This window comes from Rattus norvegicus, chromosome 1 (genome assembly GCF_036323735.1).
Source record: "Rattus norvegicus strain BN/NHsdMcwi chromosome 1, GRCr8, whole genome shotgun sequence".
Lineage (NCBI taxonomy): Eukaryota > Metazoa > Chordata > Mammalia > Rodentia > Muridae > Rattus > Rattus norvegicus.
Window position 1 is genome coordinate 90640932 of NC_086019.1, and position 71058 is coordinate 90711989.

The 71058-nt window shown below is 43.7% G+C and overlaps 2 protein-coding genes across 6 annotated transcripts; one reads left to right on the forward strand and one right to left on the reverse strand.

The window, feature by feature from the left end:
• Nucleotides 1-5166: 5166 nt before the first annotated feature.
• Cyp2b1 (cytochrome P450, family 2, subfamily b, polypeptide 1) lies at nt 5167-28831 on the forward strand. Of its 2 annotated transcripts, XM_039095056.2 has the most exons (10): nt 5167-5375; nt 6555-6632; nt 18135-18297; nt 18450-18599; nt 21175-21335; nt 22020-22196; nt 22638-22779; nt 24208-24395; nt 24564-24705; nt 28264-28831. In XM_039095056.2, the coding sequence occupies exons 1-10, from the start codon at nt 5205-5207 to the stop codon at nt 28443-28445; spliced, it is 1554 nt and encodes a 517-aa protein (XP_038950984.1). In that variant the 5' UTR covers nt 5167-5204; the 3' UTR covers nt 28446-28831. The 2 variants fall into 2 exon arrangements, with proteins under 2 accessions (XP_038950984.1, NP_001128316.1); NM_001134844.1 differs by lacking the exon at nt 6555-6632 and having other exon boundaries at nt 5188-5375.
• A 6102-nt stretch (nt 28832-34933) lies between these two features.
• On the reverse strand, nt 34934-39958 carry LOC134485105 (protein NYNRIN-like). 4 transcript variants are annotated; one of them, XM_063280920.1, is made up of 3 exons: nt 37075-39949; nt 36285-36375; nt 34934-35939 (listed from the first exon to the last, which is right to left on the reverse strand). In XM_063280920.1, exons 1-3 carry the CDS (start codon nt 37562-37564, stop codon nt 35699-35701), a joined length of 822 nt encoding a protein of 273 aa, XP_063136990.1. In that variant the 5' UTR covers nt 37565-39949; the 3' UTR covers nt 34934-35698. The 4 variants fall into 4 exon arrangements, with proteins under 4 accessions (XP_063136990.1, XP_063136989.1, XP_063136986.1 ...); XM_063280919.1 differs by having other exon boundaries at nt 36285-36384; XM_063280916.1 differs by having other exon boundaries at nt 34934-36384; nt 37075-39958.
• Nucleotides 39959-71058: the final 31100 nt, after the last annotated feature.

A 71058-nucleotide genomic window follows, 5' to 3' on the forward strand; every position in this document is an offset into this window, starting at 1 on the left:
GAGTCTCACTATGTAGCCTTGACTGGATGGAACTCACTATGTAGACCAGGCTAGCATGCAATTTGCAGAGACCCACCTGCCCTTGCCTCCTGAAGGCTGGTATTGAAGGCACCCATTCCACCACAGAGTCAGCCACGTTTATGTGTGTAGCTGGTGCTGTGATTTATTTCTCTAAAGCTGCCACTGTGAACTCTGGCAACAAATCTGTTGAAGTTCTGCTCTGGGCCCTTTGTTTCTGTGCTTACAAGTGGGAGATCCCAAATGAAAGGCAAATTACATAACATGACTTACACAACCATTTCCTCTGTGGCCACTCTGTGTACACTACTAAATGCTTACAAAATGCTTTAAATATTTTCCTTTTAAAAAGTTCTCTCTCCCCTCTCTCCTCTCCTCTCCTCCCCCCTCTCTCTCCCTTCTCTCTCCCCCTCTCTCTCCTCTCTCTCTCTCTCTCTCTCTCTCTCTCTCTCTCTCTCTCTCTCTCTCTCTCTCTCTCTCTCCCTCCTTTCCCATCCCGTGCATGTGTGTGGTGTATGTGTTTATGCTTCTGTGTAGCGGCCAGATGGTGATGTTACCATCTCCCTCAGTTATTTTCTACTTAATTAATTTAAATAATTTGAGGCAGCCTTTCACTGCACCTGAAGCTCATCTTTTCAGCTAGGCTGGCTGATTGGCCAATGAGATCCATGGATCTGTCTCCCTCTGTCTGTTCCATATGCTTCCAGTGTGGGGCTTGCAGGTATATATGTTCCACATCCATGCCTAGCTTTTATGTGGATGCTGGAGACCCAAACTTAGGTCCTTGTGCTTTGGAGGCCAGTACATTTCTGACTGAACTATTTCCCCAACTCCTCTTGACCTTTTCACTGACCTTTTAAGACTATAAAACAATGGATGTCATCATGAAGTTTTCCCACAGATCACACTTAGCTCCTCTACTACCCTGTCTCTGTGAGGATTGAGCACATGGTTTCATTTATGGGTATGGTGTTACACCACTGAGCCCCAAACCCCTCACTGTTGTCAGAGTCTAGGTGTGGTGGTTTGAATGAGAATGGCTCATAGGCCCATATGTTTGGATGCTTCGCCCCCAGTTTCTGGAACTGTTGGTGAAGGACTAGGAAATGTGGCCTTTGTAGAGGTGTGTAATCAGGAGTGGGCTTTGAGGTTTCAAAACCTCACACCATTCTCACTTACTGGTTCTCTCTCTCTCTCTCTCTCTCTCTCTCTCTCTCTCTCTCTCTCTCTCTGCCTTATGCTTGTAGATACACATTAAACTCTCAATGACTGCTCATCAGCATGCCCGCCTGCCGGCCGCCATGCTCCTTGCCATAATGGCCATGGACTCTTAAACCTCTGGAATTACAAGGAAAACCCCAATAAACTCTTTCTTCTATAAGTTGCCTTTGTCATGATGTCTCTTTGCTGAAATAGAAAATAAACTAAGATACCAGAAAAAAATGGTCTACAATTATGATATATAATCAACTCTTAAAGTTTTGATTTTGAGATAGGGTCTTTCTAAGTTACCCAGACAAGGATTGATGTTTAATCTCAGCCTTTCTAATGCTGAGATGAGAAGCATGGGCTGCCTGCCTGTCCTTGGCCCTCTCTTTCTTAATGACACTTCATTTCTCTTTAATGGAGAGAGAGAGAGAGAGAGAGAGAGAGAGAGAGAGAGAGAGAGAGAGAGAAGAGGCAGCACCCTTCTTTTTTTTTTAAATGTACTTTTTTTTTATTAACTTGAGTATTTCTTATATACATTTCAAGTGTTATTCCCTTTCCCGGTTTCCGGACAAACATCCCCCTCCCACCTCCCCTTCCTTATGGGTGTTCCCCTCCCAACCCTCCCCCCATTGCCGCCCTCCCCACATAGTCTAGTTCACTGGGGGTTCAGTCTTAGCAGGACCCAGGGCTTCCCCTTCCACTGGTGCTCTTACTAGGATATTCATTGCTACCTATGGGGTCAGAGTCCAGGGTCAGTCCATGTATAGTCTTTAGGTAGTGGCTTAGTCCCTGGAAGCTCTGGTTGCTTGACATTGTTGTACTTTTGGGGTCTCGAGCACCTTCAAGCTCTTCCAGTTCTTTCTCTGATTCCTTCAACGGGGGACCTATTCTCAGTTCAGTGGTTTGCTGCTGGCATTCGCCTCTGTATTTGCTGTATTCTGGCTGTGTCTCTCAGGAGCGATCTACATCCGGCTCCTGTCGGTCTGCACTTCTTTGCTTCATCCATCTTGTCTAATTGGGTGGCTGTATATGTATGGGCCACATGTGGGGCAGGCTCTGAATGGGTGTTCCTTAAGTCTCTGATTTAATCTTTGCCTCTCCCTTCCCTGCCAAGGGTATTCTTTTTCCTCATTTAAAGAAGGAGTGAAGCATTCACATTTTGATCATCCGTCTTGAGTTTCGTTTGTTCTAGGGATCTAGGGTAATTCAAGCATTTGGGCTAATAGCCACTTATCAATGAGTGCATACCATGTATGTCTTTCTGTGATTGGGTTAGCTCACTCAGGATGATATTTTCCAGTTCCAACCATTTGCCTACGAATTTCATAAACTCATTGTTTTTGATAGCTGAGTAATATTCCATTGTGTAGATGTACCACATTTTCTGTATCCATTCCTCTGTTGAAGGGGATCTGGGTTCTTTCCATTTTCTGGCTATTATAAATAAGGCTGCGATGAACATAGTGGAGCACGTGTCTCTTTTATATGTTGAGGCATCTTTTGGGTATATGCCCAAGAGAGGTATAGCTGGATCCTCAGGCAGTTCAATGTCCAATTTTCTGAGGAACCTCCAGACTGATTTCCAGAATGGTTTTACCAGTGGCCGCACCCTTCTTATGATGTTCAGCCAATGCCTTTCTGGATCGTGGACACAACCTTGAAGAAGTGCACTTCAGTGACCTAGGGGGAAGGTCAGAAAACCATGGTGATTTCAGGCACAGACTCTGTACTTTCCTGACCTTGGCACAGTGCCACCATCAACTTGACTGACACCAGGACCTTGCTCCTGCCAGGCTGGGTGATCTGGCACTGAAGTCCAGCTCAGGGTTCCCATTGGGAGCCATGAAGTGCATTCCATGCAGGAAGTGGTGCAGTCTTCACATTTTGGAGAGGTATATTGCCTTCACCTATTAATAGACAGAAGTACAGAGAGGTTAAGAGCATTTTCTAAGGTCATACGGTGGATTAGAACTACAATGCACACATGATAGCTACTTTCTAAACATGACCATCAAGTCCTTGAAATGTTCCAGATGTGGTAGCACATATCTGTAGTCCCAGCAGTGGACAGGCCAGAGGAGAACATTATAAATTCAAGGCCAGCCTGGGATATATAGGGAGACCTTGTCTAAGACAAACAGATGAAGAGTCCAACCAATGCATTTAAAATGTTTGATGGTTTGAACCTATTTACTTCAGAAGTTGAGGCAAGTTGACCTCAAGTTAAAGGCCAGTCTGAGCTGTAAAGGGAGACCCAGAACAGATAGTTGAATATGGTATCACGAACCTGTAATTCTTACACTTGGGAGGTAGAGGCAGAAGGACCAGGAGTTCAAAGCTAACCTGTGATACAAAGCAACTGAGAAGAAGGATTTATTTTTTCTTAGTTTCATTGCAGGGGAGGTATGACATTTGGGGCTTTGGTCTAGATGTGGGAGCTTGTGGTTGTTTCTCTATATGGCGGATGGAAGAAGGAGGACGAAGAGGATATATGTTTATATGTAGTGGAGTTGTGACTCATTAGGTTGATCAACAATCTGCTTCTTTCTTGCAAGCTTTTCCTCTAAGTGTCCTGCCACCCCCCCACCCCAATAATATCAGTTAGGGTACAAAGTGTTGAAACATGAACTTCTGAGACAGATTTCACATTCAAATAGAACACATTATGAATAGATTAATGTTATCACTGTAGTGGTGGGCTGGTGAAGAATGTTCAATTCCTTTTAGCAAGATGGGAGGTCAGAGAACTTCCTGTGCTATGAACAAATCAGAAGGATGAAGGGAACCATTTGTCATTAGACACAGTGTTCAGAGACTATCTTTGTTAGGTTCACTATTTCTGTGATAAAACCTCACAGCAGAAAGCAACTTGGGGAAAAGGGTTTATTTTGCTTGCACTTTACAGTTTGTCAAACAAGGAAGTCAGGGCAGGATGACAAGGCAGGACCTTGGAGGCAGGAGCTGATGCAGAGGCCATGGAGGGATGCTTCTCACTGACTTGCTCATTAGGGCTTGCTCAGCCTGATTTCTTACAGAACCCAAGACTTTCTTACAGAAGTCCAGGGGTGGAATTTCCCACAGTGGGTGGTGCCCTCCCTCATGCAAACACTAATTAAGAAAATGCTCTTCAGGCTTGCGTGTAGTGTGATCTTATGGATCCATTTTCTCAATTCAAGTTCTCTCCTCTCAAATGACTCTAGCTTGTATCATGTTGACACAAAAGTTAGCTAACCCAGAGACCCAGGGGCCCCAACTGCTTCTCTGCCAGGTTTCAGCCTCTCTCTCCATTTGACTCCTGAGCCTCCCTGCTCCTGAATCTCTTGCCTTTCCTTTCTTTTCCTCTGCATTCTCCCATCTCTGGCTACCATGGGCCAGAGAGTGAAATGGGGACTCTGCAGAAATTGCATTTGTAGACTTTTCAAAGACAGGGACAGGGAACCAACAGACGGAGACAAGCACAGGATCATGGGATACTATTCTTGTCAACTCAAACATAATCACATGTACCCAGGACACAAAGAACATACAGAGAAGCCTCCATAATTTAAGATTATACATGTAAATACACCCTAGACATGCAAGAATAGACCACCCAGTGCATCTAGACTCAGACAAAGAAATATACATCTGTACGTTTATATCAGAAATGATCTTTCACATAGAAAAAGCATATAGCGTGCACGCACACACACAATCCCATGCCCTAGTAAGTAAACAGAGCTGACAAAACTGAGCTGACAAGTGCACACCCATCCCCATAAAACAAGAGGCCTAAGTCCCAGTGCCCTTTTGTCCTGTGTATCTGTTTCGTGGTGTCCTTGCCAACATCTATGGTGTGGGTAAGGGAATGAGGAGTGAATAGCTAAAGCAGGAGGCGTGAACATCTGAAGTTGCATAACTGAGTGGAGGGGCGGATTCAGCATAAAAGATCCTGCTGGAGAGCATGCACTGAAGTCTACCGTGGTTACACCAGGACCATGGAGCCCAGTATCTTGCTCCTCCTTGCTCTCCTCGTGGGCTTCTTGTTACTCTTAGTCAGGGGACACCCAAAGTCCCGTGGCAACTTCCCACCAGGACCTCGTCCCCTTCCCCTCTTGGGGAACCTCCTGCAGTTGGACAGAGGGGGCCTCCTCAATTCCTTCATGCAGGTGAGACATTCACAGGGCCTGGCCCTCCTCTTGGAGGTTCCCTTGTTTCCTCTTGGAGGTCACTGAGCAGGAAGAGCAAGGGACTCCTTCCAGGGTGTAGGTTCAGGTGAGAAGGTTGCTAAGGGGAGGGTAAGATGCTTATTGTGGTGGATGGCAAATCTTGCAATGTTGGAATTGTGTGGGGGCACTGTACTTAGAGGGCGAGCGGTGTAGAGGTGTTGAGGTATAAGCGGTAGAATTTCACTCCTTGGGGTTTGTCCATTCCAGAAGAGAAAGAAAAATAGCAGAGGCATCAACATTCAGGTTTGCTTCTGCCAACAAGAGGTGTTCCAGGACAAAGGGAAAGAGAGGCAGGACAGGAGGAGGGATGGGTGGGAATGTTTATTCCAGCAGCTGGCTTGGCATTTACCTACCAGCTTCTATGTTGGTGCTTCGTACATGGAGTTTCATGTTTAATTGCTACTTACTAATAATCAGTATCCGTGATCCTACCTGAGATCTGAGCGATCTACCCTTTTGTCTGCCGCTGTGGCTGTGGAGATTATACTCTTGAACCTTGTATTTGTTACCCCCAGCTTTTAAAAGATTCCTGCTCCCCAACATCAATGGCAAATTCAGTTATGTTAATTTATTTTTGACACGGGGTCTCTGTGTGTGTTTTTTTTTAAAGGTTGGCTCCCAACTCATGATTCTCCTGCCTTAGCCTCCAAATGACAAGTGTGTCACTTCACCCTGCCACATGTGTTTTAAACACATGCATCCCATGTGTGAGAAAGGTTGAGCCAACATCCTATTTGATTTATTTTAAGAAATCCACTGGCAATTTAATGTACACATATACTGGATCTTGACATCTGTGATCCTTCCTCCTTTCCCTCTCTCTGCCTCAGAAACCCTTCATTTGGCCAACATTCTCTTCCTACCTTGATGTCCCTTTTGGTTTTTACCCACCGAGTTTAGTTAGGGTTGTTCAGGGGTGGGTTGATGTGGAGTTTATTTCTTGGAGATCGCTTAGTATGAAGACAAAGGATGGATGTTTTCTGAGCTCTAGGTTCAGGTGGGAGGGTTGGTGAATGAAAGGTGAGATGCTGGCAACTTCCTGATCACCGGTGGGGACTATTTGTCATAACTTGAACTCAGGAGTGACTATCCCAAAAAGTAATTGACTCCCTCTCCCAGCCAGGGCCACCACAGCCCACAGACCTCCAGGGAGTGGTGGTAGCATCCACAATGCAGCATCTTTCCCCTGCAGTGAAGGTGATATTTTCTAATTAATTAATTAATTAATTAATTAATTATTAACTTACTCGGGGGACACTCAAAGTCCCATGTTAACTTCCCATTAATTAATTAATTACTAAATTTGTTGATTAATTAATTTGGGTGTGCCTTATCCCTTCCCCTTCTCCTCTGAAGGGGTGGAGGCTTCCTGGTTATCCTCCCCACCCTAACACATCAAGTCTGGGTGGGGCTAGACACACCCTCTTCCTCTGTGACCAGACAAGGTAGCCCAGCTAGAAGAACATATCCCATTGACAGGCAGCAGTTTTTGAGATAGCCCCCGATCTGGTTGTTTGGGACCCATATGGAGACTGAGCAGCACCTCTGCTATGCATGTGCTAGGCCTAGGTCCAGCTTGTGTATGCTTTTTGGTTTCTAGTTCAGTCTCTGAGACCACCCCCTTCCAAAGGGTCCAGGTTAGTTCACTGTGTTGGTCTGCTTCCTGTGGAGTTTCTATTCCATTTGGGGCCCTCAATCCTTCCCCCAACTTTTCTATAAGACTTCAGGGCTCCACCCAGTTTTTGACTGCAGGTCTCTGCACCTGTTGTAGTCAACTGCTGGGTGGAGTCTCTCAGATGACAATTAGATAGGCTCCTCTCTGCAAGCACAACAGAGTATCATTAACAGTGTCAGGGATTGGTGCTTGCCCATGGGATGGGTGTCACGTTGGGCTCGTTATTGGTTGGCCGTTCCCTCAGTCTCTGCTCCGTCTTAATGGCAGTGATCTTAATGTCATAAACACACAGGGCTCTTAGGGTCTGGGAAATGTGCAGTTGGCAGGAAATCAGATCCCATACCAACTGTGATGCTTTGGTCTGGTTGCCTTTCTCACTATGTATTTTGAACGATAATAAATTCCATGCTTGACTGCATAGCAGTAATTGTGGCAGGATCAAAGAGTGAGGCTGCATCCATGACACCCAAGAGGTGACAGTCTGGTTAGAGATATAGAATAAACACGTAGAGTTTTAGACATGTCACCCACTCACCTGGATGATACCGAACACAGGCAAAAGAAGAGGATGTTTCCCCCTAAGGTCTATTCTTATTTTTTGTGCATGAGTGTTGCCTGCATGTGCACCATGTGCATTACTGGTGCTCAAAAAGAGTGTAGGATCCCCTGGAAATGAGTTACAGGTTGTGAGCCCCATGTGGGTGCTGAAAATTGAACCCAGGGCCTCTGAAAGAATAGCAAACGCTTTTAAACATCAAGCTGTTTTTCCAGCTCCTATACCAATTGAGCTTTAAGATCATCCGAAGGTCCATAAAGGTTTATATAAGATATAAAATCAAATTCCCAAAGACTCTCTGGACTGAGAATAAAGGGGGGAAAAGAAGCTGTTTCTGGGGAGCAACGAGGAACAGATGAGGAAGGAGCAAGTCAGGGTGAACAAGAGCATGATGTAGTGGAGGAGTGGTAGATGTTGAATTTTGGGGTCATAAGGAGGAACAGGTGTGACTGAAATGAAAAATAGTTAGACGAGAAACGGTCCACCTAAACCAGCAACATAGAGTTTCCTGGTGCCTTTGTCTGTTTTCTATTGTTATAACAATAAGCAAGAGGTCTTTTTTAAAATAAGGAAGTATTTGGACCTAGAGTGATGGCTCAGGGGTTAAGAATGTTTGCTGCTTTTCCAGAGGGTCCAGATTGGTTTCCTGTGTCCAGATAGGACAGCTAACAACTGAATGTACCTTCATCTCTAGAGGATCTGACATTTCCCCCTGACTTTTGGGAGTACCCACAAACATGTAGCGTGCGCGCGCGCACACACAAACACACACACACACACACACACACACACACAAATGACAATCAAAAGCTAGGAGGTTTATTTAGCTAATAATCATGCACATCAATAGTTTAAGATCAAGTACTCCTTTGGTCCAGCCTCTGGTGAGGACCCTCTGCATGTGTCACAACATAGTGAAGAGGAGAGAAGAGAATCTGTCACATGTAGAAGGGGCTAACCATGTGTTGTGGCCTTGTTCTTTAATAATCAATTTTCCAAGCATCCAACCCTCTCTGCTTGTCCAGTATTGAGGTATTCTCTGGATCTGCCCTGAAGATCCAATGCCTTTCGCTAGGCTCCAGCACTTGAAGCCTCAACCACCTCTCATCACAATCACTTTGGGGACTGAGCCTCCAGCATGTGAACTCATGGAGGACACTTAAAGCATGTTCAAGGCATAGTACATGGAACAGGCAACAGCAAAGGGCAGCTGGTCCAGACAGATAGCTTTGGATACCAAGTAGTGGTGGTGTTCCAGGAACCCCAGGAGAAACCAGCTTGGCTGTCCACAGCATGCTGTGGTTGAGCCAGGAGCCTGACTCAAATACAGCAGCTTATAAGGGCCATGTCAGCTCCATGAGTTCTAGCTCAATTCCAAATACTTGTTTTTGCTCATGTACTGATGGGCCTGGGTTTTCTGGTATGCCGTCTGGAATGTTCTCTGGAATCCTTAGCTGTGGCTCAAGAAACCGAGGGCTACTCTTCCAGGTGACTGTGTTGTTGTAAGTTATCATGTGGGCTTTAATCAAGTATGTGTTATTGAGAATGATTTTTTCCTTTTCTTTTTTTCGGAGATGGGGACTGAACCCAGGGCCTTGCCCTTGCTAGGCAAGTGCTCTACCACTGAGCTAACTCCCCAACCCCGAGAATGATTTTTAAAGTGTGATGAAATTCTGTTGGCCGGGAGTAGAGAAACAAGCCTAAGGGTTAGCTTCCAACCACTGCCAACTTTTGCACTAAAAACATTCAACTAAAAAGGTTTGCTTTTCTAAGTCTTTACGTCATTTTGAAGTTCAAGGATGATTTTATTAGGATTTGAGAGGAAAACACAAGGCAGGCAATTTGTTTATCTTGGCAGCTGCCAGAGGAGGAAGTAGGAGATGAGAAGGAGGGGACTCCATGTTGTTTTCGGGCTGCCACATGGTGAAAGAGTGTGTGTAAGAGGTCTAGTTTCAGAGAAATGGAGAAAAAGCACAGAGTATAAAGGAAAGCAGATCCAGCATTTGATAGAGATCCAGAAGAAGCAGAGAAACAAGAAAGAGAAGGACAAGTGATGATTTTTCTGAGGGAGGGCTAGAAAAGTTGCCGACAGAAGTTCTCCATGCGGCTACACCAAGGGCAGGCCTCCTGGGAAAGATAAACACGCCCTCTCAGCAGGGAAAGATTATTCCTCCCATCTCCTTATGGTGTAGGTGAGTCAGTCTTCCCAGGGCTTGTCTCATGGCTAGGTGATTGATAGGGCCATCTTAATTAACTCTTAAGGGAGGAGACAAATCTTTGGAGCAGGTAAGAATATCATGTCTGCACTCATGACTAGAGAGAGGAGGGAGGAGAGAGGGAGGAGAGAGGAGAGAGGGAGGCAGAAGGGAAGAGGGAGGAGTGAAAGTATTGTAAACTGCTTTTAAGACTCCTTAACATTATCTTCTCAAGAATGGGAACTTTGAAATAATTTTGGAAATGGGATGCAGTTTGGTGGTTTGTAGACCCATTTCCAAAGCTGTCCAGTGGTGACCTGTGTCTGGACAGAAGTTTCAGTCACACGTAACTGTAGAAAGAAGTGCTCCTTTAAAAGACATAAGAAGAAACTGAGTGGTGATGGTGGAGAGCTGGCTCAGCATTTAAGAGCACTGGCTGATCTTTGAGGACCTGGTTTTGATTCCCAGCACCCAAATAAAGGGCCCATAACCACTCTGCAAACAGCTGCAGGGGATTTGATGCCCTCTTCTGGCCTCTGTGAGTACTGCATGCATGTGGTGCACAGACACACATGAAGGTAAAACACTCACACATGTAAAATAAGCAAAATCAAAGGAGGAGGAGCAGGAAATGGGGGGAGGAGGATGTGGATAAGGAGGAGGAAGAGAAACTAAGAACCAGAACATTGTCTGGCACTCCTGACATCCAGTGAGGATAATCTTGAAACTCTAGCCTTCAGGGTTCTTGCTCCAGGGTAACTAGTTTCTTTATCCTATCTCATCATCTCTTTTTAAGAGATCACTCTGTCATTAAGGAATGTGAGTGGGTGCTTACCTGGTATTTTCCTACTGGGTGGGGTTATTAAGTGTGACAGGGACCCTTCGAATGAATCAGTGGTTTTAACATCCAAGTGGAGGGAGGAAAACAAGTTCCTGACTGGAGTCTCGGTAGAGACATGATGGACAAGAGGCAAGAGAGGAGTGGGGAGAAGCAAACCGGAATCCTTAAGAGAAGAGGCAGTGATCCCATGCTGCTGGGAGCAGGCATGAGTATACATAGTCATTGCAAACATTACAAACCCTAGGCAGAGGACCAGGGGAAGTCAGGACACATGGCATTTTAAAATGTACAAATTAGGTGCTGGAGAGATGTCTGTTAGGGTCATTGGCTGCTCTTCTAGAGGACCCAAGTTCAATTTCCAACAGACACACACACACACACACACACACACACACACACACACACACACACACACACCATGGCTCAAAACTGTCCTAATTCCAGTTTCAGAGGTCTTTGGCTCCCTCTTCTGGTCTCTGAGGGCACTGCACTCATTTGTTGAATTTACAAACACCCAGGCACAAAACTCATACACTCATTATACTCCTGTGGTAGGCTCACAAGAACAGGCATTCCTTTCCGCTAATTGGACGCCTCCTTAGGCTTTTAAGTCTGGCTCCTGAGGCTTGATTCAAGAGCGGTCTGCCTGAGATGTATTTTCAGGTGCTGTAATAACTGTTGGAATAGCTGACATCAGAGCCTGGGGTTCCCTTCAGGTGGATCCTAAGGTCCCTCAGTGTGGCCACTTTTTTCGTTTTTAATCTTCAGAGGATTTTCTTTAGAGTTTCATTTGGGTCATCAGGGAAAGCCCACTGCTACCATGGAAACTGGTGTTAGAAAGAAATGCAGTGGTAGAACTAGACAAAGGCAATCTTACTAGAGTTTGAGGTTAAAAACACTAAGGTAGGCAAGTAGCAAATCTTGGCAACTGCTGGAAGAAGGAGATAGGAGTGAAAATTAGAGGAATCTATGCTATTTGCAAGCAGCCACATGGTGAGGAAAAAGTGGGGGGAGCTTAGGAAAAAGAGAGGGAAAAACTCAGCATTGGGGAAAACCCAGCTTTTGGTTGGCATCTGAAAGAATACGTGAAAGAAAGAAGTTTTGGAAAAGGCACATTTTTTTTCCGAGTCAGGACTCAGAAGAGGAGGCAGTCCCCATGGTAAGAGGTGCCTGAGTCTTGCCTGGTGATAGTTCTGCAGGTGCTTCCTAGAATTTGGACAGAATTTCAATTAGTTATAGATATGTTATTTCTCCACTGGTGAAACGAACCAATTCAAGCCAGATTAGGTTAGATTAAAGGTAGGCTTATTGGGAAACTGCTCTGGGGTAGCCCCAAGGACCGATGCTAGGGAAGTTGCCATGGGTAAGGGTGGGGAGAAAAGAAAGATAATAAGGACGTACCCATAGAGAGAGAGAAAAGGAGGAGGAGGAGGAGGAAGAAGAGGAAGGGGAGGAAGAGGAGGAGGAGGAGGAGGGAGACAAAATGTTAGGATTACATAGGGAGGAGCTTTTTGGGGAAGGGAAGCCCAGACACTTGGCTGGAAAATTCATGGTTGGGGGCAGGGCATGCCAGGTAGGAACTGAAGGATACTGGAAGAACTTGGAGGCCAGGTCTGCTTTGATATGTAAAATAAGTATGTACCTCAGTCCTTTGTCCTTGGGTCTGAAACAAAACAATTATCATCATAGTCATCATCATCATCATCAATCATCATCATTAGTGTCTACTTGAATGTAAGTGTACTTTGTATGTTGGTGCATGCACCCAGTACTTGGAGGTCAAATGGGGGCATTTTTGACCTCTATCACTCTCTGTCTATTCCTTTGAGGCAGAGTCTTTCCCTGAACCTGGGTTCGGCATTCTCTCAGGTAGGCTGGAAATGGGCAATCCCCACAATCCTGTTTCCACTTCTAGTTTTGAGCTAGGGTTATAGGTGTGCATGGGACAGCAAGCTTATAACTGGGTCCTGGAATGCAAACCCCAGTCATTATGATGGGGCAGCAAGTGCTCCGGGTCACTGAGCTTCAATTGTGCCTTGAAAATTATTTCTTTTAGATTTACTTTAATTTTGTGTATAAGACTGTTTTGCCTGCATGAGTATCTGTCTACCTTGTGTTTGCCTGGTGCCTGCTGAAGTCAAAAGAGGGTATTGGATCTCCTGGAAGTGGACTGGAAGATAGTTGTGAGCCTCTGTGCAGGTGGAGGGAACCTAACCCAGGTCCTCTGCCTGACAGCTTAACTTCTGTATGATCTCTTCAGCCACTCTAGTTATAACTTTTGAGATCCAGTATTTTTAAAGTTGATCATTGCTCTAGAGCAGTGATGCTCAGGTTTCCTAATGCTGTGACACTTTAATACATTCCTCAGGTTGTGGTGACCCCCAAACATAAAATTATTGTTTATAACTGTAATTTTGCTTCGGTTATGTGTTGGTGGTTCGAGTTATGTGGGAGAAAGAAAAACACTTCTGAGAGTAATAGGTTTAGTAAAAGGAGCAGGGAGAATCAGCCTCTGATAAAATGATGTCCTAGCAGCTTCATAGAAGGCCTTTTATTGATTGTTACATAAAAGGCCTTTGAGCAAGTCTATTCCTGCATACCAAGATCTCTTATGTGATCTAGTTGTAGTCTCAGGGAACTATTACCTAAGCAAACACAGTCATTGTAAGAATTCCAGGTTTTCCAGGAATGTCTTATGATTGAAGTGAGGCTAAGGGCCTGAAATTCCCAAGAAAAAAGCAGCCCATGAATCTGAGATAACAACCACTGATTATTTACAAGACATTGCTTCATAGCTAAGTGGCCATCATTCGAGAGTAAATGGCAGGGGCAGCGGCTCTTCTAAGATTCAATTACGGTTATGAACCATAACGTAAATATCTATGCTTGTTCTTAGTGGACTCCCGTGAAAAGGTCCTTTATGCCCCAAAGGGGTCTTGACCCACAGGTTGAGAAACACTGTTCTTAAAACCAGTACCGCTTAATGAATTTTCAAACTGAACATATTTTTTTTTTTTTTGGCATTTCAAAGTCTATTTATTGAAGGATCTGAGTTACTTGAACATTGGAAGAACTGAAAGAGCAAAGTGAGGATAAGGCTTTTACCAGACCAGGAAGGTACTGTTCCTGCCAGCAGGAAAAAAACCAAAACCAAAATGAAAACATAACACAACACAACACGAGAAAAAGATCATCCCACAGTATGCAGGCACCTGATTGAGAATGACACGCCTGGGGCAAAACTAAAGCTTTATTTTTAGTGTGTAGCTCTTCCCTGCTGGAGAGAAGTCATGCAGCTTTCACCTTTCTCCAGTCTTCACTGGCTGGAAGTAACTCATAGCCAGAACTACAGGAGAAAAGCAACCTGGGAAATGTACAAACTGAACATATTTTTTATCACAATGTCCAGCTCAGTTAACGCTAAGGTTGGTCCCTGTCTTATGCCCTCTAGTTACCACCATCTCACTATTCTCACACAATGGGTTGGCTTTACCTGTGTTCAAACTTTGTTTAGATAACAGCAAACGTAAGCAGAATCTGCTTTTCTGCCAATATTAAGCTGGTGATCATTTCCATCATCAGTCTGATGGATACGTTATTTCATCATTGCATGATATCCCTCGGTGTGGACTTACCAGTGCTACTTCTTGTAAGATTTTAAGAAGGCTTCTAGGAGTAATCCGGTTAATTAATCAGCTACAAGAGTCATAGCTGATTCTCCACAAAGGCAGATTCTCCACTCGCAGAGTCAACCAGCTGTGGATCGAAAAACACTTAGAACAAACACATTCAGGAATAAGTGTGTCTTACATCTGCAACCCTTGCACTTCAGTGATGAAGGCAGGAGAGTAACAGATTGAGACAATTTAAGCAACGTAGTGAGTCCTAGGCCAATCTGGCAAGCATAGTGAGATCCTGTCTCAAAACACAAACACACGTAAATCAAACATGCATAGTTTTTTTTTCTTAGCACTATTTCAAAAACAGCACAGGGCACTGACCATTAGCATTTTATTTCTGTTTGCTGCACGGAAATCTGGTGTGAGCTAAATTTTACAAGAGTCTATCAGTGAGTGTAGCTACTCTGCTTTATGCTCTGTGGGTTGTGCTTCCAGACATCTGCTCAGCAGCTTTTTGGATCTGTGAATGAAACACACACACACACACACACACACACACACGCACACACACACACACAGACACACACACAGACACAGACACAGACACAGACACACACACACAGACACACACAGACACACACACACACACACACACACACACACACACACACACACAGACACACAAGCTTATTTTTGAAATAACTTGACTGCCCAAAGGCTTGGCAGTTCTCAGCCTGCCATGGCTAGCATGCTTTCCCCTCTGGTGCTCCTGAGTCAATACCTTCTAACTCTTCTTTCAACTTTGTTGCCCTGTTAGGGTTAGGGGTTAGGCTTTAGAGGTTAGGGTTAGGGTTAGGGTTAGGGGCTAGGGGTTAGGGGTTAGGGGTTAGAGGTTAGGGTTAGGGTTAGGGTTAGGGGCTAGGGGTTAGGGGTTAGTGTTAGAGTTAGGGTTAGGGTTAGGCTTAGGGTTAGGGTTAGGGTTAGGGTTAGGGTTAGGGTAGGGTTAGGGTAGGGTTAGGGTTAGGGTTAGGGTTAGGGTTAGGGTTAGGGTTAGGGTTAGGGTTAGTGTAGGGTTAGGGTTAGGGTTAGGGATAGGGTAGGGTTAGGGGTTAGGGGTTAGTGTTAGGCTTAGGGTTAGTGTTAGAGTTAGGGTTAGGGTTAGGGTTAGGGTTGAGGTTGGGGTTGGGGTTAGGGTTAGGGTTAGGGTTAGAGTTAGGGTTAGGGTTAGTGTTAGAGTTAGGGTTAGGGGTAGGGTTAGGGTTAGGGTTAGGGTTAGGGTTGAGGTTGGGGTTGGGGTTAGGGTTAGGGTTAGAGTTATGGTTAGGTGAGGCCAATTTGCTGCCCTGGATGCTTATGCGCAGCCTTTCCAGGAACCATTTTCCCTTTACTCCTACATTTCGATCATCTTTCCTCTGCAGCTCTAAATCTCGTCCTTCTCTCTCCCCTGAGTCATGGTGGTCCTGTCTACTTTCTTGCATCCTAGCCCACTCAAATCTAAGGTTCTGCCCCATCTCCCTTTGCCCAGTCATTGGCTGTTGGCATCTTTATTAATCTATCAAAACCAATTGGGGATGAGGACCTTCAGCATTTGGACTCACAGATCCATGATTGAATGAAAGCATTAGAACAAATCTTCAACGCAAGAGGATGAGGGTTGATAACTTGCAAACACCACCATTCTATTCAATGACTTTCAGCACTTGAGGGATTTGATAGTTCTGGGACCCTGGGCATCCCTGTAGATGCCCAGAGATGGTTGTACTGCCAGGCAGTTTCCCATCTGTATGGTAGACATGAATAACGGTCAGGTCCACTACAAGGAATCATCCATTTTCCATCCCAAGTAACCCAGTGGATGGTTCAGGGACATTCTCTCTGAGTGTTGTCAGGAGGCATTGATCAGGTTGAAGCTGGGTCACAGAAAGGATGGTTCTTGGTTGAGATTCTAGAGCCAGCTAGACCGAAGAGTATAGGCAAGGATCTTTATCTGTATCCACATCCATATCATACCCGTATCTATGTATGTATTGTATCTATCCACATCCACATCTCAAGAGGCAGGTTAAGCCCTCTCCTTTCACCAGTGAGAATTTACTCCAAATACTTGAGAAATAAAGAGAAAACTCTTTAATAATGCACATCTGGTTCTGGCTATCACCCTAGAGAAACTAACCTCAAACAGAAATTTTTAACAGCTTTTATAGAGTTTGGGCATTAGCATCCTACACGCACTATCATCTGTAAATATCCTTTAGGTCCCATTCCCATGTTAGACTTTGGGCAATTAAAGGTATTTCACAGAGCCATGGATTTCAAGTCTGCCTGGTTTAGATAAATCAGAGACTTACAGCAGAGATATTGTCACCATCACTTTTCCAGTAGACTAGAGCTGTCCCCTTGAGTGGTTGTCACTCAGGGTCTCAGTGACTGTTCTGTGCTGTGCTGTGACATTAGAACTGAGGGTGACCCCAGGGCCGAGGCAGCTCCTAGAAGAAAGCATTTGGTTGTATCTGGACTATAGTCTCAGAGATTTAGTTTATCATCATCATAGCAGGAGCATGAAAACAGCATGGCCAGGGCTGGAGCGGTAGCCTAGGGGTATATCCTAGTCTATAGACAGACAGAGTAACTCTGGGCTTGCTGTTTGGGCCTTTAAAATCTCAAAGCATAACCCCAGGGACATATTTTCTCCCACAAGGCCACACTTCCTGATCCTTCTAGCCTTTTCAAATATTGTCATTTCCTGGTGACTGGGCATTCAAATATATAAGCGTAAGTAAGCCATTCTTTTTTTTTTTTTAAAGATTTATTCATTTCCTTCATGTATGTGAGTACACAGTCCCTGTCTTCAGACACACCAGAAGAAGGCATCAGATTCCATTACAGGTGGTTGTGAGCCACCAAGTGGCTGCTGGGAATTGAACTCAGGACCTCAGGATGAGCAGTCAGTGCTCTTAACCCCTGAGCCATCTCTCCAGCCCTATATAGGCTATTCTTATTCAATCCACCACACCCAGGGTCATTCTGCCTTCCTGGAAGAATTTTGCTCTTCCTTATAAAAGAATCAGGACTTAATGGTGGTTGTTACCAAGTGCTTTTTATCCCCTTTGAATTGCCCAGTAGACCAAGTTTTTTCATATGCAAATTGAGCCCAATTGGCGACAATCTTAACAAATAAATCTAAACAGATACATAGTCTCAGCAAACCTGAGCTTCAGTTGTGTATAAGGCACAATTTTTTCCCCTATAGTTTCTAATAAGTCTGGTTAGTTGGTTACTTATGTATGAGTCACATAAGAGACCACACTTAACCAACCTCTACATTGTACAGTGTAGTGTTTCCTAAGCAATTGCAACATCAATTCAATTTTATGGAGTTGTTTTATTTTTAATATTATTGAAGTGTTTTATTACATTTTCCTTTATTATATCTATAATCTGTTTATTTTTGAGACAAGATTTCATGTTGCCCAGGCTGGCCTCCAGCTCAACAGCAGCCAGAGTTCCTCTTGAATCTCTGAACCTCTTTTATTTACTTCCCCAGTGCCATGTGTTTGGCACTAGCCCAGCACCCACACACTAGCCCAGCACCCACAGTCATGCTGAAGCGTAGTACAGCTTAGAACATCCAACTAGCCAAGGGACACCTTTCTGGTGTACATTCACCCTGAAATTTCTAAGTCCTCAGAAAAGGAAGGGTGGCCAGGGCCAGCCTATTTACCAATCTTTATCTAAGTTTTTTTTTTTTTTTTAAACAATTTAACAATTTCTGTGCTGGCTAACCGCAGTCCTGGTGCCTTTATGTTTGGCAGCTTCGAGAAAAATATGGAGATGTGTTCACAGTACACCTGGGACCAAGGCCTGTGGTCATGCTATGTGGGACAGACACCATAAAGGAGGCTCTGGTGGGCCAAGCTGAGGATTTCTCTGGTCGGGGAACAATCGCTGTGATTGAGCCAATCTTCAAGGAATATGGTAAGACTCTCAAAGGTTGGGATGATGTAGGATGGAGAATGGGCACAGAGAGAGTTGATTCTGAAAGAGGGGAGCGTAAGGGGGGGGAAGGACCCAGGTTTCTTTGAATTTCCTGTGTGACCGGACCACCCATGCTTCCCCTACTTTCTCAGGTGTGATCTTTGCCAATGGGGAACGCTGGAAGGCCCTTCGGCGATTCTCTCTGGCTACCATGAGAGACTTTGGGATGGGAAAGAGGAGTGTGGAAGAACGGATTCAGGAGGAAGCCCAATGTTTGGTGGAGGAACTGCGGAAATCCCAGGGTGAGTCTGGGAGAAAGGGCATGAAGGAAGGTGACAGAGACATGAGTGTACAGCCAAAGAAAGAGAAAGAGACATCATTGGTAGAGAAACACAAACACACACACTCACACACACACACACACACACTCACACACATTCACTCACACACATTCACTCACACACATTCACTCACACACATTCACTCACACACACATTCACAAAACATGTATACTCATAAATACACACAAAACACACTCACACATAAACATACACACATACACTCACACACAAAAGCACACACATTCACTCACACACACACACACACTTGCATACACCTACACATACTCACTCACACACATACCCACACCTATACACAAACACACATGCACATATGCTCACACACATAAACACACACATAAACATGCATACATTCACTCACATACACACACATACACATAACACACACATTCAAACATACACTGTTGAGGGGAGAGAGAAATACACAAAAATAGGGAAAGAGACATGAAGTTCACAGTGTCCAACAATAACTCAGAGAAATAGATTGCGTGATCAGCATGCTGTGCTCTTACATTCAAGGAAACTGATGCCCATGTTAAGATTACATATTAGTCAGGCATGGTGTCACAAGCCTGTCATCCCAGTAGTCAGGGGGCTGAGAAAGAAGGATCAGAAATTCAAAGCCAGTTTGGCTATATCATCAACTCTTGTCTCAAAGAGAAAAAGTTGATGCTGTGGGTGCACACATAACTCTCAGTCTGATCCCCAGCCCCACAATATTGGCAGGATGTTACATGCTGATCATCATAGTGTACCTGAGGTGGAGGCAGGAGCTTAGAGATTTGAGGTCATCCTTGACTTTATATGGTGTTCAAGGACATCATGGTTACACAAAGCGGTCTCAAAGCACGGTCTATGTCCAATGCATGTGTGGGAAGCAAGGAACTGTGCTTTTCCCTTGTGGCTATGCTGATTTGTGGGGCAGTAAGCAAAGGGGCCAGGTGGGCTGTTTTACAGTGTGGTAGGGTTTTGGGCACTTTTTAGAAACCTCCTATCAGGGGCATACTGGTGACACAGTCTGTTGTTTGGGTCATCATACTGGTGTTTGTCATCTCTTAAGATTTCTCAGAAGACTGTGAGATGAGATGTCCCTGCAGAAGCTGGAAGGGAGAAGAAGGAATCAGGAGATTAAGACAAAAGAAAAGAGAAAGCAGAGTGACACAGAGACCAGGAAGCTGAGCTAGAACTAGAGGGACCAAAGTAAACAAAAGGGAGCAGGAGTCATTGGGGGGTGGAGAGAGGGGGACAGACAGTGGGAGGAAGTAGGTAGGGGGAGGGACAAAGAGAAAAAAATGGAAATACTGCAAGTGTTTTAGACAGGAAACTAGATTCAGATAAAAACGTCTGAGGAGCATCAGGGAAAGATCTGCAGAGGAATCAGAAGACAGACCGTTGAAAGTCAGAGAGAGTAGCAACAGTGGCCCAAGATTACTAGGCTGACATCTCATGAGGGCCCATCATGGAGCCTGGATATCAAAGGCAGCAGACAGCAGGTGCTGATGGTTCTTGAACACCATAGAGTCAAGGATTGGAGAATGAATGGAGGAACACACACAGATGAGAGACTTGTCAATCCACACAGGCAATCCCAAAATCCTCCCCTGAATCATTTTTAACTGTGGGAGTTACTTATCATCTTAGGGTCAGCACGGTGATGGGGGTGGTGGTGCAGGATGGAGACTCACTGTACATGCTGCCCCTCTCAGGTCTTTGGGTCTGAATCCTATTCCCAGGCACTAGTAGCTGTGTTATTTTGGTGAAGTTAGTTACCCTCTCTGTACATACAAATTGAAAAGGGCACCTGAGGACCCAGTTCTCAGTGCAAAGGAGAGTGTTTGGCCCCAGAGGGAGAGAGGGATAAGAGACAAAGACAGGATACAGAGGAACAGGGAGAAGGGAAGAGAGCAAAGGAGAGAGGAGAAAGGAGGGCAAGGGAGAGGGGGAAGAATTATTTGTCCTAGGGGGACAAAGGACTGCCTCTGGATAGAGGGGACAGACGTGGCACATGAGCCAAATGGTGATATATAAAGGTAAAGGGGGAAACCCCATGTTAGGATGAGATGTTTAATTTTAATTGGGCCTGTTAATTAGGCGAGCCAAAAGGGGCTTTTGATTCCTGGGCTTCAATACTTTGATAGTGGGACATTGGTAGTCAGCCTCAGGGGAAGAAGTGGCCAAATGAGGAAATAGACCTTGGGGACTAGCTTTAGGAATGTAATCTAAAGGTTTTTAGCAAGGAAGAGGGAATGGGCAGAAAGGGTGAGGCCTTCCAGAGCTCAAGTGAAGTGTTCCTTCATTAACAGGATTGTATTTTATGTACAGCATTAAATACATTAAAATTAGATAAAATGCTGTATGCAATGCCGAATTCAGGACTGGATGCATCCTATGTGCAGACTTAGCAGCTGTTGCTACTTAAGTAGCCAGTGGAAGAAGCAGCTTTCCAGAGATGGGGCCAAAGCTGAATGTTCTACAATTCTTGATACCATGTCTCTTATCCTGCCTCCTCATCCTCCAGGAGCCCCACTGGATCCCACCTTCCTCTTCCAGTGCATCACAGCCAACATCATCTGCTCCATTGTGTTTGGAGAGCGCTTTGACTACACAGACCGCCAGTTCCTGCGCCTGTTGGAGCTGTTCTACCGGACCTTTTCCCTCCTAAGTTCATTCTCCAGCCAGGTCCGTGGGTGGGAAGAGAAGAGTATCCACAGCAGAGGAACACAAGAGGCTGCTTTGTGGATGCAGGAGGGAGAGTCTGAGGGCTGGAAGAAAGACAAAGAGGCTGAGACCCGGAGCAGAGGGAGGGATGGGAAGTGAGGAGGAGAGACTTCAATTTAGCAATACAGAGCCATCCAGACAGATATGAAGATAACTATGACCCACGGGCTGTTGTGCAGCTAAGAGCGTACAGGACTTTCCTATCATGCATTAATCCCTGGGTTCATTAGCATGACATAAGCCAGGTATGGTAATTCATATATGTAATCCCAGTACACAGGTGATCAGAGTTCACAGTCATCTTTGGATAAGTATTAAGTTTGAGGACACTCTGAAAAACATGAGGGTTGATTTAAAAAACCAAACCAAACCAAACCAAAGTCATGGTTTGGGAAAGAGAAAAAGAGGACAGAGACTACAAGGCAAGAGAGTGCTGGAGAAAGATTCAGCGATCGTCTGATAGGATGCTGTGTGTGTATGTGCACCAGGGAGAAAATGAAGGGACAAGAGATGAGCAAGGGAGAGAGGAAGGACTAAGGGAGGGAAGAGGAGAGGATGGAAGGGAGAGAGACAGTTGTTCCTAGGAACACAGCCTGCTTCTTGGGATCTGATAGCTCCAGGTGACCTCCTGTGTTCTTCTTACAGGTGTTTGAGTTCTTCTCTGGGTTCCTGAAATACTTTCCTGGTGCCCACAGACAAATCTCCAAAAACCTCCAGGAAATCCTCGATTACATTGGCCATATTGTGGAGAAGCACAGGGCCACCTTAGACCCAAGCGCTCCACGAGACTTCATCGACACTTACCTTCTGCGCATGGAGAAGGTGAGTCCTGCATGGATGAGAGAGGAGGTGGGTGAGAGAGAAGGATGGGGATGTGTCAGAGAAAAAGAGGGAAGGGCACAGAGGATGATGAGGAGAGGTAGAAAAAGAGTGGAGGAGATGTAGAACATCTGGAAAATAAAAACACAGAGAAACAAGGAGAAAATGACATAGGGAAAGAGAAGGGGATTTGCTGGGGAAGAAACCCAAGGCAAAGGGCAAAAGTAGAAAAGACCACAGAGGAACAGAGAGCCTGGGAGACAGAGCATGTCAAACCACGAAAGAACAAAGTAGAGAGAGAAGACAGAAGCCAAGGGACATTGTCTAAGGCCTAGTAATGTCCAGGGGTACAAACAGAAGGAAAGTGCCCAGAGATATGTGTGCTTCTCATTGCAAAGGTCCAGTCACCCCTGACCCATTCTGCTCTCTCCCACCTGGAACCAGGAGAAGTCGAACCACCACACAGTGTTCCATCATGAGAACCTCATGATCTCCCTGCTCTCTCTCTTCTTTGCTGGCACTGAGACCAGCAGCACCACACTCCGCTATGGTTTCCTGCTGATGCTCAAGTACCCCCATGTCGCAGGTATATCATGGGGGGGGACTGTTGGGGGAGTCTTCTAGCTCCCTTTTGGATGTAGAAATTTGAGTGGATGAGAGAGACACAGACACTTACATCTGGACCTCTAGATGTTTTGTTCTACTTGTAAACCAGGACAGTGGTGTGGGTGTGGGTGGTATGAGAATGAACACTCAGCTGACTCATTTTCTGTTGTTTTCTACTTAAAGGTAGATCTTTCCCTTCCTTCCTTCTTTCCTTCCTTCCTTTCTTCCTTCCTTCCCTCCTTCCTCCAATCTTTCCATTAGTCTATTATTCATATTTCTATCCATCCACATCTTCATCCATCTACTTATTTTGTTAATTTACCCATCTATTTGTCCACTCATCAATGAACCTGTCGTCTGCCTTTCCCTTCAATCATTCACTCATCTAAGCATCAATCTATCCAAAGACCTATTTATTTTATTCTTCTATCTTCCTACTAAACACTCACACTCACATGCATGCACACATGCTCACATGTACCTACACACACACACACACACACACACACACACGTACACCTTGAGTCCATTCAGTCAACTATTTATAAATCAACTGAAAAATTATTTGTGTACTCATTGATTCTTTAATCACCTAAGGACATATTTCATTCATTTATTTCAATAAATCAACTTGTGTTGTTCTTTTGATCAGCAGAATTGAACAAACTATTGGCCTTCTGTTCATTCATGCTCTCATCTCTCCTTCTATCAACAGGTTCTATTTCTTAATCCTTTAACTAAACGGCCCTCGAATTCCCCATTTGTTTGTCTAACCATTCTTCCATTCATCCACTAATTGAATCATCTGTTGACTTACAAGTTGAATACACAATCTGGTGCTTACTGTGTTCCTTTCATCCACTTAAGAATCTGTCCACATATTTATTTATCCATTGCTTTTTAAAATATATTCATTTCTACATGCATCTGTTGATGGCTTAATTTAGTAATGCATCTAATTCTCCATTATATTTTTGAGGACATACTTCAAGTTCTTAATATAAAGTTCCATGTAAAGTTTGTGTGTGTGTGTGTGTGTGTGTGTGTGTGTGTGTGTGTGTGTGTGTGTGTGTGTGTGGTCAACTCATTGCCAAGGTGAGAATTTCTCCTGCTTTTCTCCACGCCTACTCTTGTCTCATCACGGTTGCTCTAATGTCTCCCTGTGTAGTACCCTTTGTTGTCTGAAATGAGGTTGAAGCTCGTGGAGGAGAGATTTAATATAGTTTTAAACATGGGCACGGAGAGACAGGCACTTAAGAACAGCACAGTTGTTTCTATGCTGGAAAGCTCTCAGTTTCTCAGCAGGGTCTCCTTACTGCACCCTTTTCCTGGGTTGTTGGCTGATACACTACAATATCATTGCTACAAAGCCAGTAAAGCAGTTCTACTCTTCCCCTTTTCTATGCAGAGAAAGTCCAAAAGGAGATTGATCAGGTGATCGGCTCACACCGGCTACCAACCCTTGATGACCGCAGTAAAATGCCATACACTGATGCAGTTATCCATGAGATTCAGAGGTTTTCAGATCTTGTCCCTATTGGAGTACCACACAGAGTCACCAAAGACACCATGTTCCGAGGGTACCTGCTTCCCAAGGTGAGGCCAGCTGCTACTCCTCATTACTACTCCATGAGCATACTCAATTCTCCTAATTACCAACCTCATTCTGTCTGTGATTTTCCAGCACTGTGTTTCTTAGGGATGGACTGTTTAGCATATGGGAGTCAGGGTATGTTAACATCTTTATCTTATAACTTCTCCTAGAACACTGAAGTGTACCCCATCCTGAGTTCAGCTCTCCATGACCCACAGTACTTTGACCACCCAGACAGCTTCAATCCTGAACACTTCCTGGATGCCAATGGGGCACTGAAAAAGAGTGAAGCTTTCATGCCCTTCTCCACAGGTGAGGCAGAATTGTGATTCCTTTCCCAGATACTAGAGGGCAGGCTCACCCTCTGGGACACCAACAGCAATAGGTCCCTGTTAGTATACTGAGTCTATCTCAGTTGCCTTGCCTGAACAATCCCATTCAAACTGGCTATAGCCTCACGATGGGAGTCTTGAACTAATGGAACGTCCTGGTCAGGAGGACTTTTGGGAAGTGTTTAAGGCAATGCTAAGAAATTTAACACAGCAGCCGGTGGGGATAAGATGATATTCATGCCAAAGTGAGTTATTTCCCCCTTGAAAATAACATCATGTGTCAGATTTGATATAATGGAGGTTTATTTGGGAAATAAAAGAGGAGTGAGAACTTAGGGAAGGGGGGCAGAGCAGGACAGAAAGAACGACAGAAAGAGAAGCTGGCCAGGAACATGGTAGGGGGTGGAGAGAGAGGGGGGGCAGAAGTAGAGACGGGGGAGGGGGCGTGTGGAAGAGAGCTGTCCTTTTTATATGCTGTTGTTGCTGCATCTGGCTTGCACCTGGCAGGTAATGGTGACAGATGATGATGCAAACTGTTGAAAGGTCCCTGGGAGAAGTCCAGTGGAATTATCTGTAAACCAACATTTCTCCATTCTTGTTTAAATAAAAATGAGGCACTAGGAAGGGGTAGAGGTTGAGCAAGAGTGTGATCGGCCAGTTCTTTAAACTACGTTGTGCTAACTTTGAGGGTGATGGTCTGTCTTTGGGGACCCTAAGAAAATTGGGATGCTGGACGAGTCCTGGGAAAGTTGGATGCTCACTGCTTTCCAGGGTCTCTGGAACCATCTGTGGCTAGGAGAGCACAGGCCCAGTCGAAGAGCCTGTGAGGGTGGACAGGAGCACCTGTGGGTAGCTCCTCTGGAGCTGTGCTGGGTGCAGATTTTGAGTAAACATCTGGACTCGAGGGAGAAAACAAAGTTAAGAATGTTAGGCGGAAAGCTGTTTTCTTAGGTTTACCTTTAAGACCCCTAGATCCATGGTCTTGGTAGTTGGCGAGGGGGAGTCCCAAAATCCTCTGGAACAGGTAATGGGTGGGAAATTGAGGCTGTTGATAGGGATACTTATTCAGATGTAGTCGGTTTGATCGGTGAGAGGTGAGCCTGGCCGAGTATATTTCCTGAAGAAGTCTTTTTAAGTTTACAAAAGAGATGCAATTTAGAAATGTTACTTTTAGTCTGTGTCGAAGTTCATGTTGCAGATGAAGGTAGTAGATACCATAATGTGTCTTGGTAAACAATATTTGTGAAAATTATGAGCATTCTTTAATGTGAACTCAGGGAAGACAGAAGCCTTCCATGGAGCAGAAAGGGCAAGAAGGACTTTTCCTTTCTAGCTGAAGACTGGATGAAAAAATAAATTTAAATTTAGCAGCATGAGAAACATCTTTATGTCTATAGTTAAAAGACAGCTGAAGCAAGCTTAACAGCTTGAATTTGTGAGTATGATAGTGGATCGTGTAGTGGTATGTTTTACCAATGTTAGGCTTATAATTTATCAGAACTCCATTGGTGAGTGTTAGAACTCTGAACTTCTGAAGTCCTAATATAACAGCAGCACAGTGAGGGGAAGAAATCTGAAGAATTTGTTGTTGGTGGATGGGGTAGCAAGTGATCTGTGAGCCATAAAGTGTAGTTGTTGCAGGTGGCATTGTATTGGACGTAGGGTCCTAGTGTGTGAGTTAGGCCCATGAGAAGCACAAGCACCAGGAGAGCTTCCCAAGTCTTTTGGCACCAACATTATGAAATATAACTCAGTGGTATGCAGGGTTAAGGGGGTACCTGGCAGGCCCCTACCAAAGTGTCCCCCCAGAGAAATCACACTGTGAGACACACCTGGTGTAAGGGAGGCGTATTTCTCCAGGTTTATAAGGGGGACCTGGAGAAGCGGTGAAGCCAGAGAAGTGGGCAAAGTGGAAGATAGAAACAGAAGCCAACCAGGAACTCGTGGGGACAGAGAGAAAGTGGGGGGTGGGTAGAGTAGAGGGGAATGGAGAGAAGGAGTCTGGGGTAGGGAGCAGACCTTTTTATATTCTGCTGCTGCTGCACCTTGTTCCCATCTCTCAGTAAATTGTGGCAGATGATGATGCCAGCTGTTGCTAGGTCCCTGGGAAGAAACTTGGGGAATTGTCTGTAAGCCAACACTCAAATCATTTTCTTAAGAAACAACAGCAAGAACAACCCACAATGAGCTGGGTAGGGTCTCAAGGCTAGGGAGGCATTTATCGGTGAGCACTGGGGAGATGGCATGTGCCTCCATACACTTGTCCCTGTTTGCATATTCTAGCTTGTTACATTGTAAAAGAAATAAAAATCAGGAGCACTTATTTGAGAAATGAAAACCATCCATAATGGTTAACATCCTGATCCAGAGCACGTTCAGAGTTACAGCACCCTTCAGTGTCAGCAGGCAGTGTCTATAGACATAAGAGGAGCTGGGTGTGTACACACAGCTTGATTGGTGCCGGCTCCATTTCTGCCTTACTTGGCCATGCAGGAGGAGTTGGCAGCCCAGGATTGGTCAAATTCAAGAGTGACTGAGACTTGCTCTTCTTTGGAAGGGTATAATCTCAAGTTACTGTGTAGTCCAGTTGACTATTGTGCTTGGTTATTTTGTTACATACAGAAGCTGCCTTCAGCCAAATTCAGTTAGTTTAATGGACTCTATAGGATATAAGCATGGAAACTTTGTATTCAGGTTTATTTCTTTATTTAATCTTTTTTTCTTCCTTTCTTTTTTAAATCTATTAACTGTACATTCCAGATTGCTGTTCCTCTCTTTTGTTTCCCCTTCCCACAGTGGTACCCCATTCTCTCCCCTCCCTCCATTTCTTCTCTGAGAGGGTGGAGAACCCCTGTGGGTATCCCCCAACCCTGGCACATCAAGTCCCTGCAGGGTTAGGCTCATCCTCTCTTACTGAGTCCAGAGAAGGCAGCCCAAAGAGAGGCAACAGCTTGTGGGATAGCCCCTGTTTCAGGTGTTCAGGACCCACATGAAAACTGAGCTGCAAATGTGCAGAGGTTGGCGTGGTGATGGGGGATAGGTTAACTTGTGTATGCACTTTGGTTGGTACTTCAGTCTCTGAGAGCCCCCAAGGGTCCAGGTTAGTTGCCTCTGTTGTTGTTCTAGTAGAATTCTTATCCCTTCAGGGCACTCAACTCTTATCCAGTTCCCTCCCTCTCTCTGCCTCCTATGACTATTTATTCCCCCTTCTAAGTGAGATTCAACATCCTTTCTCAGACATTCCTTCTTGTTTAGCTTCTTTGGGGTGTATCTTTGGTATCCTCCAATACTTTTTGATTAATCAGTGAGTATATACTGTGCATGCGCTTTTAAGTCTGGTTACCTCACTCAGATGGTATTTTTTAGTTCCATTTTCCTGCAAAATTCTCTTAACATTCCTACTGGAATTATAGGTTAATGGTTAAACTCACTGTTATTTATTGCAGTGGGCAGGGATGTTTAAATGGGTTTAGGGATTTGACAGTCCAAAGGCTATACACTGGACGAGTGCTGACATGATCACTCTCTGTGTCCACAGGAAAGCGCATTTGTCTTGGCGAAGGCATTGCCCGAAATGAATTGTTCCTCTTCTTCACCACCATCCTCCAGAACTTCTCTGTGTCAAGCCATTTGGCTCCCAAGGACATTGACCTCACGCCCAAGGAGAGTGGCATTGGAAAAATACCTCCAACGTACCAGATCTGCTTCTCAGCTCGGTGATCCGGCTGAGGCAGCCATGTGCCCCAGTTCTGTTGGGAATGGCCTCATGTTTCTGCCTCTGGGGGACCTGCTGAAAACCAGGCTCAAGGCCACTGCTCACATCTTCCTATTGCAGTTCTCCAAAGTCCCAAGGCTTTTTCTTATTCCTGTGAATGGCACTGAAGAAGTCAATCGGCTGTCTTATTTTGACATGTGAACAGAGATTTCATGAGTCCACATCTCATGCTGAGTCACTTCCCTCTTCCTCCTAACAGCCCATGTCCCCAGTTATCAGCCCTCCATGGTCTGTGATCTGTGCTAATGGACTCTGTATATGGTCTCAGTGCTATGTCTACAGACTTACATAGTATGTATGGTTCAGGTAAACAGAATCACAGAGTGTGTGAGCTTCGGTGTCTTGTGCCTTTACTTCACATAATATTATCTAGGTTCCTGTGTTCTACAGGCCACAGTCACACACATTCATGGGTTTTTCCTCATGCTCTTTCTTAACATACCCTTCTTCCGTCTTCTGTGTAGGCAGCCAATGGTCCTTGAGTTGCATGTTTCTGAACATTCACCTCAGGTTTCCCTATGTTTCTCCTTAAATCTCCCAAGAACCACACCAATGCTTGCATTAGCAAGGGTTCTTTAAAGGAACAGGGTTGACAGAACCAATCAATCAGTCAGTCAGTCAGTCTAGACTGACTGTACATCTGTCTACCCCCCCGTCTATGTGTATTGTTTATATGTATCTATTGCTTATGTATCTATCCATGTGTATTTATGTATATGTGCATGAGTGTATGTATGCATGCATGTATGTAGTGTGTATGTATGCATGTATGTACGTATGTATCGATCATCCATGTCTCTATGGGATTTATTAGACTGGCTAAGAGGGTGTGACCACCAGGTAGTACAACAATGGTTGTACCATAATGGAAAAGCCGAGAACTGGATAGTTGTCCATCCATGAGGTTGTTAGCTTTCTTCTGTGCCATGCAGTGCTGCAGTCCTGGAAGGTGCCTGGAAGAGTTGCTGGTATTTCCATCTCTGTCGCAATCCAGAAGAAGTTGGATTTATTACCAGCCCAAGCAACAGATTAAATGAACTGCCAGGGAGAGTGAGGGCAGGCAGGGGGAAAAAAGCACAATTTCCTACTTTCCTGTGTCTGTCAGCATGAGGTGTGACCCATGTTTAGGGAGGGTCTTCCTGCTTCAAGCAACCTGATGAAAAGACTCCTCACAAGAGTTCCCAGCAGCTCGAGTTTTTGTTGATACCAGGTGCAGTCAAGGTAATACCCAAGATCAGCCACCATGATACCCAGACTCTTGACCTCCCTGATAACTTTACATATGTCTATGTCTTAGGGTTTCCATTGCTGTGAAGGGACACCATGACCAAGGCAACTCTTACAAAACAAAACATTTAAATGAGGCGAGCTTACATTTTAGAGTTTTAGTCCATTATCATCATGACAGGAAGCCAGGCAGCGACCAGGCAGACATAGTGTTGGAGGAGCTGTGAGTTCTACATCTTTATCCAAAGGCAGCCAGAAGACTCTCTTCTGCAGGCAGCCAGGAGGAGGCTTTCTTCAATACTGGATAGAGCTTGAGCATTGGAGCCCTCCAGAGCCTGCCTACATAGTAACACACTTCCTCCAACAAGGCCACACCTATTCCAACAAGGCCACACCTCCTAACAGTGCCACTTCCCATAGTCCAAATATATTCACACTATCATATTCCACTCCCTCGCCCCCCATAGATTTGTTCATACACATGAGTTTATAGGGGCTATTTTAGTTTTGGTTTTGTTGCTGTGAAGAGACACTATGACCAAAGCAACTCTTATAAAAGACACCATTTAATTGGGGCTGACTTACAGGTTCAGGAGATCAGTCCGTTAACATCATGGTAGGAATACAGCAGCAGCCAGGCAGAGTACATGGTGCCATAGAAGGAGCTGAGAGTTCTGCATTTTGATCCAACTGCAGCCAGGAGAGACTGGCTTCCACTTGGCTAAGAGGAAGGTCTCAAAACCCATCACCACAGTGACATACTTCCACAACATGGCTATACCTCCTAACTATGCCACTCCCTGGGCCAAGCATATTTAAACCAGCATAGAGGCCATACCTAGCAACACCATAATGCAAAATATATTTAGCATTATTATTTAGGGACTAATTTCAAAAGTCCCTCTAGTCTATACAGTCTCAACAATGTTAAAAGTCCAAAGTTCAAAGTCTCTTCTGAGATTCATCCAACCACTTATCTGTGATCCCCTATAAAACCCAACATCATAGGATATTTATTACCTCTCCAAGATATTATAGTGAGTAAATACTGAACCAAAGCAAGGCAGAAAACCAGCTGGGAGAACTCCAAACTCTATATCTCCATATCTGATTTCAAAGTGATCTTCAGGTCTCCAACTCCTTTCATTTTTGTTGACTGAAACAAATGTCTTTATCTTGGGCTGGTTCCACTTCCTGCTAGCAGTTTTCCTCAGTAGGGATCACATGACTCTGCTTTCTCTAACATCTTTGGGTCTCCAAGGCAACTTCAACTTCATAGTAATCATGCTGTGAAACCATGCCTTCAAAACTAGTACCATCTGGGTGATTCTTACAGATAACACAGTCCAGCTTCCAGCACAAAGTCTATCTCTGGAATAAAACTTTTTTGTGGTCTTAGAAAACACTTCCAAGAAAAATTTACCTCAGTGATGCTCATCCCTTCTTAATCACTGCTAATTCCTTAGCTCTAGCCAGCTAATTAGCATCAATATTTCCAGTAACTTCATCTATGCTTGTTCATTTGTTTTGGTTCATAAAGACTTTTTTTAAAAGTTAAAATTCAGTTTACATCTTGGTCACAGCCCATCTCTCTCCTCTTCCTTAGTCCCATCCTTGCCAATCCCTGTCCCAATTGCCCCCTCCACTTGGGTACCACCTAACCCTGGGACATCTGCTTCATGTAGTACTAGCTATATCCTTTCTCACTGAGGCCTAACCAGGCAGTCTTGGTAAGGATGAGATCCAATGCTAGGAACTATAGACTGAGACAACCCCAGTTCTGTTGGGAGCAGCTAAAGATGGCACGACATCTAGTGGTCTTTTGTGGTATACAACCATAACATGGGTATATAGCCATGTCCCTGGCCTTCTTCTGGCATTTACAAGGCCAGGGTGATAAGCATGTCAATAAGGTATCTCACACCCCACCAATCCTCAGAGGACAAGTTTACAGCCACTGCCTGTTTTGTACTTAAGGTGAGTGCCTTTGTTCCCTGGGGACCCCTGTATCAAGAAAGAGGTGTTCCTGCAATAAATGCTGTTGAGAAGAGCCCAACTGTGTCGCGTCCTCCCTGCTGGTCGAGGTGGGCGCTTCAACTGGTGGCCAAAGTATGGGGACCCGAGAAAATTCTCTTTTCTCGTGAGGGCTCAGAACTTTTCAGCTTCAGGACCGGCGACATAGGTAAGTTCCCAGAAGGGGCAATTAGCTCCTGGGGAATAGGGATCATAAAATTTCCCTAATGGGACAATAAGGTTCTCTGGAGTAAGCAGAGATGATGAAAGGCTTGGTATAAAGGCTACAGAGTAAGGTTCTCTGGTGTAAGCAGAGACGATGAAAGCCTTGGTTTAGAGGCAAAAGGGTTTGTGGAACACGGCAGTGTTGTCTTTCTCATTTGATCCTTTGTGGGTTGGACTAGCACTTTTGCCTTATACTCTTTTTGTGTTGTGGTGTTGCTACTGTTTGAATTGCCATCGTCCAGGAATGCATTTGCTGGGAAGAGCCCACTAATAATGAGCCACAAGATCGTGTGTAAATAAACACGCCAGCTTGCCGTGCTCGTAAATCGATCGTAAATAAGGTCGTAAAAGCATGGGAAACTCACACTCCACCCTGCTCCTGTCAGCTCTTCAGGAGCTTCTTGGTCAGCATAAGCTTAATATCGAAAAAAAAATCCTGTTGAGTTTTCTTGATGAATATAACCGTTGTGCTACGTGGTTTAGAGTGTCAGGGTCGCTCACTTTAAGAGCATGGGACAAGTTAGGAAAAGATCTGGATAGGGAAACAACAGAGGGCAAGCTTAAACCAGGGACAAAGCTGCGTTGGCATTTGGTTCATGCCTGTTTAGAAGATAAACGATGTGAAGAAGCTGTTAGGACAGGCCAGAAAATCCTTACAGAGCAACAAGAGAGTATGTCAGAAGGAGAGAAAGTTTTGAAGGAAGGAAAGAAAAGAAAGGGAGGAAAAGAAGTAAAAGAAAAGACAGAAAAGACCAAGGAGAGGATAGACAGAGACAGAGATAATAATCAGGACATAGAGACAAAGAAAATATATCCCTCATTAAAGGCATTGACCTTGGGAATGTCTAGTGACTCAGAGCTCAGTGATAATGACTTAGTTGACCTTGAGGAAGAAGCCGCTCAGTATGCGAAAGAGATTTATCATCCTGACTGGCCACATGCATACGCTATGCAGAAACAAGCCAAAGAATTAGATAAGAAAGCAGTTATACCAATGGCACCCCTGCACCTCCGTATAACTTTCAATGTAAAAGGATGGTGAAGCCTGCAGGAGGTACTTGTTTTTGCCCAGAAGTATGGAAAGAGTTAGGATTGAGTTTTCCAATCTTTCTGGATGTAAATGGGCAGCGACATCATGAACCTGTTGACTTTAAAACAATAAAGCAATTAGCAGAGTCAGTCAAAACCTATGGAGTCAACACAGCTTTTGTTATCGCTCAAATTGAGGCTCTTGGCAGATATTGTCTCACCCCTGGAGATTGGGGGAGTTTAGCCAGAGTTTGCCTCTCTCCAGCTATGGAGCAAGTGTAGTGAGTAGGAAATTTAATTTTATGGACCCCGCTCTAGTGTCGGTGTGTTGGTTGATAGCCAACATTAATTTTTGAAACATAGTGTTTTATCTGTGCTTGTGCTCCCAGCCCACACAGTAGGGGAGAGCGAAACTAGCTGCAGAGCTGCTGCCGCGAGCATGGGGACTTCTCATTATCACCCAATTTTTCTGGCCCTTCAAGAGCTGTTTGAAAGAAAAAGGCATAGGATAAAGAGAAGCACTATAGAGAGATTTCTTAGTGAATGCGAAGCCACTTGCACCATGGTTTTGCTGTCTCTGGGAGTCTCATGGTGGACAGCTGAGATAAGCTGGGGAAAAGATGTAAATTTTGCTTGGGAGCAAGGAAACTTAAAGGGACAGACTGTGTTAGAAATGCTACAGGAGGAATGATCTGAAAAGGCTGAGAGCGAGGTGGGGAAGGACTCTAAGGAAAACAAGAACAAGAAAGGAATTTCTGCCTTTAGTGGCCTGACCTTCAACACTTGCTCACAGAAGGAGAGCGTTCATTAAGAGAAGTTCTTTAAGGGAGCCTGCCTTATCTGCTGGCCTTATTCCAAGAGAGGAGTCAGTCTCCAACATTAAGTTACATGGGGAGCGCATTTGATCCTATCCACTCAGCAGCCAGTTTCTGCCCCTATGGCTAAAATGCCCCAGGTTTGGGGACAGGGGAGCCCCTAAAATAGTTTCAAAAAGAATCTACAACAAACTGTGAAAAACTTTGTTTTGCCAGTCAAAATTTAGAATTCAGGTTTTAATTTCAGATGATAAGAGGAGAAAGTCTTGGCACCGGTTCTTCAGCTTACTCCAATTAGAGGCTGTGGCCAAGGTCAAGATTAATGTTTTTTTTTCCTTGGGCCTTTAGGCCACTGAGACAGTTTGATAAAGGGCTGCTACTGAGGTCCCGAAAGGGAAAATGCCCCACCAATCTGACTTAAGGTTATTTTGCTTTCAGCTAAAGATTGTGGCACCCTGGAAGCAGTTTATGCTAAAGTGGTTAAGGTGCTTGAAAACAATCAATTGTTTATAGCACCAGAAAAGGTTCAAATAGGCAAAAAGGGAGAGTATTTAGGAACAAAGATTACTCCTCTTAGTATTTCCCCTCAGAAAATTGAATTACGAAAAGATCATTTAAAAACATTAAATGACTTTCAAAAGTTACTAGGAAGCACAAATTGGATTCGACCCTATAAAAATGCCTAATGTAGATTTACAGCCACTCTATGAGATCCTGAAATGGGATTCCCAGCTTACTTCACCCCTGCTTTAACCAAGGAAGCACGATTATCCTTGAGAAAAGTAGAAGAAAGACTGGAAAAGGCAATGCTAAGAAGGTACAAGGAAAAGGAGGATCTCTTTTTGTGTATACTGAGAACCTTTAGTTAGCCTACAGGAGTGCTATGGCAACAAGGACCACTTCTGTGGATTTATCCCCATATTTCACCTAATAAGACCCTTGAATATTACCCTTCTGCTGTTGCACAGCTTGCTGTGTTAGGTGTTAAATCTTGTATTCAGCATTTTGGTATTTTACCCAAGAAAATTATTATACCATATACTGCTGAAAAGCTCTCAGGGAGAACTTTCCCTCAGGATGGAGACCCTCCAACTCCAAAGACCAGACCGAGACACCACAGGATGCAATCAGCAAGAGGATTTGGTTTATTGTCGGGATACACAGGCACAGGCACCTGCGGGTGCTTCAGTCACTCGGGGGACTGGCGCGCCCCACGGAACCAAGGATGGGCTTTTTATAGGATTCTGGGGAGCAGAAGCAAGCATACAGAAGCAGATGTATGGTTACAGGGATATAATTGGTGGATTCTAATGTGGCAAGGGTTCAGCCCGGGGGGCAAGTTTCCTAGCTACCTTCCTGAAACATAACGGCTGACTCGGTCCCCCAAGGGTTCAGCCCGGGGGCAAGTTTCCTAGCTACCTTCCTGGAACATAACGACTGACTCGGCCCCCCACCAGGGTGTGGGACCTCTCCCGGGGCTTTTCTCATTGTCAGGTGCTCAACCGCAGTCGTCCTGTTGCCAGGCCTTCAACCAAACATATCTTGCTTGGCAGCCGCTGTGTACTCAGTGTTCTAACCTTTCCCTGAACCAGTCATCTTAAGTACAGCCTTGCAAAATGGCGTTACTGCTGCTAAGCTGGGGTCTTTCATTCCCCCATTTTTTTTTTGCTAACTTTGAGTGAAATCTTTCACTCGACTTGGTCAAGAAATTTCTGTCTGGTGGGGGCTTATTTCCCCACTGACTCTAGGCCACAAAAGGGCTAGGAGGAGCCACGTAGGAGTTTTAACTTTAAGGGGTTTGGAGTGCGCTGAACTCTCCATGTCTGGGGTGTAGTGTTGTGATTAGTCAATTCCTCAGACCGGACTGCCTTGACGTGTGGTGCGTGGATCTAAGCCGAGACTCCGTCTACCTTTAGGGCGGTCGGGGTAGTCAGGAGGACGGTGTAGGGTCCTTTCCACCGTGGCTCGAGATTCTTGGTCTGGTGTCTGCGCACCCACACGGTGTCTCCAATCTGGAACGGGTGTGGCACCACCGGATGCTCAAGCTTGTCCTGGTAAGCAGCGGCCAAAGGTCTCCAGACGTCTCTCTGTACAATCTGTAGGGCCTGTAAGTGGGCCCTCAGAGAAGGGCTGTCAGCAAAATCAGCAATGTTTGAATCAAAGAAATGGACAAATGGGGGTGGTGCTCCATACATTATTTCAAAAGGAGTTAGACCATGGGGGCCCGGGGTATTCCGGGCCTGATATAGAACTAGGGGAAGGAGGGCCACCCAATCCTTTGAGCCAGTTGCAAGCGTAAGTTTGGATAAAGTCTCCTTAATTGTTCTATTTATGTGTTCTACCTGACCTGAACTCTGGGGTCTATAGGCACAATGTAATTTCCAATCAATCCCCAGCAATTTGGCCACCAACTGACTTACTTGGGAGACGAAAGCGGGCCCGTTGTCCGACCCCAACGCTTGAGGCATGCCATACCTGGGAAAGATTTCCTCGAGGAGCTTCTTGGTGACCATTTTTGTAGTCTCGTGTTTTGTGGGGAAGGCTTCGACCCATCCTGAGAAGGTGTCTACAAAAACTAGGAGATACTTGTATCCATATATACCTGGTTTAATTTCAGTAAAATCAATTTCCCAATGGATGTCGGGACGGTGTCCCCTAGGACGAACACCTTGTCCAATCATGGTCCTTCCCGGGTTAACCTGAGTGCACGCTTTGCAACTCTCAGTCACCTTTTGTATCGCTTTGTCCCGATTCAAAAAAACACAGATTTATCTCTTCCCGATCTAGTAAGGTTTTTATCTTCATAAACCCCAAATGGGTTAATTTATGTAAAAAGGAGATCAATTCAAAAGTCCTTTGTAGACCCACTGTTTTAGTTGAGGGTGGTAGATGGCCCCCATTTTTTTTAGGAGCTCTATGTCCTCATGGGCATAAACCCAACTGGTTTGTCCCACTGGTGGGGGCGTGGGTTGGTCTGGGCTATTTAAGGGCAAGATTTGTTTGCTCATGGCCCCTTCTCCCGCCGTGGCATCGGCCAGCCGGTTTCTTCGTGCCTCTGGGTTGTGCCCTTTCTGGTGTCCTGGACAATGTATAATACTCAGTCTTTTGGGCAAGAATAGGGCTTCTAAGAGGGCCAGAATTTTAGCCTTATTTTTAATATCTTTACCCTCAGATGTGAGCAGCCCCCGCCTCTGCTAGATCTCCCCGTGGATGTGTGTTGTGGCAAAGGCATAACGGCTGTCTGTATATATATTTAGCCTCTTACCTTTTGTCATCTTGAGCGCCTGAGTCAAGGCGATGAGTTCAGCCCGTTGTGCGGAGGTACCAGCAGGCAGGGCTTTCGCCCAAATCACTTTGTCCTCCGTAGTGACCGCAGCTCTAGCCTTTCGCTCTCCCTCTGCCAAGAAGCTGTTGTCATCCGTGTACCATGTGTGGTCAGCATTCTGAAGAGGCTGGTCCGATAGGTCCGGCCTGGTTCCATGTACTTCTGCAAGGATTTGTAGGCAGTCATGCTGTTCTGCCTCCTCTGGTAGAGGAAGCAAGGTGGCAGGATTGAGGGCGACTACGGGCCCAAACTGAACCCGTTCTGCATCCAGTAACAAGGCTTGGTAGTGGGTCATGCGAGAATTAGAGAGCCAGCGGTCTGGGGGCTGCTTTACCAAGGCCTCCACTGCGTGGGGTGCTAGGATGGTGAGTGGCTGTCCCAGGGTCAATTTTCCAGCGTCCTTGATCAGGACAGCAATAGCAGCCACCATCCTTAGGCACGGTGGCCAGCCGGAGGCCACAGGGTCCAATTTCTTAGACAGGTAGGCCACAGGGCGTTTCTAGGGTCCCAACCTTTGTGTTAGGACCCCTTTAGCATACCCCTGTTTCTCATTGATGAACAGTTACTGAGCAAATTGTAAGGGTTTGGAACAGTCGGATGAATATCTTCTATCCTCTTGTTGACCTTTCTCAAGTCTTGTACTGGCCTATAATCTCCAGTGCCGGGTTTCTTAATAGGCAGAAGAGGCGTATTCCAAGGCGACCGGCAGGGGATTAGGATGCCTTGATCTAGAAGCCTCGTAATGTGAGGCCTTATACCTTGATAAGCTTCATGTGACAGGGGGTATTGTTTTATGGAGACTGGAGTTGTAGTGGCCTTTAACTGTATAATTAAGGGGGGCTGTTGGAGCGCCAACCCCATCCCACCAGTCTCTGCCCAAGCCAGTGGAAAATTCGTGACCCAAGTGTCTATTTCTAGGGATTGTGGCTTGTCCTGTCCCGGTTCATATAGTCTATATTTATCCTCTAATTGTAGGGTTAGAACTTGAAGGGGAGTTCCATGGGGGCCAGTTATTCGGGCCCCTCCTTCCTCAAAATGAATTTGTGCTTTTAGTTTGGTGAGCAGGTCACGGCCCAGCAGAGGGTACGGGCAGTCCGGAACATGTAAGAAGGAATGGGTCACCTTACCGGTAGCCAGCTGAACCCGGCGGTCCGTAGTCCATCGGTATTGTTTCTCACCAGTAGCTCTTTGTAACCAGGCCGTCCGGTCGCTGAGTTGTCCTGAAGCTTGGGTGAGGACTGAATGCTGGGCTCCTGTGTCTATCAGGAAAGTAACCGGCTGCCCCCCAACTTTAAGCGTTACCCTGGGCTCAGGGGGGGGGCTCCTGGCCCTGACCTCCCTAATCTTTATCTAGAGCCAAGAGGGAGGTTCGTGGTCGAGGCTTTCGGGGTCCGCCAGGCTTCTTGGGGCACTCTCTGGCCCAGTGCCCTTTCTCTTTGTAATAGGCACATTGATCTTTATCCAGCTTCAGCCCCTTTCGAGCTCCCCCCCTATCTCCCTTCCTTTCTTGGCCCTGAACTACGGCGGCCAAGATTCGACTCAATTCTTTGTTTCTTTTTTATCTCTCTCTTATTAAAAATCTTTTTAGCTTCTTTAAGTAAATCCTGTAATGTATAGCCCTGCAAATTTTCTAACCTCTGTAACTTAGTCCTGATATCTGGAGCAGCCTGCCAGATGAAGGACATAGAGACACTCGTCATTTGTCCTGGGTCATCTGGGTCATAGGGAGTGTACATACGGTAGGCCTCCTTAAGTCTCTCTAGAAAGGCGGAGGGAGTTTCCCCTGCTTCCTGTAATACCTGTTTTACCTGAGCCAAATTAGTAGGGCGTCGTATAGCCCCTCGGAGACCCGCTAGAAGCAACTGGCGATAAAGGCGTAGGTGTCCCTTACCTTCAGCTGTATTAAAATCCCAGTTTGGTCTCTTAAGTGGGAATGCAGCATCAATTTCCTCAGGCAGCTGGGTGGGACGCCCATCATCTCCCAGAACATGTTTTCTGGCCTCTAGGAACACTCTTTGTTTTTCTTCTGAGGTTAAGAGGGCCTGTAAGAGCTGTTGGCAGTCATCCCAAGTAGGCTGGTGGGTAAGTAAAACAGATTCTATTAGGTCGGTGAGTGCCACCAGATCTTTGGAGAAAGAAGGGTTGTGTTGTTTCCAATTGTAAATGTCAGCTGCTGAAAACGGCCAGTATTGGGTCTGGCCACCGGTTCCCTGTCTAAGTGGGAAAGCCTGGGAGGTTGAATCTGGCATCACCTCGCGCTTATTGCGCAATCTCCCTGCGACAGGGGAGAAACCCTTATCAGACTGTGGCCTGGCAACTGATCTGGCCGGCGGCTCTGCCTCCTCCGTTTTAGCCGGGCCTGTCAGAGAGAAGATCTATGAGAGGGGAGTTTAGGTCTGCCGGGAGGACAGGTTTCTTAGAAGGCTCTGATTTCACAAAGGTAGAGACTGTCCCATGTTAGTTTTAAGGAAGATTAGGACACAGAGAAAACAAACAACACCAACAGTCAAACAAACAACAGACAGGCGTGCTGCACGGCTTTGGTACCAAACTGAAAGCAAAAAGTCAGATGGAGGTGGCAAAAGTCCGGGGCCCTCTGAAAGCCAAAAATACAGACAGAGGTGCCGTAAGTCCGGATCCTCCTCCTCTAACCAGAGTCCCAGATTGGGCCCCGAAAAGTCGGGCCCCTAACACCCTTGGAACGTCTTCCAGGGCTGCGGGGCGAGAAGTCCGAGCTCGTCAGCTCCTTCTTCGTCCCGCCCAAATTCCAAACAACCTGGCTGAGCGCTCACAGAACAGACCTGGCTGAGTGCTCACAGAACCTGGCTGAGCGCTCACAGAACAGACCTGGCTGAGCTCCCACAGAACAGACCTGGCTGAGCGCTCACAGAACAGACCTGATTGAGCGCTCACAGAACAGACCTGGCTGAGCGCTCACAGAACAGACCTGGCCGAGCGCTCACAGAACAGACCTGGCTGAGCGCTCACAGAACAGACAGAATAAGGCAGAACGAGACAGAATCAGACAGACGTCGGCCGGCTTACCTCCCAGTGGGTGGTCGGTGGTCCCTGGGTGGAGGATCTCCTTTCCCGGCCAACGCACCAAATGAAAAGCTCTCAGGGAGAACTTTCCCTCGGGATGGAGACCCTCCAACTCCAAAGACCAGACCGAGACACCACAGGATGCAATCAGCAAGAGGATTTGGTTTATTGTCGGGATACACAGGCAGGCACCTGCGGGCGCTTCAGTCACTCGGGGGACTGGCGCGCCCCACGGAACCAAGGATGGGCTTTTTATAGGATTCTGGGGAGCAGAAGCAAGCATACAGAAGCAGATGTATGGTTACAGGGATATAATTGGTGGATTCTAATGTGGCAAGGGTTCAGCCCGGGGGGCAAGTTTCCTAGCTACCTTCCTGAAACATAACGGCTGACTCGGTCCCCCAAGGGTTCAGCCCGGGGGCAAGTTTCCTAGCTACCTTCCTGGAACATAACGACTGACTCGGCCCCCCACCAGGGTGTGGGACCTCTCCCGGGGCTTTTCTCATTGTCAGGTGCTCAACCGCAGTCGTCCTGTTGCCAGGCCTTCAACCAAACATATCTTGCTTGGCAGCCGCTGTGTACTCAGTGTTCTAACCTTTCCCTGAACCAGTCATCTTAAGTACAGCCTTGCAAAATGGCGTTACTGCTGCTAAGCTGGGGTCTTTCACTGCAACTCAAGTAGAAACATTGTGTGCCTTGATAGATGATTGGGCCATATTACGCTGTAGTTTTGATGGAGAGTTCGACAATCATTATCCTAAGGATCCTTTGTTACAATTTTTACTTTACATCCAGTGATCTTTGCTAAGGTCACTGCCTCAGAGCCTTTGTCTGGAGCGTTAGATATTTATACAGATGGCTCCAAAACAGGTGTAGGTGCCTAGATGGTTGATTCTCAAGAACCAGTATTAATCCAATACAGTGCAGGCACCCCCCAAATTACAGAATGTAAAATTGTATTGGAAGTTTTTAAAAGATTTCATGATTCTTTTAATTTAATTTCTGATTCTGCTTATGTAGCTAATGCTGTACGCTCACTTGAAATTGCAGGACCAATTAGGTCGACTAGTACTGTATGTCAAATTCTTTTAGAATTAAAAAAATTGATCTGGGCCAGAAAAAATAAGCTTTTCATACAACATATTTGAGCTCATACTAATTTGCCTGGTCCCATGGCCAGTAATATAGCCCTGGTGGATGCTAGTACTCGTAGAGAATTTATTTTTCATGCAGCTCCAGTTGATCTCACTAGAGAATTTCATCAAAAGTTTCATGTTCCTGCTTTCACTCTTCAACAAAAATTTAAAATCTCTAGAGCTGCAGCTCATGATGTGGTATTAAGTTGCCAGAATTGTGTTCAATTTCACCACCCTCCTCAGGTGGGAGTTAACCCTCGTGGTATGATTACACTAAAACGTTGGCAGATGGATGTCACATACATATCTCAATTTGGAAATTTAAAATATGTTCATGTTTCTATTGATACCTGTTCCGGTATTATACATGCCACTCTGATGACTGGTGAAAAGGCTCGTAATGCCATTAGTCATTGCTTAGAGGCATGGGCAGCCTGAGGAAAGCCTGATAGTCTCAAGACAGACAATGGGCCTGCCTACACTGCAAAGTCCTTTCAGGCATTTTGCCAAAGAATGCAGGTCAAACATACTACAGGATTGCCATACAATCCTCAAGGTCAAGGAATTGTGGAAAGAGCGCATCATACTTTAAAAGAGCTCTTACAAAAACAAAAAGGGGGAATTGCCTATGGCAAAACACCAAGAGAACAGTTGTCTTTAGCTCTTTTTACTCTAAATTTCTTAATTTTGGATGCGCAGGGCCACTCTGCTGCTGATCGCCATGCTGCTACTAAACCTATAACTAATGCAGACGTAAAGTGGAAGGATGTCTTAACTGGTGAATGGTGTGGCCCAGATCCCGTAATTTCGAGATCCAGGGGAGCTGTTTGTGTTTTTCCACAGAATCAAGACAATCCAATCTGGGTGCCTGAACGTTTGACTCGCAAAATGCCTCCTGCTCTTCGTGAAGATGAGACTATGAACCCTACTATTACTACTGGGAATGGTAATCCAGGTTGATTCACTCACGCTGTGGGCTATTGCCAGATCCTGGCCAGTACTTATGCTAGTTCATAGCAATTCTACTGTTTTGCCAACCTTTTTCTCCACATCCTGTTTGTGTGATGTTCCTTGTATAGTGCCAAATGGAGAATTGCCCCAACAGTATACTGCCACTAACATTTCTTTATTACGTACATTATGTTTCACTCTTAAAAATTCCTCCCAGCCTTGTATATGGCTGCGAAGGACCACATTGGCTAATTGGTTAGATCCTGTTAGCAATACTGCTATGGGCACTGGAACCATCCTGGCTGCTTTGAGTCAAATTACCCAAGGAGCCTCTTCAGGCAGTGGAGACACATCAATCAAGAAGTCTGCTAGGTTAAACATTACAACTTTGATTATGATGCATAATTGTAGTTTTCCATCACCCCCAGGGCAAGGCATTCACACACTGGATGACTCTACCTGTCGTAGAGTCCTACCTACTTGCCCCACATATCAAGCCTTTCTACCTAAATTTACCCCATGTCAGAGTCCATTCCATAGAGCTATACAATTCCTACCGGGATTTGAAATTTCCCCTCCTCTTGGCAATGTACAGTATAATCGAAAAAAAAAAAAAAAAAAGACTGGCAGGCGTAATTTTTGACCTTGGTATTAATGGGTATTATCAAATGAGCAGGGAACATACACATCTCTAATTCCTTTTGCTCGATTATTAGGTGAAGAATGTACATTGTATAATATTTCAGTCACTAGAGCAAATAACAAAACCAGATTAGTAAATGTAAAGATTATTGGCCTTTTAGCAAATGATACTGCGGTTGGTGCTTCATTATGTGTTAGACCACCTTTCTTCTTTCTGATAAGCACTAATGTAAGTAATAATGCTTTAAATTGTAATAACTCTGATGTAGTCTGTTATTTAGCTGAATGCTGGGATGGCACCAATGATACCGCAGTGATGGTCAAGATTCCTTCTTTAGTGCCTATCCCCGTGGAAGCAAATCCAGATAATTTCCCCATACTTCATTTACTAAGAACCAAAAGGGATTTTGGTATTATAGCAGCTATAATTTCAGCCATTGTACTATGAGCTGCTACAGCAACAACAGCTGCGATTGCTATGACTAATCAAGTATAGACGGCTGAGACTATCAATCAGATTGTGGAAAGAACCGCAGTGGCATTAGAGATACAAGAAGAATTTAATGCCCATTTGGCATCTGGCTTTCTATTAGCTAACCAATGAATGGATTTAATTCAAGAACAAATTGAGGCGCTATACCATATGACACAGCTGTCCTGTGTTTCCTCTCTTAGAGGCTCATGTATTACTCCTCTGCAAGCTAACCTTTCTTAGTATTCTCAACAGAGCAAAGAAATCTCGAATTATCTGAAAGGAAACTGGTCCGTGAAAGGGGAACAATTATCGAGACAATTGCTGATGCAGATTGCTGTCCTTAACAACACTAGAATGGAACCCATCACGTTTGGAGATTTCACCTCGTGGATTACCAATGCTTTGTCCTTTTTTAAAGAATGGGCTGCCATGTTTGCCTGGGGGGCCATTGTCCTCTTGGGATGCGGAGTATGTCTATGGTTCTTCTGCCATTTACAACGAGAACATGCCAGACACAAAGCGATTGTTTACCAGGCTATGGTCGCCATTGAAAGTGGTGCTTCTCCCAACGTATGGCTGGCCTCTTTGAAAAATTAAGAGTTTGCCTTAGATCGTATTTTCTCACTGTCATGTGAAGCCATTGTATCCAGAGATGGGCAACTTTCCTCGGGCTCAGACCAACCTAAGACACGGGGCCCGGTGGTGATAAGGTAAGCCTACAACGGGTAAGACTGAGTGCCAAGAGGAACGACCTAAGACAGAAGCAATGACAATATTGACGTGACACCCTGATCTAGACCAGTCATAGACCGAGGTGGCTACGCCCCGTTTGAACATTCAGGCTGGTCAAATGCCCCTCTGCCCAGTTTCTCCCCCAAATAAACACACACGTATAGCCCAGAACAGTGTGTTACAACATAGTCATCTCTAGCCATTGGGGTGCAGTCCTAACTGCAAGAATGGCTCGCCATGGCCGAGCTGGGCACTCTATGAGGCATGTCTGATCTCAGACCACTACCTTCAACTAATGGATTCATTTTTATAATACAATAAAGGGGGAGTTGTTGGGAGCGGCTAAAGATGGCACTGACATCTAGTGGTCGTTTGTGGTATACAACCATTATAGCCATGTCCCTGTCCTTCTTCTGGCATTTACAAGGCCAGGGTGATAAGCATGTTAATAAGGTATCTCACACTCCACCAATCCCCAGAGGAGAAGTTTACAGCCACTCTCTGTTTTATACTTAAGGTGAGTGCCTTTGTTCCCCGGGGTCCCCCGTATCAAGAATGAGGTGTTCCTGCAATAAAGGCTGTTGAGAAGAGCCCAACAGTGTCGAGTCTTCCTTGCTGGTCGAGGTGGACGCTTCACAGTTCCATTTGTTAGAGGATCCACATGAAGACCAAGCTGCATATCTGTTATATTTGTGCGGGGGTGAGGCTAGGTCCAGCCAATGTATACTCTTTGGTTTGTGGTTCAATCTCTGAGAGCTCACAGGGCCCAGATTAGTTGACTCTATTGGTCTTCCTGTGGAGTTCTTATGATTTTTGGGGTCCTTAGCCATTTTCCCAACTCTTCCATTAGAGTCATGGAGCTCTGTTCAATGTTTGCCCTTGGGTATCTGCATCTGTTGCAATCAGTTGCTGGGTGAAGACTCTCAAAAGACAATCATGTTAGGCGCCTGACTGCAAGTATAACAGCATTTCATTAACAGTGTCAGGGACTGGTGCTTGCCCATGGGCTAGGTTTCAACCTGGTCTAGTTATTGGTTAGCAATTCCCTCAGTTTCTATTCCATTTTGTCCCTATTACTTGTGGATTGGAAAAGTTTTGGGTTAAAAGTTTCGTGGTTTGGTTAAGAGCACTGAATTCTCTTCCAGAGGTCCTGAGTTCAAATCCCAACCACATGGTGGATTACAACCATCTGTAATGACATCTGGTGTCTTCTTCTAGTGTGTCTGAAGAGAGCTACAGTGTACTTATACATAATAAATAAGAAATCTTTAAAAGAAAGAATAGGTCAGTATAAATTCTACATGCTGACCTCGAGTTGATTCAACACCATTTGTTGAAAATGCTGTCATTTTTCCACTGGATCATTTAGCTTCTTTGTCAAAGATCAAGGGACCAATGCGTGTAGGTTTATTTCTGGGTCTTCACTTCTCTCTCTCTCTCTCTTTTTTTTTTGCAATCAGCAAGAGGGTTTATTGGAAAACACAGGTACCTGCGGGCACACAGTCTCTTCGGAGGACTTGCGCGCCCAGCAGCTCCAGCATGGGGCTTTTATAGGGTTTGGGGAAGCAGAAGCGGGTGTACAGAAGCAGATGCATGGTTACAGGGACTTGATTGGTGGATTCAAATGAGGCGCGGATGCAGGGTTATGCAGCAAAAGAGTCCGGAATGTCAGGGGCTAGGGGCTTATCCCTTCCTGCCAGATGGCCTATGAGTCAGTTCTGATACCTCGGGCTGGTTCTGCATTCTTTCTTCCTTATCTTTGTGGTCTGTCAGTTTTAACGGCGGGGCAGGCCCCACAGGGCCTGGGCATGCCTGGACCTGCCCAATCCTGTTTCAGTTCTGAGTCTGTGAATTTTGAAACTTACTCTTTTAACTTCATATTTTTAAACCTTAAATCTGTATAATTTTCTTTTCATTCCCCTCTTCTTCTACTAAGTAATTCTAATCTTAGAATTTTGATATCAAGTCTCGTATTTGGTCTCACCAGTTGTCCTAAATGACTGGTACTGTTGTCTCAGAACCATCACCCGCACAGCACCCACCCTATTTTTAACAAAAGCAATTAACCTGTTTGTCACACAGGGTCCAAAACTAAAACCAAGAAAATTATTAGTAATAGCCCATCAATATAGCAGAGAGTAGGGTAGTGATCCAGGGAGATCAAGTGAACCAAGACTCAAACCAACCTTGTTGAGCGTCTCTATCTTTTATAGGAGTCAAACCTATTAACTAGTTTCTTTAACACACATGGACCTATAATCTGAAGCAGAAGCAAAACTAAGAAGGGTCCCATAAGGGAAGATATAAGAGTAGTCATCCAAGGAGATCTACTAAACCAGCTCTCGAACCATCCCTGATGTGCTTCTCTGTCTCTCTGTCTTTTGTCTAACCTTTCTCTAAGTTTATTCATGGAGTCTTTAATTACTCTTGAATGGTCTGCATAGAAGCAACACTCTTCTTTCAGTGTAGCACACAGACTCCTTTAAGGAATATCAGGTCTAATCTCCTCCTATTCTGAAGGACTACCTCTGAGAGGGAGGTTAGGTATTCTTGGAGGTCAGCTAAAAAGTCTTTCACTCTTTTTATATCTGAGTCAATGGCAGTTCTGAATTCTGTATAACCCTTTCATTGCAGGGCAATGGCAGATGTCCTTGTGCTGCCCTTGTAGCACCGAGATAGCCTTAAGTAATTCTTAACTCTTTTTTTGTCTTACTAAGTCTTTAGCATCAGGATTCCAATCTGGGCACTATCTAAACCTACACACCAAGGTCATGACTAGCTTTTAGAACTTCTAAACTTATACAGATTATGATCCCTGAGGCACAGTCCCAAGAAGTGTTAGGAGTACTAACATATGCAATGTTACATCATTTGTAATAGAAATCAAGCCTATCCCCACACCTATCTTGATAGAACCCAGGGCAAACATGAAATTAAGTCTAGGGAGCTTTTTGAAGGTCTGAGTTTCCCTCTAGGTCCCAGCTCTAAGCCCCAACAGCTACTACACGGTTGGTGAGGGCTGAGAATTGATGGCCGTCAGGGTGGTCAGCAGCACCAGGTACGTTCCTTTCCAGTGAGGCTCGAGTGTCTGTGCTCCGTGTCATTATATGTAGCTGTAGTCTCTGACCTGGAACTGATGAGATGTCTCGAGGGTCCCTGGGGTTTAGGCTGCTGCCAGCTGTGGCCAGTCTTCTTTCCGTATCACCTGTAGGTCTTTTAGCAGTTGTTGGCTTCACCAGGGCATCCAAGAGATGGCAAAGGCATCTGTGACACTGATGTGCTGGGGGGTTGAGGTTCAGCCATCCCAGATGACATTGTGTTGTCCACCATGGCAGCATCCACTTATCTCTGACTTTCATGAAGAGAACTGTTCCTGTCTGTAGACAAGGTAGCCTCCGCTTTCAGCAGGGGTCAATCAACCAGTCACAGAGGTCTTTCCTCCACCCATGGGCTTCTGCCAGTGCTTGACACTCATGTTGCAGTGGCTCCAGGTCAGGATTGGGCAGCAAGGTGACAAGATTGTCCCCAACCAGTGGAGAATCTAGTCCATTGCAGCTGACCAGTGGTCCCATCTTTTGGGACGTTCTATTCAAAGGCAAAACAGCAGCCACTCTATCACAGTTTAAGTCCTGGATTGGGTGATAATTGTCAGTGCCCGGCTGGCAGGAACAGTGTGTTCCAGGCTGAATGGCACTAAGCCACACATCTCCCAGCATCAGGTACTGGTGTACTGAGACAGGTCTTAAGCCCCACGTACACAGTCTGCAGATATGCATACACATGGCCTCACCCTTCAGCCGATGCAAGCCATTTTGGAAAGCAAATTTCTCATGAGCAAGGGATGGGGGCAGTCAGGGATGACCATGAACTAGTGGGTTACCTGGCCCACACCAAGGTCCACTGTTCTTCGGGCAGTCCATAAGTATTGTTTGTTGTCAGTAGCCCCTTGTACTCAAGGTCTTTGGATACTGGCCCACTGGAGCATAGGAGCACAGAGCGTTGGACCCCCCCCTCCCCCCCCGCATTCACACAACAACTGGGCAGGCTTTCCTTCTATCTTTGTGCATAGCCAGCACTCTAGGACCAAGAGGCTTGCCTTCGGAGCCACTGGAGAGGCCCCTCTTGTTCTTCCTGGGGCAGTCCCTGACCCAATGTCCTTTTTTTTTGTATTAGGCACACCGATCTTTAGCCAGGAATTCTCTCCTGTTGCCAGGTACTGTCTTCCTAGGTTTTCTAACTACTGTGGCCAGTATATGTTCCTCTCTTTTCTTTTATCTCTCTTTAGCTTTTTAACTTCCTCTTCTTTTTGTCTCTTTCTTTCGTTTTTCAGTCTCTCTGTCTGCATCTTCTTCTACAGCTATTAGGTGTTGTCCTCTTTTGTGCACAGACCCTGAACCACACATCAACTTATTTTCTCTGCAACTTACAATAACTCTCTCAGTGACTTAGCTTAACCCTTCAAGTTTCTGTAACCTTTTCTTCATATTTTTTCCTTATCTTAGCCAGATTGGTGGGGCATTTTCCAGCCCCTAGGAGACCCACGCTTGGAGCCTGGGGGCACACCCGGAACACTCCCTACCTTCAGGGGTATTGAAGTCAACAGTCAGGAGTGAGGGCGTTCCATCCATGTCTGGAACATTCTTTCTGGCCTCTAGTAGGATTCTGTCTTTCCTCAGTGGTAAAGAAGATCTGTAACAGTTACTAACAAGCATCTCAAGTGGGATGGTGAGAAAACAAGAAGGGAATCTAGAGAATAGAGGTCCACTGAAGAGGACAAATAGCATTTAGTCACACAACTAAACCAGGAGGCCTTTTTTGGACAAAAGTACCATTGTAAAAATAAGCACAAGCTTTGTCTATGAGCAAGAGGCAGCCTATCTGTTACCAGCTGTCTCTCTGGACTTAGATTTTCCCTTAAGGAGTACCTCCCTTCATTGTCAGCTTGGTGGCTCTGCCTCTCAAGAGAACCAGCCTCCAAATGACACTAGGCTTCTAGTAAGAACTAATAACAAAAGGATGGAGAGATGGTTAGAACCTGGGTGCTAGATACTAAGCAGCTGACAAAAGAATTGTAACCAGTTCACCTGGGGCTTCCTGTCTCTTACATCTAATAAAGAGATTGTTAATACTATAGTACCAACCTTTAAAAAAAAAACTATGGCTCTCTCCGTGTCTCTGAATACCAGGACTGCAGTAGTAGTCCTTCACCAAACTGTCTCAGTGGGCTAAAGGCCCATGGAAAAGAAAACATTAATCCTGACCTTGGCCACAGCCAAAGTCTGAATTCTAAATTTTGACTGGCAAAACAAAGTTTTTCACAGTTTGTTGTAGATTCTTTTTGAAACTATTTTAGGGGCTTCTCTGCCCCCCAACCTGGGGCATCTCTCCTTGGGGAGGAGGCTCAAGAGAGAAAGATAAAACTCCTCGCAGAAAACAATTTCTCTCAAGCAAATTATTTTTAACTTTTAACTTAAGCACCAAGAGGACCAAGTAAAACTCTTTGACGAACAAAGCAAACAGTTTCATGATTTCAAACACCATCATCAATCCAAATTCAAACACAAAATGAAAGCCAAAAAACCACTTGACAATATCACAGAAAACAAACCAGAGAAACAAGACCAAGACAAAGCATCCTATAACCAATTTCCACAGATGCCTGGTACCTTCAGTACCTGACCCAAACTGCAGCTTAACCTTAGCTGCTTCTGGGATACCAAACACAGAAACAGAACACAAACAATGGACACCAACAGGTCCAGAAAACCACAGTCCGGTCACAAAGAAGACAAACAATTCCAACAGTCAAACAAGTAACAGACAGACGCGCTGCACGGCTTTGGTACCAAACTGAAACCAAAAATTCAGACGGAGTCAGCGAGGGTCTTGGATCCTCTACTCCAATAAAATTCAGACGGAGCCATCAAGGGTCTGGATCCCTCCGAAAACGGACGGAGGCGCCACGGATCCGGATCTCCCTCTCCTCCAACTACCCTTGGAACGTCTTCCAGGGCTGCGGGGGAGAAGTCCGAGCTCGTCAGCCTCTTCTCTGGCCCGCCCAGATAGTCCCCAGATCTGAGCCTATTGATCGATCCTTCACGTGACAAGACCAAGACTCAACAGACAACAGACAAGACAAACGCTGGCCGGCTTATCTCCCGGTGGGTGGTCAGTGATCTCTGGGCGGAGGATCTCCAAATCCCGGACGAGCCCCCATATGAAAGACCCTCAGAGAGAATCTTCCTTCAGGAAGGAGATCCCCAAGCCCAACGACCAGGCCGAGTCCACTCGGATGCAATCAGCAAGAGGGTTTATTGGAAAACACAGGTACCTGCGGGCACACAGTCTCTTCGGAGGACTTGCACGCGTGGGTCTTCTATTCCATTGATCTATCTGCCTGTTTCTGTACCAATACCATGCAGTGTTTTTTATGATTGCTCTGTAATACAGCTTGAGGTCAGGGATGGTGATTCCTCCAGAAGTTCTTTTATTGTTGAGGATACTTTTGGCTATCCTGGGTTTTTTTGTTATTCCAAATGAATTTGCAAATTGCTCTTTCTATCTCTATGAAGAATTCAGTCGGAATCTTGAGGGGAATTACATTCAATCTGTTGATTGCTTTTGGCAAGATGGCCATTTTTACTATATTAATCCTGCCAATCTTTGAGCATGAAAGAGCTTTCCATCTTTTGAGATCTTCTTTGATTTCTTTCTTCAGAGACTTGAAGTTCTTGTCATACAGATCTTTCACTTGGTTAGGGTCACACTGAGGTATTTTATATTATTTGTGACTATTGTGAAGGGTGTTGTTTCCCTAATTTCCTTTTCAGCCTGCTTATCCTTTGAGTAGAGGAAGGCTACTGATTTGTTTGTGTTAAGTTTACATCCAGCCATTTTGCTGAAGGTGTTTATCAGCTGTAGGAGTTCTCTAGTGGAATTTATGGAGTCACTTAAGTATACTATCATATCATCTGCAAATAGGGATATTTTGACTTCTTCCTTTCCAATTTGTATCCCTTTGACCTCCTTTTGTTGTCTAACTGTTTTAGGTTGAACTTTGAGTACTATATTGAATAGGTAAGGATAGAGTTGACAGTCCTTTCTAGTTCCTGGTTTTAGTGGCAATGGTTCAAGTTTCTCTCCTTTAGTTTAATGTTGGCCACTGATTTGCTGTATATTGCTTTTACTATGTTTAGGTATGGGCCTTGAATTCCTGTTTTTTCAAGACTTTTATCACGAATGGGTGTTGAATTTTGTCAAATGCTTTCTCACCATCTAATGAAATGATCACTTGTTTTTTTTCTTTGAGTTTGTTTGTATAGTGGATTATATTGAACCATCTCTGCATCCCTGGGAACCTGCGTGATCATAGTGAATGATTGTTTTGATGTGTTTTTGGATCCGATTTGTGAGAATTTTTTTTTCTGTTTTCAAATCGGTATTCATAGCAGAAATTGATCTGACATTCTCTTTCTCTGTAAGGTCTTTGTGTGGTTTAGCATCATAAGGGGAATTGTGGCTTAATAGAAAGAACTGAGTAGTGTTCCTTCTGTTTCTATTTTGTGAAATAGTTTGAAGAGTATTGATTTAAGTATTTTTTGAAGATCTGATAGAATTCTGAACTGAACCCATCTGGTCTTGGGCTTTTTTATTTGGTTGGGAGACTTTTAATGACTGCTTCTATTTCTTTAGGGTTTATGGGACTGTTCAGAGCATTTATCTGATCCTGATTTAACTTTGGTACCTGGTTTCTGTCTAGAAAATTGTCCATTTTATCCAAATTTCCCAGGCTTTTGTAGTAGGATCTGATGATTTTTGAATTTCCTCAGTTTTTGTTGTTATGTCTCCCTTTTCACTCTGTTTTCATTAATTCGGATACACTCTCTGTACCCTCTGTTTAGTCTGGCTAAGGGTTTATCTGTTTTTGTTGATTTTCTCAAAGAACCAGCTCCTGGTTTTGTTGATTCTTTGTATAGTCCGTTTTGTTTCTATTTGGTTGATTTCAGCTCTGAGTTTGATTATTTTCTGCCATCTACTCCTCCTGTGTATATTTGCTTCTTTTCGTTCTAGAGTTTTTAGGTGAGCTGTCAAGCTGATAGTATATGCTCTCTCCAGTTTCTTTTTGGAAGCACTCCTAGCTATGAGTTTTCTTCTTAGCACTGCTTTCATTGCATCTCATAAGTTTGGATATATTGTACCTTCTTTTTCACTAAATTCTAAAGAGTCTTTAATTTCTTTATTTCTTTCTTGTCCCAGATACTGAGTAGAGAGTTGATCAGTTTTCACGTATCTGTGGGATTTCTATTGACCAACCTTATTCTGTGGTGATCTGATAGGATTCATGGGATTATTTCAATCTTCTTGTATCTGTTGAGGCCTGTTTTGTGATCGATTTAGTTCCTGTTTCCATGACCTGTCCATTGCTGAAAGTGGGGTGTTGACATCTATTATTATTGATTATCTACTATTATTGTGTGAAGTGCAATGTTTGCTTTGAGCTTTACTAAAGTTTCCTTTATGGGTTTGGTTACCCTTGCATTTTGACCATAGATGTTTAGAATTGAGGGTTTATCTTGGTAGATTTTTTTTTCTTTGATGAGTGTGAAGCGTCCCTCCTTTTTATATAGTTTTTGGTTAAAAGTCAATTTTATTTGATATAAGAATGGCTACTCCAGCTTGTTTCTTGGGGCCATTTGCTTGGAAAATATTTTATCAGCCTTTTACTCTGAGGTAGTGTTTTATCTTTGTCACTGAGGTGCGTTTCCTGTATGCAGTCAAATGCTGGGTCTTGTTTACTTATCCAGTCTTTTAGTCTATGTCTTTTTACTGGGGAATGGAGTCCATTGATGTTAAAAGAGATTAAGGAAAATAATTGTTGCTTCCTGTTATTTTCATAGTTAGAGGTGAATTATGTTTGTGTGGTTATCCTCTTTTGGGTGTGTTGTAAGACGATTACTTTCTTGCTTTTTCTAGGGTATAGTTTCCCATGTTGTGTTGGAGTTTTCCATCTGTTATCATCTGTAGGTCTGGATTTGTGCAACAATATTGTGTAAATTTGGTTTTGCCATGGAATATCTTGTTTTCTCCATTCATGTTAATTGATAGTTTTGCTTGGTATGGTAGCCTGAGTTCGCATTTGTGTTCTCTTACAGTCTGTATGACATTCGCCCAGGATCTTCTGGCTTCTCAAGTCTCTGGTGAGAAGTCTGGTGTATTTCTGATAGGTTTGCTTTAATATGTTCTTTGACCTTTTCTTATTTTTTAATATTCTTTCTTTGTTTTGTCCATTTGGTGTTTTGATTATTATATGACTGGATGAATTGCTTTTTTAGTTCAATCTATTTGGAATTCTTTAGGCTTCTTGTATGTTCATGGGCATCTCTTTCTTCAGGTTAGGGAAGTTTTCTTCTATAATTTTGTTGAAGATATTTACTGGTCCTTTAAGTTGGGAGTCCTCACTCTCTTCTATAGCTATTATCCTTAGATTTGATCTTCTCATTGTGCTTTGAACTTCCTGGCTGTTTTGTGTGAGGAGTGCTTTGCAGTTTGCATTTTTTTTGATGGTTGTGTCAATGTTTTCTATGGTATCTTCTGCACCTGAGATTCTCTTTTCTGTCTCTTGTATTTTGTTGGTGATGCTTGCATGTGTGACTCCTGATCTCTTTCCTAGGTTTTCTGTCTCCTGGGTTGTCTCACTTTGTGCATTTTTTATTGCTTCTATTTCCATTTTGAAATCCTGGGTGGTTGTGTTCAATTCCTTTACCTGTTTGCTTGTGTTTTCATGTAATTCTTTAAGGGATTTTTGTGTTTCTTCTTTACGGACTTCTACCTGTTTATCTTTGTTGCCCTGTATTTCTTTTTTTTTTCTTTCTTTTTTTTATTAACTTGAGTATTTCTTATTTACATTTCGAATGTTATTCCCTATCCCGGTTTCTGGGCAAACGTCCCCCTAACCCCTCCCCCGACTACTCAATATGGGTATTCCCCTCCCCATCCTCCCCCATGACCGCCCTACCCCCAAAAATTATGTTCACTCGGGGTTCACTCTTGGCAGGACCAAGGGCTTCCCCTTCTACTGATGCTCTTACTAGGCCATTCATTGCTAACCTATGAGGTTGGAACCCAGGGTCAGTCCATATACAGTCTTTGGGTAGTGGCTTAGTCCCTGGAAGCTCTGGTTGGTTGGCATTGCTGTTCATATCGGTTCTTGAACCCCTTGAAGCTCTTTCAGTCCTTTCTCTGATTCCTGCAACGGGGGTCCCGTTCTCACTTCAGTGGTTTGCTGCTGGAATTCGCCTATGTATTTGCTGTATTCTTGCTGTGTCTCTCAGGAGAGATCTACATCCAGTTCCTGTTGGCCTGCACTTCTTTGCTTCACCCATCTTGTCTAATTGGGTGGCTGTATATGTATGGGCCACATGTGTTACAGGTCCTGAATGGGTGTTCCTTCTGCCTCTGTTTTAATCTTTGGAATAGTTTGGATAGTATTGGTATGAGGTCTTCTATGAAGGTCTGTTAGAATTCTGCACTAAACCCATCTGGACCTGGGCTCTTCCAGGTTGGGAGACCTTTAATGACTTCTTCTATTTCGTTAGGAGTTATGGGGTTGTTTAAATGGTTTATCTGATCCTGGTTTAACTTCGGTACCTAGTGTCTGTCTAGGAAATTGTCGATTTCCTGCAGATTTTCCAGTTTTGTTGAATATAGGCTTTTGTAGTAGGATCTGATATTTTTTTTTAATTTCCTCTGATTTTGAAGTTTTTTCTCCTTTTTCATTTCTGATTTTGTTAATTTGGACACAGTCTCTGCATCCTCTTGTTAGTCTGGCTAAGTGTTTAATCTATCTTGTTGATTTTCTCAAAGAACCAACTTTTGGTTCTGTTGATTCTTTCCATGGTCCTTTTTATTTCTACTTGGTTGATTTCAGCTCTGAGTTTGATTATTTCCTGCCTTCTACTCCTCCTGGGTGTATTTGCTTCTATTTGTTCTTTTTGTTAGGTGTGCTGTCAAGCTGGTGACATATGCTCTCTCCTGTTTCTTTCTGCAGGCACTCAGAGCCTTGAATTTTCCTCTTAGCACAGCTTTCATTTTGTCCCATAAGTTTGGGTATGTTGTACCTTCATTTTCATTAAATTCTAAGAAGTTTTTAATTTCTTTCTTTATTTCTTCCTTGAGCCAGTTATCGTTGAGTAGAGCATTGTTCAACTTCCACCTATATGTGGGCATTCTTCCCTTATTGCTATTGACCAGCTTTAGGCCGTGGTGGTGATAGGATGCATAAGATTATTTCTATCTTTCTGTATCTGTTGAGGTCTCTTTTTTGACCAGTTATATGGTCAGTTTTGGAGAAAGTACCATGAGGTTCTGAGAAGAATGTATATCCTTTTGTTTTAGGATAGAATGTTTTATAAACATCTGTTAAGTCCATTTCGTTCATGACTTCTCATAGTCTGTCTATGTCTCTGTTTAATTTCTGTTTCCATGACTTATCCATTGATGATAGTGGGGTGTTGAAATCTCCTACTATTGTTGTGTGAGGTGCAATGTGTGTTTTGCGCTTTAGTAAGGTTTCTTTTATGTATGTAGGTGCCCTTGTATTTGGAGCATAGATATTTAGGATTGAGAGTTCATCTTGGTGGATTTTTCCTTTGATGAATATGAAGTGTCCTTCCTTATCTTTTTTGATGACTTTTAGTTGAAAATTCATTTTGTTCGATATTAGAATTGCTACTCCAGCTTGCTTGCTTCTTCCGACCATTTGCTTGGACAGTTGTTTTTCAGCCTTTCACTCTGAGGTAGTGTCTGTCTTTGCCTCTGAGGTGTGTTTCCTGTAGGCAGCAGAGTGCAGGGTCCTCATGGCATATCCAGTTTGTTAATCTATGTCTTTTTATTGGGGAGTTGAGGCCATTGATGTTGAGAGATATTAAGGAATAGTGATTATTGCTTCCTGTTATATTCATATTTGGATGTGAGGTTATGTTTGTGTGCTTTTCTTCTCTTTGTTTTGTTTCCAAGACGATTAGATTCTTGCTATTTGTAGGGTGTAGCTTGCCTCTGTATGTTGGGCTTTACCTTTTATTATCCTTTGTAGGGCTGTATTTGTAGAAAGATATTGTGTAAATTTGGTTTTGTCACGGAATATCTTGGTTTTTCCATCTACCTTAATTGAGAGTTTTGCAGGATAGAGTAACCTGGGTTGACATTTGTGTTCTCTTAAGGTCTGTATGACACCTGTCCTGGATCTTCTGGCTTTCATATTCTATTTTGAGAAGTCTGGTGTGATTCTGATAGGTCTGCCTTTATATGTTACTTGCCATTTTTCCCTTACTGCTTTTAATATTCTTTCTTTATTTTTTCCATTTGGTGTTTTGACTATTATGTGATGGGAGGAATTTCTTTTCTGGTCCATTCTTTTGGAGTTCTGTAGGCTTTCCTGTATGCTTATGGTTATCTCTTTCTTTAGGTTGGGGAAGTTTTCTTCTATCACTTTGTTGAAGATATTTACTGGTCCTTTGAGCTGGGAGTCTTCACTCTCTTCTATACCTATTATCCTTAGGTTTGATCTTCTCATTGAGTACTGGATATCTTGTATGTTTTGGACCAGTAGCTTTTTCTGTTTTACATGATCTTTGACAGTTTTGTCGATGATTTCTATGGAATCTTCTGCTCCTGAGATTCTCTCTTCCATCTCTTGTATTCTGTTGGTGAAGCATGTATCTACGGCTCCTTTTTTCTTCCTTTGGTTTTCTATATCCAGGGTAGTTTCCGTGTGTTCTTTCTTGATTGCTTCTATTTCCATGTTTAATTCCTTCAACTGTTTGATTGTGTTTTCCTGGAATTCTTTCAGGGATTTTTGTGATTCCTCTCTATAGGCTTCTACTTGGTTATTTATGTTTTCCTGCGTTTCTCTAAGGGAGTTCTTCATGTTTTTCTTGACGTCCTCCAGCATCATGATCAAATATGATTTGAAATCTAGATCTTGCTTTTCTGGAGTGTTTAGATATTCAGTGATTTCTTTGGTGGGAGAATTGGGCTCTGATGATGCCATGTAGTCTTGGTTTCTGTTGCTTGTGTTCCTGCGCTTGCCTCTCGCCATCAGATTATCTCTGTTTTTACTTTGTTCTGCTATTTCTGACAGTGGCTAGACTGTCTTATAAGCCTGTGTGTCAGGAGTGCTGTAGACCTGTTTTCTTTCATCCAGTTATGGGAACAGAGTGTTCTGCTTTCAAGTGTGTAGTTTTTACTGTCTACAGGTCTTCAGCTGTTCCTGTGGGTTTATGTCCTGAGTTCACCAGGCAGGTGACTCAGAGCAGAAATGTTGGTCTTACCTGTGGTCCCCAGGCTCAAGTTTGCTCATGGGTGTTACTTTTGAGCTTTCCCTGAGGGCAGCAACCAGGAGCACCTGCGCCGCCCTTTCGAGGAGCCTTTACCAGGGTCCCAGATGGCATTTGGTGTTTTCCTCTGGAGTCAGAAATGTGGGCAGAGTGTAGTCTCTTCTGAATTCCCAGGCATGTTTGCCTCTCTGAAGTTTTTGCTCTCCCTCCCACGGGATTTAGGTGCAGTGAACTGTTGATCCGGTCCCTTCAGGTTCCCGCGGTGTCTCCGGCGCAGGGTACCTGCAGCTCCAGTGCCCCTCTCTACCATTTTCCAGAGGCTGTATACAGTTTCCTCTTGGGCCAGGGATGTGGGCAGGGGTGGGCAGTATTTGTGTTCTCTTTAGGTCTGCAGTCTCAGGAGTGCCCACCTGTCGGAGCTCTCTCTCCCACGGAGTTAGGGGATGCTGATATTCCTACCAGTATCCACATATTTGCTCTTGACTCTATGTAACTCCAGTTCCAAGGGTTACATTTTTCTGTGGGTACCACACACACATGCCACAGGCATTCACACTGACAATGTACCTCGAACTGTCCAGCTCCCTCACCCTGTCCCTAGCTTCTTCACCCTGTCCCTAGCTTCTTCACCCTGTCCCTAGCTCCTTCACCCTGTCTCTAGCTCCCTCTCCTTGTCCCCAGCTTCCTCATACTGCCTCTAGCTCCCCCACCCATCCTCAGCTCCCTCAACTTATTGTGTCTCCCTCAGGTTATCTTTAAGTTCCCCTGTCTCCCTCTTTCTCTCTGTGGCACCAGATGCTCACCAAGCACCTACAAAATGCCAGGTCCTGTGCTTCCCAGCACTCTTTTTTTACTTCATGATGCATCTGTACCATTAAAATCCTTCAGTTTTTCAGATGAGAGAATTTAAGTCTCAATGTTGAGTAGGCATTTGCCCAGGTCTCTTAAGGAATACGAAATAGATAATTGAACGGTGATGGGGACTCAGGTAGTCAGAATTGAAAAGTAAGTTCTCTATTAGGACTTACAAGAGTTTCTTACAGTGAGTTCCTTGAGACAGGTATGCAGATGTTGGGATGAATTCACCATGGGAAGAAAAGCGTAGAAGTTGAATCTTAGAGTTCCTTTTGGCTTCTTTCTGTCTTAGGAAGTCATTTCTAATTCCCACTTCCAGTGTTCCTTCTGTGGCTAAGAAGTCTGTTTCTTTTGAGATAGGGTCTCATTAGCTCAGGCTGCCCTAGGACTCACTACATAGCTACCATGCTTAGGCCAGGCTATGCTGGAGATGGAACTTTATGCATGCTGGGTAGTCACTCTCTCAGTCGAACCACATACCCTTTTTGTGTTGTCAGTAGCCCTGTCTTAACGTTGATTATCCTTCCTCGAAATCCCTAAAACTCTCTCTCCTCTCCTCTCACTGTCTTTTGTTGTCTGTCTTGCTTCTCTATTATCAAGTTTGTCCATCTGTCTCTCATTCTGTATTAGCAGGCTCTTTCAACAGACTGGGCTTGACACCTGATTTCTAGACCACAGTGGGCTGAGAGGGAAGGTGTCAACAACCTCTCTACGCTTCCCTATTCCCAGCAACAAGATGAGGGAGATCAGTATTATTAGTTCTTTTAAAATTCCATACAAGGTATTTTAATCATGTTTACACCCCAGAGCCAGCTTCTCCTAGAAAAGAGGTTCTCAGCCTGTGGGTAACAACCCCTTTTGTGTGTGTGTGTGTGTGTGTGTGTGTGTGTGTGCGTGTGGTCGAATCACACTCTCTCAGGGTTGCATATCAGATACCCTGTGTATCAGATATTTACATTAAGATTCATAACAGCAGCAAAAAAAAAGTTATGAAGTAGCAACAAAAATAATTTTATGGATGGGGTGATCACCACAATGTGAGAAAGTGTATTAAAGGGTCACAGTGTTAGGAAGGTTGAGAACCGCTGTATTAGAAACACACTCCTAATCATTCCACTCTGCGTTCTCTTTTTCACTTCCTAAAAACCTTCAAGTCCATTTTGGGCAGCAACAGTCTATTTTCTGGGAGGCACTAAGTGGATTATGCTGTGTAAAAGATATCATGGTTTCCCAACATGTTCTCCGGGATTGGAATGAGGATCTGAGTTGACCAGTTAAGAGCAAGGTTGTGCGTTCACAAAAGTCAAATGTGGCTTCTTGCCAAGTTAGAGGGTGCAAAGATCAGTTGTACTTGTTGGTTCTGTCTCATGAGGTCAGAAGAGTGTGTGCTGTCTCTTTCTGACCTCCTCACCTCTTTTTTAACCATCTCCACCCAGACCAGGACTATCAGTAACAGGTCTGTTTGTCACTGCAAGCTGCCACTTGTTTATATCTCTTCCCTTGAAAGATCTCATCCTCCCACTTGGTCTCTTACCAGCTACTTAACTTCTGTGGTGTTCTAAATGAAATGTTCATATGTAAAGTGTAAAAGCTACACAGAACAGAAATGTGCAATGTTGGATTTTCTGGCTCTGGGTTACCTCACCTTAGATGATCATTTTTACTTCCACAGTTACCTCAACATTTCAAATTTAATTTTTTATTGGATATTTTGTTTATTTACATTTCAAATGTTATTCACTTTCCTGGTTTCCCATCCATAAACCTCTTATCCCATTCCCCTGCTCCCTTCTTCTATGAGGGTGTTCCCCCTACCCAACCACCCATCATTTCCCACCTTCCTGCCCTGACATTCCCCTACACTGCGGGTGTCCAGCCTTGGCACGACCAAGGGCTTCTCCTCCCATTGGTCCCCAACATGGTCATCCTCTGCTACATATGCAGCTGGAGCCATGTCTGTGTCTATGTGTACTCTTTGGGTAGTGGTTTAGTCCCCGGGAGCTCTGGTTGGCTACTATTATTGTTCTTATGCGGTTGCAACACCCTCAGCTCCTTCAATTCTTTCTTTAACTTCTCCAGTGGGGCCCCTGTTCTCATTTCAATGGTTTGGTGCTAGCATTTGCCTATGTATTTGTCATTCTCTGATAGAACCTCTAAGGAGACAGCTATATCAGACTCCTGTCTGCATGCACTTCTTGGCATCAGCAATATTGTCTGGATTTGGTGGCTCTATGTATATGGGCTGGATCCCCAGGTGGGGCAGGCTCTGAATTTCAATTTCTTCAGTCTCTGCCTCAAAATTTGTCTCCATATCTCCTCCTATGAATATTTTTGTTCCCTCTTTTAAGAAGGACTGAAGCATCCGCACTTTGTTTGTCCTTCTTCTTGAACTTCATGTGGTCTGTGGATTACTTCTTGAGTAATATCCACTTGTCAGTGAGTGCATACTATCTGTATATTTGTGATTGGGTTACCTAACTGAGAATATTTCCTAGTCCCATCCATGTGCCTATGAATTTTATAAAGCCATTGTTTTTGATAGCTGAGTAGTACTCCATTGTATAGATGTACCACATTTTCTGTATCCATTCCTCTGTTGAAGGGCATTTGGGTTATTTCCAGCTTCTGCCTATTATAAATAAGGCTTCTATGAACATAATGGAGTATGTGTCCTTGTTATATGTTGAAGCATCATTTGGCTATATTCCTAGGAGTGGTATAGTTCTCATGTAGTACTATGTCCAATTTTCTTAGGAACCTCCAGACTTATTTCCAGAGTGGTTGTACCAGCTTGTAATCCCATCAACAATGGACGAGTGTTCTTTTTCAGCACATCCTCACCAGCATCTGTTGTTACCTTGGTTTTTTAATCTTAGCCATTCTGACTGGTGTGAGGTGGAATCTCAGGGCTGTTTTGGTTTGCATTTCCCTGATGACTAAGGATGTTGAACATATCTTTATGTACTTCTCAGTCATTTGATATTCCTCAGCTGAGAATTCTTTGTTTAGCTCTGTACCCCATTTTTAATAGGGTTATTTGACTCTCTGGAGTCTAATTCCTTGAGTTTTTTGTATATATTGGATATTAGCCTTCTATCAGATGTAGGATTGGTAAAGATCTTTTACCAATCAGTTGGTTGCCATCTTGTCCTAATGACAGTGTCATTTGCCTTACAGAAGCTTTGCAATTTTATGAGATCCCATTTGTTGAGTCTTGATCTTAGAGCATAAACCATTGGTGTTCTTTTCAGTAAATTTTACACAGTGCTCATGTGTTCCAGGCTCTTCCCACACTTTTCTTTTATTAGTTTGAGTGTATCTGGCTTTATGTGGGGGTCTTCGATCCACTTGGACTTAAGCTTTGTACAAGGAAATAAGAATGGGTTAATTTGCATTCTTCTACATATTGAACAGTATTGGTATTAGGTCTTCTGTGAAGGTCTGATAAAATTCTGCACTAAACTCATCTGTTCCTGGGCTTTTTTTGGTCGAGAGACTTTTAACAACTGCTTTTACTTCTTTAGGAGTTAAGGGACTATTTAGATGTTATATCTTATCATGATTTAAGTTTGGTATCTGCTGTCTGTCTAGAAAATTGTCCATGTCATCCAGATTTTCCAGTTTTGTTGAATATAGGCTTTTGCAATAGGATCTGATGATATTTTAACTTTTCTCAGATTCTCATGTTATGTCTCCCTTTTCATTTATGATTTTCTTCATTTGGATACACTCTTTGTGCCCTCTGGTTAGTCTGGCTAAGGGTTTAATCTATTTGGTTGATTTTCTCAAAGAACCAGTTCCTGGTTTTGTTGATTCTTTATATAGTCTTTTTTGTTTCCACTTGGTTGATTTCAGCCCTGAGTTTGATTATTTCCTGCCATCTACTCCTCTTGGGTGTATTTGTTTCTTTTTGTTCCAGAGCTTTTAGATGTGCTGTCAAGTTTTCTTCTTAGCACTGCTGTCATTGTGTTCCATAAGTTTGGGTATATTGTATCTTCCTTTTCATTAAATCCTAATATGTCTTTAATTTCTTTCTTTATTTCTTCCTTAACCAAGTTATCATCCAGTACAGCATTGTTCACCTTGCATGCATGTGTTAGTTTTCTGTCATTTTTGTTTTTATTGAAGACCAACCTTAGTTCGTGGTGATCTGATAGGACGCATGGGATCATTTCAATCTCCTTGTACCTGTTGAGGCCTGTTTTGTGACTGATTATATCATCAATTTTGGAGAAGGTATCATGAGGTGCTGAGAAGAAGGTATATTCTTTTGTTTTAGGATGAAATGTTCTATAAATATATATTAAATCCATTTGGTTCATAACTTCTGTTAGTTTCTCTATGTCTCCGTTTAGTTTCTGTTTGTATGATCTGTTCATTGATGAGAGTGTGGTGTTGAGTCTCCCAGTATTATTGTGTGAGTTGCAATGCGTGCTTCGAGCTTTAGTAAGGTTTCTTTAATGAATGTAGGTGTCTTTGCATTTGCAGCATATTTATTCAGGATTGAGAGTTCATCTTGGTGGATTTTTCCTTTGATGAATATGAAGTGCCCTTCTTTATCTTTTTTGATAACCTGTGGTTGAAAGTTGATTTTATCCAATATTAGAATGGCTATTCCAGGGTTGGAGAGATGGCTCAGCGGTTAAGAGCCCTGACTGTTCTTCTAGAGGTCCTGAGTTCAATTCCCAGCAAGCACATTGTGGCTCACAGCCATCTTGTAAGGGGATCTGATGTCCTTTTCTGGTGTGTCTGAAGGCAGCTACAGTGTATTCACATAAAATAAATAAGTCTTTAAAAAATAAAGAAAGAAAGAAAGAAAAAGAATAGCTACTCCAGCTTGTTTCTTGGGACCATTTGCTCGGAAATTGTTTTTCAGCCTTTTACTCTGAGGTAGTGTCTGTCTTTGTCACTGAGGTGTGTTTTCTAAACACAGCAAAATGCGGGGTCCTCTTTACGTATCCAGTCTGTCAGTCTATGTCTTTTTATTGGGGAATTGTGTTGATTGATGTTAAGAGGTATTAAGGAATGGTAATTGTTTTTTCCTCTTAATTTTGTGGTTAGAGGTGGAATTACATTTTTGTGGCTCTTTTCTTTTGGGTTTGTTGCAAGGAGATTTCTTTATTGCTCTTTCTAGGGTGTCATTTCCCTTCTTGTGTTGGAGTTTTCCATCTATTATCCTTTCTGGGCTGGATATCCGGAAAGACATTGTGCAAATTTGGTTTTGTCACAGGAAATCTTGGTTTCTCCATCTATGTTAATTGAGAGTTTTGCTGGAATTGTAGCCTTGACTGGCATTTGTGGTCTCTTAAGGTCTGTATGGCATCTGCCCAGGATCTTCTAACTTTTGTAGTCTCTGGTGAGAAATCTGGTGTAATTCTGAAAGGTCTGCGTTCATATGTTACTTGACCTTTTTCTCTTACTGCATATTCTTTCTCTGTTTTATGCATTTGGTGTTTTGACTATTATGGGATGGGAGGAATTTCTTTTCTGGCCCAATCTATTTGGACTTCTGTAGGCTTCTTGTATGTTTATGGACATCTTTTTCTTTAGGTTAAGAAAGTTTTCTTTTATAATTTTGTTGAAGATATTTACTGTCCCTTTAAGTTGGGAATCTTCATTCTCTTGTATACCTATTTTCCTAAAGTTCGATCTTCTCATTGTATCCTGGATTTCCTGGAAATTTTGGGTTAGGAGCTTTTTACATTTTCCATTTTCTTTGATAGATGTGTCAATGTTTTCTATGCTATTTTCTGCTCCTGAGATCCTCTCTTCTATCTCTTGTATTCTGGAGGTAATGCTTGTATCTATGACTCCTGATCTCTTTCCTAGGTTTTCTTTGTCATGGTTGTCTCCTTTTATGATTTGTTTTATTGTTTCTCTTTCTGTTTTTAAATCCTGCATGGTTTTGTTCAATTCCTTCAACTGTTTGTTTGTGTTTTTCTGTAATTCTTTAGGGGATTTTTGTGTTTCTTCTTTAAGGGCTTCTACTGTTTACCTGTGTTGTCATGTATTTCTTATTTTTATTTTTTTATTAACTTGAGTATTTCTTATTTACATTTCGAATGTTATTCCCTTTCCCGGTTTCCAGGCCAACATCCCCCTAACCCTCCCCCTCCCCTTCTATATGGGTGCTCCCCTCCCTATCCTCCCCCACATTACTGCCCTCTCCCCAACAATCACGTTAACTGGGGGTTCAGTCTTAGCAGGACGAAGGGCTTCCCCTTCCACTGGTGCTCTTACTAGGCTGTTCATTGCTACCTATGAGGTTGGAGCCCAGGGTCAGTCCATATATAGTCTTTGGGTAGTGGCTTAGTCCCTGGAAGCTCTGGTTGGTTGGCATTGTTGTTCATATCGGGTCTTGAGCCCCTTCAAGCTCTTCCAGTCCTTTCTCTGATTCCTTCAACAGGGGTCCCGTTCTCAGTTCAGTGGTTTGCTTCTAGCATTTGCCTCTGTATTTGGTGTATTCTGGCTGTGTCTCTCAGGAGAGATCTGCATCCGGTTCCTGTCGGCCAGCACTTCTTTGCTTCATCCATCTTGTTTAATTGGGTGGCTGTATATGAATGGGCCACATGTGGGCAGGCACTGAATGGGTGTTCCTTATGCCTCTGTTTTAATCTTTGCCTCCCAATTCCCTGCCAAGGGTATTCTTGTTCCCCTTTTAAAGAAGGAGTGAAGTATTCACATTTTGATCATCCTTCTTGAGTTTCATGTGTTCTGTGCATCTAGGGCAATTCAAGAATTTGGGTAATAGCCACTTATCAATGAGTGCATACCATGTGTGTTTTTCCGTGATAAGGTTACCTCACTCAGGATGATACTTTCCAGTTCCCTCCATTTGCCTATGAATTACATAAAGTCATTGTTTTTGATAGCTGAGTAATAGTCCATTGGGTAGATGTACCACATTTTCTGTATCCATTCCTCTGTTGAAGGGCATCTGGGTTCTTTCCAGCTTCTGGCTATTATAAATAAGACTGCTATGAACATAGTGGAGCACGTGTTTTTTTTATTTGTTGGGGCATCTTTTGGGTATATGCCTAAGAGAGGTATAGTTGGCAGTTCAATGTCCAATTTTCTGAGGAACCTCCAGACTGATTTCCAGAATGGTTGTACCAGTCTGCAATCCCACCAACAATGGAGGAGTGTTCCTCGTTCCTCACATCGTTGCCAGCATCTGCTGTCACCTGAGTTTTTGATCTTAGCCATTCTCACTGGTGTGAGGTGAAATCTCAGGGTTGTTTTGATTTGCATTTCCCTTATGACTAAAGATGTTGAACATTTCTTTAGGTGCTTCTTAGCCATTTGGCGTTCCTCACCTGTGAATTCTTTGTTTAGCTCTGAACCCCATTTCTTTTAAATTTAGAGAATACTTTATTAGTTTTTGTAATCAAACCCACGTAGATAAGACCTTACATATTTAATACAGTGTGTTACCACTGTACAAATGGAAAAAACTTAAGTTCAACATTTCTAGACCAATATGGCTGTTAATTTCTGTACAGTGCCAACTCAACACAGTAAACGGGGATACTTTTTTCCAAAGTTGACAGCACAGCTAAAGTTTCCAAAAATTCAAATTATATATCTGTATATATATATTTATATTTATATAAAAAGACCAATAATAGCAGTGTGTTATGCATCAACAGCAGCAACAGCTTTTCCAGGTTCTGCAGTCATCTGTACAAAACTGTAGAGACATCCAGCACACTCCATTAAAAAAAAAAGTAAAAAAACAAAACCCGAGAAAACAGCACAGTTCTGTTACTCTTGTGGTACCTGGCACCATTTTTTTTTTAAATTAGCTTCTCAATCATCATCTGGAAAGAAAACATTCTGAGCAACATCATTAAAAACAGCTCTGATAAAGCACGGTCACTACTACATATCATAAAGCAGGTACAAGCTATTTTACATCCACAGAGGTATGATACAGTACTGTCCTACATCTATAATACTAGAGGATACAATTTAAAAGGCATTATTTGAGACTTGATTCTACTTTTCCAGCAGAGGGCCCAAAGGATTGTGTGACACAGTTTTGTAAAGAAACGTACTCTAGACAGGATTTCCTTTCACTAGTGGCACAGTTGTAAGGATTCATTCTCTCCAGGAATGTCAGCTAAAACCGTTATTAAAAAAATGAAATATCCCTAGAACAAAACCGTATAACCACCGGATTCACATGAAGATGACCTGGTGGAGACAAGCTGGACCTCACCTTACCAACAAGCTATCAAATCTGTTATGTTTAAACAGTGAGACCTCCAAGGAAGGATATGCCAAGTAGTGCTTCAAAGCTTCAGACCACAATCAAACACAGCATCCTTTTCAACAGAAGCAGAAGCTCATCTGAATATGCTCAAGGATGCTGACATCAACATTTAATCATCTCCTCACTCATCCAGGAAGAAGGGGAGATCAGTTACTACTGTACTTTATTGTGTTCAACCAAATCACCATGTTACAAAAATAGCAAGCTGCCATAATAAAAAATAAGGCGGCAGCTCTCTGCTCCCAAACCCCGTGGGAGAGAGACCTCACCGCCTGGTCAGTTGGGCACTCCTGAGGCTGCAGAGCGGAGGAGACCACCAACACTGCCCACCCCTGCCCACATCCCTGGCCCAAGAGGCAACTGTATAAGGCCTCTGGGTTCCCGTAGGGGAGGGCCCAGGAGCGGCAGGACCCCTGCGCCTGAGACACCGCCGGAACCTGAAGGAAACAGACCGGATAAACAGTTCTCTGCACCCAAATCCCGTGGGAGGGAGAGCTAAACCTTCAGAGAGTCAGACATGCTTGGGAAACCAGAAGAGACTGCACTCTGTGCACATCCAGACGCCAGAGGAAAACACCAAACGCCATCTGGAACCCTGGTGCACGGAGGCTCCCGGAAAGAGCGGCGCAGATCTTCCCGGTTGCTGCCGCCACGGAGAGGACTTAGGCAGTACCCCACGAGCACACTTGAGCCTTGGAACCACAGGTAGGACCAACTTTTCCCCTGCAAGAAACCTGCCTGGTGAACTCAAGACACAGGCCCACAGGAACAGCTGAAGACCTGTAGAGAGGAAAAACTACACGCCCGAAAGCAGAAACTCTGTCCCCATAACTGGCTGAAAGAAAACAGGAAAACAGGTCTACAGCACTCCTGACACACAGGCTTATAGGACAGTCTAGCCACTGTCAGAAATAGCAGAACAAAGTAACACTAGAGATAATCTGATGGCAAGAGGCAAGCACAGGAACCCAAGCAACAGAAACCAAGACTACATGGCATCATCGGAGCCCAACTCTCCCACCAAAATAAACATGGAATATCCAAACACACCAGAAAAGCAAGATTTAGTTTCAAAATCGTATTTGATCATGATGCTGGAGGACTTCAAGAAAGACGTGGAGAACTCCCTTAGAGAACAAGTAGAAGCCTACAGAGAGGAATTGCAAAAATCCCTGAAATAATTCCAGGAAAACATAAATAAACAAGTAGAAACCCATAGAGAGGAGACACAAAAATCCCTGAAAGAATTCCAGGAAAACACAATCAAACAGTTGAAGGAATTAAAAATGGAAATAGAAGCAATCAAGAAAGAACACATGGAAACAACCCTGGACATAGAAAATCAAAAGAAAAGACAAGGAGCTGTAGATACAAGCTTCACCAAAGGAATACAAGAGATGGAAGAGAGAATCTCGGGAGCAGAAGATTCCATAGAAATCATTGACTCAACTGTCAAAGATAATGTAAAGCGGAAAAAGCTACTGGTCCAAAACATACAGGAAATCCAGGACTCAATGAGAAGATCAAACCTAAGGATAATAGGTATAGAAGAGAGTGAAGACTCCCAGCTCAAAGGACCAGTAAATATCTTCAACAAAATCATAGAAGAAAACTTCCCTAACCTAAAAAAAGTGATACCCATAGGCATACAAGAAGCCTACAGAACTCCAAATAGATTGGACCAGAAAAGAAACACCTCCCATCACATAATAGTCAAAACACCAAACGCACAAAATAAAGAAAGAATATTAAAAGCAGTAAGGGAAAAAGGTCAAGTAACATATAAAGGCAGACCTATCAGAATCACACCAGACTTTTCGCCAGAAACTAGGAAGGCCAGAAGATCCTGGACAGATGTCATACAGACCCTAAGAGAACACAAATGCCAGCCCAGGTTACTGTATCCTGCAAAACTCTCAATTAACATTGATGGAGAAACCAAGATATTCCATGACAAAACCAAATTTACACAATATCTTTCTACAAATCCAGCACTACAAAGGATAATAAATGGTAAAGCCCAACATAAGGAGGCAAGCTATACCCTAGAAGAAGCAAGAAACTAATCGTCTTGGCAACAAAACAAAGAGAAGAAAAGCACACAAACATAACCTCACATCCAAATATGAATATAACAGGAAGCAATAATCACTATTCCTTAATATCTCTCAACATCAATGGCATCAACTCCCCAATAAAAAGACATAGATTAACAAACTGGATACGCAATGAGGACCCTGCATTCTGCTGCCTACAGGAAACACACCTCAGAGACAAAGACAGACACTACCTCAGAGTGAAAGGCTGGAAAACAACTCTCGAAGCAAATGGTCAGAAGAAGCAAGCTGGAGTAGCCATTCTAATGTCAAATAAAATCAATTTTCAATTAAAAGTCATCAAAAAAGATAAGGAAGGACACTTCATATTCATCAAAGGAAAAATCCACCAAGATGAACTCTCAATCCTCATCTTCGTTTGGTTTATATACAAGTGTGCAATTTCTAGGCTTGAAAGTTAAATGATGCTATCTGGTGCTGGATAGAGGAGCCTTATTTTTTATTATGGCAGCTTGCTATTTTTGTAACATGGTGATTTGGTTGAGCACAATAAAGTACAGTATTAACTGATCTCCCCTTCCTCCTGGATGAGTGAGGAGATGATTAAATGTTGATGTCAGCATCCTTGAGCATATTCAGATGAGCTTCTGCTTCTGTTGAAAAGGATGCTGTGTTTGGTTGTGGTCCGAAGCTTTGAAGCACTACTTGACATCCCCTTCCTTGGAGGTCTCACTGTTTAAACATAACAGATTTGATAGCTTGTTGGTAAGGTGAGGTCCAGCTTGTCTCCACTAGGTCATCTTCATGTGAATCCGGTGGTTATACGGTTTTGTTTTAGCGATATTTCATTTTCTTAATAACGGTTTTAGCTGACATTCATGGAGAGAATGAATCCTTACAACTGTGCCACTAGTGAAAGGAAATCCTGTCTAGAGTATGTTTCTTTACAAAGCTGTGTCCCCCCATCCTTTGGGCCCTCTGCTGGAAAAGTAGAATCAAGTCTCAAATAATGCCTTTTAAATTTTATCCTCTAGTATTATAGATGTAGGACAGTACTGTATCATACCTCTGTGGATGTAAAATAGCTTGTACCTGCTTTATGATATGTAGTAGTGACCATGCTTTATCAGAGCTGTTTTTAATGATGTTGCTCAGAATGTTTTCTTTCCAGATGATGATTGAGAAGCTAATTAAAAAAAAATGGTGCCAGGTACCACAAGAGTAACAGAACTGTGCTGTTTTCTCGGGTTTTGTTTTTTTACTTTTTTTTTTAATGGAGTGTGCTGGATGTCTCTACAGTTTTGTTCAGATGACTGCAGAACCTGGAAAAGCTGTTGCTGCTGTTGATGCATAACACACTGCTATTATTGGTCTTTTTATATAAATATAAATATATACACAGATATATAATTTGAATTTTTGGAAACTTTAGCTGTGCTGTCAACTTTGGAAAAAAGTATCCCCGTTTACTGTGTTGAGTTGGCACTGTACAGAAATTAACAGCCATATTGGTCTAGAAATGTTGAACTTAAGTGTTTTCCATTTGTACAGGGGTAACGCACTGCATTAAATATGTAAGGTCTTATCTACGTGGATTTGATTACAAAAACTAATAAAGTATTCTCTAAATTAAAAAAAAATAAGGCTCCTCTATCCAGCACCAGATAGCATCATTTAACTTTCAAGCCTAGAAATTGCACACTTGTATATAAACCAATCGAAGATGAGGATTGAGAGTTCATCTTGGTGGATTTTTCCTTTCATGAATATGAAGTGTCCTTCCTCATCTTTTTTGAAGATTTTTAGTTGAAAATTCATTTTATTCGATATTAGAATGGTTACTCCATCTTGCTTCTTGTGATCATTTGCTTGGAACGTTGTTTTCCAGCCTTTCACTCTGAGGTAGTGTCTGTCTTTGTCTCTGAGGTGTGTTTCCTGTAGGCAGCAGAGTGCAGGGTCCTCGTTGCGTATCCAGTTTGTTAATCTATGTCTTTTTATTGGGGAGTTGATGCCATTGATGTTGAGAGATATTAAGGAATAGTGATTATTGCTTCCTGTTATATTCATATTTGGATGTGAGGTTATGTTTGTGTGCTTTTCTTCTCTTTGTTTTGTTGCCAAGACGATTAGTTTCTTGCTTCTTCTAGGGTATAGCTTGCCTCCTTATGTTGGGCTTTACCCTTTATTATCCTTTGTAGTGCTGGATTTGTAGAAAGATATTGTGTAAATTTGGTTTTGTCATGGAATATCTTGGTTTCTCCATCAATGTTAATTGAGAGTTTTGCTGGATACAGTAACCTGGGCTGGCATTTGTGTTCTCTTAGCGTCTGTATGACATCAGTCCAGGATCTTCTGGCCTTCGTAGTTTCTGGCGAGAAGTCTGGTGTGATTCTGATAGGTCTGCCTTTATATGTTACTTGACCTT

What these genes read in the sequence shown, in the direction of transcription:
- Cyp2b1 (XM_039095056.2), top strand. Translation starts at nt 5,205, where the DNA reads ATGGAGCCCAGTATCTTGCTCCTCCTTGCTCTCCTCGTGGGCTTCTTG. An exon ending in ATCTTTCCCCTGCAGTGAAG is followed by an intron (nt 6,633 to 18,134) that starts GTGATATTTTCT and finishes TATGTTTGGCAG; the next exon opens with CTTCGAGAAAAATATGGAGA. An exon ending in TAAGTTCATTCTCCAGCCAG is followed by an intron (nt 21,336 to 22,019) that starts GTCCGTGGGTGG and finishes TTCTTCTTACAG; the next exon opens with GTGTTTGAGTTCTTCTCTGG.
- LOC134485105 (XM_063280916.1), bottom strand. Translation starts at nt 37,564, where the DNA reads ATGGTGGCTGCTATTGCTGTCCTGATCAAGGACGCTGGAAAATTGACC. An exon ending in GGCGCTCAAGATGACAAAAG is followed by an intron (nt 36,385 to 37,074) that starts GTAAGAGGCTAA and finishes AGTATCTCCTAG; the next exon opens with TTTTTGTAGACACCTTCTCA.